The sequence below is a fragment of the Synchiropus splendidus genome, chromosome 1 (assembly GCF_027744825.2).
Source record: "Synchiropus splendidus isolate RoL2022-P1 chromosome 1, RoL_Sspl_1.0, whole genome shotgun sequence".
Lineage (NCBI taxonomy): Eukaryota > Metazoa > Chordata > Actinopteri > Syngnathiformes > Callionymidae > Synchiropus > Synchiropus splendidus.
Window position 1 is genome coordinate 46208464 of NC_071334.1, and position 51858 is coordinate 46260321.

Sequence of the window (51858 nt, forward strand, 5' to 3'; positions counted from 1 at the left end):
TAAAAAAAACTGACATGACACAATAAAGGTGGTGTAAATAAATGTATTTATTGCCAGTCAAACTGTTTCTTCCCTTCTTTCCCTGCAGGTCTGTGGTCCAGTGTTGTTCACCATCTTCACCTGTCTGCACAGCATCGATCTACAACTCAGTGTTCTGACCGAGCTGGACTGGATCTGAACTCACGTTCAACTGTTTTTAAACGTGTTTCTTTTGGCAGAACGTCACCTGTGTGGAACACAAGAGTCACTGTTTCTGCAGCCCATTTTTAAAGGAGGATTATATTTTTGCTCTTTGTACATAGTTTATTATTTTATATTCTAAATGAGATTTTTTGCAACAACAATTGTTGTATGTACTTATTTTAAAATAAAATGTCCATCGTGATTTTTAGTTGTCGTTTTTAATCCTACACAAATCCTCTCACATACTCTGCAGTGACTGTTCAAACACCTTGTGGATTTCATCCTATGAAAAGCAAAGGTGTCGTGATTTAAAGCAACACTGCACAAAAAAAAAACTTGTTTTCAGATGACTTTTTGGAAACCTTGCTCTCAAACATACTTAAATTTAATTACATTTAAAGGGTAAAATCATATAGTGAACTGAATGATGAGTGAAGCTAATGCTTTGAAACATAACTCCCAAAAGACGTGTCTCAATTACACTGTGATGGCATCAACAATGACATACGGATAATCTCAAATAAGTTGAATAAAAACATCACAGTATAATCAATCCGATATTTAGGTTCTGTTAGCATTATTTTTCATTTCTCTCATTCGTGGAACCAGTTTTCTCACTGGTCAATCCACTTTGCTTCGTTTTCGTAGATGTTGGTTTAAACGTTCAAGTGTCGTGAGGACAGCGATCCGCACATTCCTTCATCGCAGGTTCACAACGATCCTCATGTTCATGTGTATCGAGACGGGCCATTCACATCTCAGCGGTCTGATGGTTCAGTTGTAACCACAGATGACGAGGCTCATTCATATGTGATGAAGATGAAATGTCCTATTCTATTTGTTTCGACAAGATAAGAAGTTTAAGTGAAAGCGGTTCGATTCAGTGCGTCTAAATATCAGTGTAAAATAGTGTGACGCGCATATGATGTGAATTTATTTCTGTCTGTTCTCTCGACCATAAGTACAATTTAATGTTCCTATCTTGTATGTTAGGACACGAGGACACCTTTAAATATACATAATATATTTCTGACTCCATTTATAAAAATAAATCTGGGAACAATTTGCTTTATTTATCGGTTGTTAATCACATTAAGAAGCTCAAACGTAAGTGGAAAATGAAACGACCAAATTCGCTCTGCTTCCTTTTTGCGATGGAATACGACTCTATGGTCCATGTTTTTTTCCTCAAACATTGTTGTTTGCACGTCTTTACTCTAACCATAAAGTCTAAATAAAACTATCAACGCATGCGCCCACTCTAGTAAATTTTTCTTATTCTTTTAGTCTTTATTTTGACAAAGAGAGAAACTCGTTCACTCCTGAAATAACGAAAAGTAACTCGACAGAAAGAAAGCCGTGCTCTTGTTTGTTGAATGGAAGGAAATATCTGGCATTAGAAACGGACCGCAACTACAATCCTAAATCGAAAGTGTTCTTCAAAAATATATTTATGATTGGTTTTGATATTTTTATGATTTTTCTGAAAATTAAGTGCTGGTTCATCAAAACCCTATTGAATACAGAGCAGAAAATCACAGAAACATGACACATCATTAGATGCACATTAGAAATACAACACAAAATAACGTTCTAGGGTGAAAATGGTGTTCCTCTAAGAGAATATGATATTTAAATGTCCAGAGAAACATCATCACCACATTGTGTATTTTTCACCACGTTGTGTCGTGATGTCGAACGTAGAAAATGTTTTTCTATGCTCGTTGTCGATTAATTTCGTCAAAAACAATAAAAATAACAATACGATTTAATATTAACCTTTACTTATTTGTCCTGAAGTTAAAAATGTTCTTTCACTGATTTATCCCGCCCCGAGGGTCGAACATCACCGACCAATCTCTGAATATATATTTGCATATGAACGGATCCTGCTTCCTGATTGGCTGAAAAGTTTGCGGGCCTGAAGGATAAATGAGTGTCGATGGATGGCGAGATTCACTCAGCGTGGATCCTCGCATCTTCTCTTCAGTCCAGACACCAGAAGATTCGTCTCATCTTCGACCAGCACACCAGTTCTCCTCTGAAGACTCCTCCTGCTTCAAGTGAGACTTCTGGTCTGTCAGGTAAAGAGCAACTCTCTCACCTGAGCAACTGACTTGGTGCTGGGTCCAGAGAGCGACGGCCTCTCAAGTCACTTAACAGCTGGATATTGTGAGTTTCAATGAAGCTTGTTACACTGTAACTACAGTGAAACTACTGACTCTTGTGAACTGAACCAAGTTGTTCCTCTTTGCAGATGTTTTCAAGCGCCAGTGTCCAGACCTCCCACATGGTGCTCACCGGAGACATGCAGGTAGAAGAAGACTCCGAGAGGATCTTCACCAGATCTGTGAACGTTGAATATTAATGATCATGTCTCCAACAGGTGTTTGAATATTCTGAAGACATTCCAGCTCTGGTCGATCTGCCGATCGACTGCTTCCTCTATGAAAGTGACCAACAACTTGAAGTGGCTTTTGAGGTTGTTTTGGCTCCATCTGGAGACGAACTGAGCCCAGACACCTTTTCCATGGAGACAGAAGAGTCGTCATCTGATGACGAAGACCTGATGTTCATGCTGGAACCATGTCCAAGTGAGCTTAAGATAATGGAGCTAAATAACCCGAGTCGAAGCTCTCTTTGATGTTCACCTCGTCACTGTTCTCTCCTGCAGACTCTTCTACTTCTGAGTCGGACCAAGATGAGTCTGATTCTCAGGACGATAGTGAATCTGAATATGTGGAGGACATTTACTGGAACTTGAGGGTCACAGAGGTGAGTCAGAACATCTGCAATTGAAACATGTCACCTTAGACTCTTTGAGACAACCGATTTTTCTCCATCACCAGGAGCGGTTCAGACCAAAGCTGGGCTACATGGACCACCTCCCCCAGATCCTCAAGGACCTCAGGTCTAACTTAGTAGACAAGCTGACCCGGGTTGTTGTAGATCTCCAACTTGACACAGAAACCCTGCATCTCGCCATCAACTACTTGGACCGGATCTTCTCCAACTCCAGATCAGTGAACCTGCAGGACCTGACTCTCATCGGGACGACTGCTCTGTTCATTGCTGCGTGAGTATCAGCAGAACTTTGATGAGGGTCCGCTTGACCTCTGACCTGATGCTAGTGTCCTCACTGTTTCATATGTCCTGGTTTTAGGAAGCACCAGAGCAGGAACCCCCCAGAGGCTCGGGTGTTTGTCCCACGAGATGGAAGCTACACGAAGAAAGAGTTGCTAGAGATGGAGTGGCGTCTCCTCAAAACCCTGGACTTCACTCTGTCAGCCCCCACGTCCTACACCTTCCTTCACATCTTCATGTCCATCTACCCTGTTTGTGAGACCACACAGAACCTGGCGGTGGTGAGTCCAACTTCTCTGTCTTCCTCTCTGCTCACATTTGAGTGTCTTCTTCTGACTCCTGTGTTTCTTCCTCCTGGTTCAGTTTCTGGCAGACCTGAGTCTCATGGACGTGAACTTGTTGGTGCGACACGACTCGTCTAAAGTGGCAGCTGCAGCTCTGTTCATGGCCAACTACAGGGTCAACAGAGAGAACTGGGTAAGTTGCTCCAGGTGCATGATGGGATTCACAATCCTCCAGATGGGAGTCACCCTGAACTCACCTTCACTCTTCTCTCTTTCAGCCTGAAGACCTGGACCTGTTCTCTGGATACCCAGTGGAGGACATTGCAGATTGTGTCGATGAACTGTACAAGCTGGAACTCATCTCCGCCACACGCCCCCTGCAGGGCATCAGGACAAAGTACAAGAACTCAATGTAAGTCGAATGGAGGCGCTCGTGAACAGAATCCAGAAACAAACTGAAAATGCGCATTATGAATTGTCGATTCTGTAGTGTGACATACTGTTATTTTAATGCATTTGATTTCGTTCTCCTTCCAGGTCTGTGATTCAAACTGCCTCCACGTCCCAGTCCGGCTCATCAGCACCAACCTACTGGAGACCGTTCAACAACACAATGGGACATTTCCGTCTCACAGAATGAAGATTGACCGTCACGATGGACTCCATTTGTGAAGTCATGAAGACGTGTCAGTGAAATGGAAACCTGTAACACTACAATAGAAACTGAAGACACTTTTTAAATAATCATGTATGATTAATTTTAAGCCCTTTAAATGTGATATATTGATATTTTATCTGCCCTTTTCCCAAAACAATCAAATGTATTTCCTGATATTTTACTATTTTGTATAAAAACTGAGGTGAATTAAATGATGTTTGTTGGTTTTGATCCTCACCAACAACTCCAATGTATGAACTGACTTTCTCAATAAAGTCTGTTGGGAGCATAGCATGCGTGTTTTTCTGGGGGGATTTTGGTCTTTCCATTTGCCTTTATTATGATCATTTAAGTCAACAATACTGAGACCTAATCCAGACACTTGGAATTTTATTATTTAATTTAGCTCACAAAAAGATTGAACTGGATTTTAAACGGTCATTACATTGAAGTTTCCAGGTCAAGGTACTGACTAAATGAACATTTATATGAAGTTATTGTGTAAGATATTCGTGACTGAAATGTAATATGAGCAAATGAAAGAACTAAAATAAAATTGTGTCCGGCTGAAAATCTGTCTCATACATATTCATCCGAAGAATCCTAAAAAAAAAAGAAAAGACAAAAAAGAAAGAAAGAAAGTTGATCCATACAAAATGCGTTCTCTTTCGCGCATATTCACCCTTCTTAATGCAACAAAAAATACAGCCGTAATAAACAGCATTTGTCCCATTATTATAAGACATTACAAACAGGTTTGGTGAATATTTCGGATATTTTCGTCTTCAGTCAGACATTGTGAATGGGAAGTTCTCCCTCATTTTATTTAAATATTTTGTAGTTGGTTTTCTGGAACATTTCTTCGATCATGAATTTTATTTTTTCAGAGAATGAGTTTGATATTTCAGGCAGAATTTTTTCAAGTAGAAAATTGCACTTTTTCAAGAATCATCTCTGTATCTTTCAACATATTTTTTTAATGTGTCACCACTTTCAGAGAAAACCGGAATTCATTGTGATTACGCTGCTATCTAAATGTGATTGAATTATTCCTTCACCGTGTTACAGAAATGCTAATCGAATAACTTTAAACCGGAGGAAATATTTGTTTTCAATAAAGTCAAACAGAAACACCGAGTCTCTGAAAAAGCGCTGCAACAATTTCATTCATGCGTATGTTGTCAACGGTTTTCTCCCAACACCGTCCACTTTGCTGTGTTTTTAATCGCTCTTTAAATGTGTTAATTGTACAGTGATCGAGCACAATTTCTTTCAACGCAGGTGCAAATTGATCCCAATTCTCATGAGTCTGGAGGATGGACGGAGCATTCACACCTCAGTGGTCTGATTGTTCACTTCTAATCTCACGATCATGAGTCTCTCTGGTATGTGACGGAGATTAAATGTTCTATTCATATGTGTTTCAACATGATCAGAAGTTTCAGTAAAACTGTCTCGAGCCATTGAGTTCAGCGACCAATGTGAAAGAGAATGATCCATGAAAACTGTGTAAACATACACATCGGTTCTGTCGAAATGTTTCAATATTTGTTTTGGGCATTATATGATGGAATGCAAGATTATTTATACCCATGTCACATTACATCATAAATATACGTTAAAAATATATTAAAAAAGGACTATATAATTTGTGATTACGAGATATAAATTGAACCAAAACTCGATTAAAGGTTTTAATTTAGTTTAAAGTTCAACAGTTGTTTTAGAGATATAATTAAATTACCAAATTACCTATATTTCATTTTCGATTTTATGGTGAATTAATTTTATTAATTAATGTTATTTTATTTTTTTCAATCGTACACGTCGGTTCTGTCGAAATGTTTCAATATTTATTCTTGGCGTTATGTGATGGAATGCAAGATTATTTATACCCACGTGACGATGATCAGCCACTACTTTATTTTATTTTATTAAAATTAATGAATTTATTGAATTAATTTCATTAATGTTATTTTATGTTTTTGTCCGAAATTCCGCCGATAACAACAATAAATATAGCACAAAGCGAAAGGCGAATTTTACTTGAAGCACATCTTGTTGTCCGAAGAAACTGCATTTAAAGTTCAACAGTTGTTTTAGAGATCTAATTAAATTACCCAATTACCTAGATTTCATTTTCGATTTTATGGTGAATTAATTCATTAACGTTATTTTATGTTTATCTCTGAAATTCCGCCGATAACTGCAATAAATATAACACAATGCTAAAAGCGATTTTCGATGGAGCACATCTTGTTGCCCGAAAAAAAAAACTACATTTAAAGTTAAAGTGTTGTTTAAGAGATCAGGGACGTTATCAGTGACAAGTTGGATTTACTTTTACAAAATCAGAGTTTCCGAGAGGAAAACTGTTTCACTTGAACATTACGAAATCTGGAGTGAATCTGAAGCTCATTTGCCTCGTATTTTACTTTTAAAACTTGAAAAACTTTGTCAAACTTGACTTTGTTCTCTCAGCGGACCAATCGCTCCGCGCTCTGGTGACGTCACTGGATCAGCTCATTTACATGTGACATGGGCGGGGAAAGTTTCCCGCGTCCTGATTGGCTGCCGAGTTGGCGCTCTCTAGCATAAATGGACGGAAACGTCTCTCAAGATTCACTCTGGGATCTTTGCTCATATTCTCCAGTCAGGCCAGCAGCAGATTCTTCTTCTGAACTTCCAGACCAGCTGCACCCTGTGGAAGAGTTTTCCAGCTCTGGGAGAGACTCCTCATCATCATCTTCAGACATCAAGTGTCCACCCAGAGGTCCAGACCTTCGACATGACACCCTCAGGAGACGTCCTCTTCTTCTCTGGTCAGCAGCTCCAAGTGGCTTGTGAGGTGATTCTGGATATGTCAGGAGAGGAAGCAAGCCCAGACATTGTTTTCATGGAGACAGAAGATTCTCCATCAGTGGATGAAGATCAGTGGTCCATGTTGGAGCCCAGTCCAGGTGAGTTTGAGATAATGCAACAGAATAACTTGAGTTGAATCTCACCTTGATGTTGACCTCATCATGGTTCTCTCCTGCAGATTCTAGCCAGAACTCTTCAGAGTCGGACCAGGACGAGCCAGTGTCTCAGGAAGACTTGTTTTCTGCATCTGAATATGTGGAGGACATTTACTGGAACTTGAGGGCCACAGAGGTGAGTCAGGTCTGAATCTGATCTGAGCTTGTGAATCTTTGAGACAACATGTGTGACATCTCCTTTCATCCCATCAGGAGCGGTTCAGACCAAAGCCAGGCTACATGGACCATCACCCACAGACCTTGGAGAACATCAGGCCCTTCACAGTGGACTGGCTGACCCGAATCACCACAGACCTCGGGCTCGACACAGAGACTCTGCATCTGACCATCAACTACTTGGACCGGATCTTCTCCAAATCCAGATCAATGAAACTACAGGACCTGACTCTGATCGGAACGACTGCTCTGTTCATTGCTACGTAAGTATCAGCAGAACTTTGATGAGGGTCCACTTGACCTCTGACCTGATGCTAGTGTCCTCACTGTTTCATGTGTCCTGGTTTTAGGAAGCACCAGAGCAGGAACCCCCCGGAGGCTCAGGTGTTTGTCCCACGAGATGGAAGCTACACAAAGAAAGAGTTGCTAGAGATGGAGTGGCGTCTCCTCAAAACCCTGGACTTCACTCTGTCAGCCCCCACGGCCTACACCTTCCTTCACATCTTCATGTCCATCTACCCTGTTTGTGAGACCACACAGAACCTGGCGGTGGTGAGTCCAACTTCTCTGTCTTCTTCTCTGCTCACGTTTGAGTGTCTTCTTCTGACTCCTGTGTTTCTTCCTCCTGGTTCAGTTTCTGGCAGACTTGAGTCTGATGGACGTGAACTTGTTGGTGCGACACGACTCGTCTAAAGTGGCAGCTGCAGCTCTGTTCATGGCCAACTACAGAGTCAACAGAGAGAACTGGGTAAGTTGCTTCAGGTGTATGATGGGATTCACAATCCTCCAATGGGAGTCACACTTAACTCACCTTCACTCTTTTCTCTTTCAGCCTGAAGACCTGGAAAACTTCTCTGGTTACTCCTTGGAGGACCTCGCCGAGTGTATGGAAACCATGTACAAGCTGGAGCTGCTTCACTCAGAGCTCCCTCTACAGGCCATCAGGTCAAAGTTCACAAAGTCAATGTAAGTTACTCTGGACAAGTTATTTATTTTTAATTCATGACTGATCAGATTTGTGCATCAATATAAAAAAAAACTGACATGACACAATAAAGGTGGTGTAAATAAATGTATTTATTGCCAGTCAAACTGTTTCTTCCCTTCTTTCCCTGCAGGTCTGTGGTCCAGTGTTGTTCACCATCTTCACCTGTCTGCACAGCATCGATCTACAACTCAGTGTTCTGACCGAGCTGGACTGGATCTGAACTCACGTTCAACTGTTTTTAAACGTGTTTCTTTTGGCAGAACGTCACCTGTGTGGAACACAAGAGTCACTGTTTCTGCAGCCCATTTTTAAAGGAGGATTATATTTTTGCTCTTTGTACATATTTTATTATTTTATATTCTAAATGAGATTTTTTGCAACAACAATTGTTGTGTGTACTTATTTTAAAATAAAATGTCCATCGTGATTTTTAGTTGTCGTTTTTAATCCTACACAAATCCTCTCACATACTCTGCAGTGACTGTTCAAACACCTTGTGGATTTCATCCTATGAAAAGCAAAGGTGTCGTGATTTAAAGCAACACTGCACAAAAAAAAAACTTGTTTTCAGATGACTTTTTGGAAACCTTGCTCTCAAACATACTTAAATTTAATTACATTTAAAGGGTAAAATCATATAGTGAACTGAATGATGAGTGAAGCTAATGCTTTGAAACATAACTCCCAAAAGACGTGTCTCAATTACACTGTGATGGCATCAACAATGACATACGGATAATCTCAAATAAGTTGAATAAAAACATCACAGTATAATCAATCCGATATTTAGGTTCTGTTAGCATTATTTTTCATTTCTCTCATTCGTGGAACCAGTTTTCTCACTGGTCAATCCACTTTGCTTCGTTTTCGTAGATGTTGGTTTAAACGTTCAAGTGTCGTGAGGACAGCGATCCGCACATTCCTTCATCGCAGGTTCACAACGATCCTCATGTTCATGTGTATCGAGACGGGCCATTCACATCTCAGCGGTCTGATGGTTCAGTTGTAACCACAGATGACGAGGCTCATTCATATGTGATGAAGATGAAATGTCCTATTCACATTTGTTTCGACAAGATAAGAAGTTTAAGTGAAAGCGGTTCGATTCAGTGCGTCTAAATATCAGTGTAAAATAGTGTGACGCGCATATGATGTGAATTTATTTCTGTCTGTTCTCTCTACCATAAGTACAATTTAATGTTCCTATCTTGTATGTTAGGACACGAGGACACCTTTAAATATACATCATATATTTCTGACTCCATTTATAAAAATAAATCTGGGAACAATTTGCTTTATTTATCGGTTGTTAATCACATTAAGAAGCTCAAGCGTAAGTGGAAAATGAAACGACCAAATTCGCTCTGCTTCCTTTTTGCGATGGAATACGACTCTATGGTCCATGTTTTTTTTCTCAAACGTTGTTTGCACTTCTTTACTCTAACCATAAAGTCTAAATAAAACTATCAACGCATGCGCCCACTCAAGTAAATTTTTCTTATTCTTTTAGTCTTTATTTTGACAAAGAGAGAAACTCGTTCACTCCTGAAATAACGAAAAGTAACTCGACAGAAAGAAAGCCGTGCTCTTGTTTGTTGAATGGAAGGAAATATTTGGCATTAGAAACGGACCGCAACTACAATCCTAAATAGGAAGTGTTCTTCAAAAATATATTTATGATTGGTTTTGATATTTTTATGATTTTTCTGAGAGTTAAGTGCTGGTTCATCAAAACCCTATTGAATACAGAGCAGAAAATCACAGAAACATGACACATCATTAGATGCACATTAGAAATACAACACAAAATAACGTTCTAGGGTGAAAATGGTGTTCCTCTAAGAGAATATGATATTTAAATGTCCAGAGAAAGATCATCACCACATTGTGTATTTTTCATCACTTTGTGTGGTGATGTCGAACGTAGAAAATGTTTTTCTATGCTCGTTGTCGATTAATTTCGTCAAATACAATAAAAATAATAATACGATTTAATATTAACCTTTACTTATTTGTCCTGAAGTTAAAAATGTTCTTTCACTGATTTATCCCGCCCCGAGGGTCGAACATCACCGACCAATCTCTGAATATATATTTGCATATGAACGGGTCCTGCTTCCTGATTGGCTGAAAAGTTTGCGGGCCTGAAGGATAAATGAGTGTCGATGGATGGCGAGATTCACTCAGCGTGGATCCTCGCATCTTCTCTTCAGTCCAGACACCAGAAGATTCGTCTCATCTTCGACCAGCACACCAGTTCTTCTCTGAAGACTCCTCCTGCTTCAAGTGAGACTTCTGGTCTATCAGGTAAAGAGCAACTCTCTCACCTGAGCAACTGACTTGGTGCTGGGTCCAGAGAGCGACGGCCTCTCAAGTCACTTAACAGCTGGATATTGTGAGTTTCAATGAAGCTTGTTACACTGTAACTACAGTGAAACTACTGACTCTTGTGAACTGAACCAAGTTGTTCCTCTTTGCAGATGTTTTCAAGCGCCAGTGTCCAGACCTCCCACATGGTGCTCACCGGAGACATGCAGGTAGAAGAAGACTCCGAGAGGATCTTCACCAGATCTGTGAACGTTGAATATTAATGATCATGTCTCCAACAGGTGTTTGAATATTCTGAAGACATTCCAGCTCTGGTCGATCTGCCGATCGACTGCTTCCTCTATGAAAGTGACCAACAACTTGAAGTGGCTTTTGAGGTTGTTTTGGCTCCATCTGGAGACGAACTGAGCCCAGACACCTTTTCCATGGAGACAGAAGAGTCGTCATCTGATGACGAAGACCTGATGTTCATGCTGGAACCATGTCCAAGTGAGCTTAAGATAATGGAGCTAAATAACCCGAGTCGAAGCTCTCTTTGATGTTCACCTCGTCACTGTTCTCTCCTGCAGACTCTTCTACTTCTGAGTCGGACCAAGATGAGTCTGATTCTCAGGACGATAGTGAATCTGAATATGTGGAGGACATTTACTGGAACTTGAGGGTCACAGAGGTGAGTCAGAACATCTGCAATTGAAACATGTCATCTTAGACTCTTTGAGACAACCGATTTTTCTCCATCACCAGGAGCGGTTCAGACCAAAGCTGGGCTACATGGACCACCTCCCCCAGATCCTCAAGGACCTCAGGTCTAACTTAGTAGACAAGCTGACCCGGGTTGTTGTAGATCTCCAACTTGACACAGAAACCCTGCATCTCGCCATCAACTACTTGGACCGGATCTTCTCCAACTCCAGATCAGTGAACCTGCAGGACCTGACTCTCATCGGGACGACTGCTCTGTTCATTGCTGCGTGAGTATCAGCAGAACTTTGATGAGGGTCCGGTTGACCACTGACCTGATGCTAGTGTCCTCACTGTTTCACGTGTCCTGGTTTTAGGAAGCACCAGAGCAGGAACCCCCCAGAGGCTCGGGTGTTTGTCCCACGAGATGGAAGCTACACGAAGAAAGAGTTGCTAGAGATGGAGTGGCGTCTCCTCAAAACCCTGGACTTCACTCTGTCAGCCCCCACGTCCTACACCTTCCTTCACATCTTCATGTCCACCTACCCTGTTTGTGAGACCACACAGAACCTGGCAGCGGCGAGTCCAACTTCTCTGTCTTCTTCTCTGCTCACATTTGAGTGTCTTCTTCTGACTCCTGTGTTTCTTCCTCCTGGTTCAGTTTCTGGCAGACTTGAGTCTCATGGACGTGAACTTGTTGGTGCGACACGACTCGTCTAAAGTGGCAGCTGCAGCTCTGTTCATGGCCAACTACAGGGTCAACAGAGAGAACTGGGTAAGTTGCTCCAGGTGCATGATGGGATTCACAATCCTCCAGATGGGAGTCACCCTGAACTCACCTTCACTCTTCTCTCTTTCAGCCTGAAGACCTGGACCTGTTCTCTGGATACCCAGTGGAGGACATTGCAGATTGTGTCGATGAACTGTACAAGCTGGAACTCATCTCCGCCACACGCCCCCTGCAGGGCATCAGGACAAAGTACAAGAACTCAATGTAAGTCGAATGGAGGCGCTCGTGAACAGAATCCAGAAACAAACTGAAAATGCGCATTATGAATTGTCGATTCTGTAGTGTGACATACTGTTATTTTAATGCATTTGATTTCGTTCTCCTTCCAGGTCTGTGATTCAAACTGCCTCCACGTCCCAGTCCGGCTCATCAGCACCAACCTACTGGAGACCGTTCAACAACACAATGGGACATTTCCGTCTCACAGAATGAAGATTGACCGTCACGATGGACTCCATTTGTGAAGTCATGAAGACGTGTCAGTGAAATGGAAACCTGTAACACTACAATAGAAACTGAAGACACTTTTTAAATAATCATGTATGATTAATTTTAAGCCCTTTAAATGTGATATATTGATATTTTATCTGCCCTTTTCCCAAAACAATCAAATGTATTTCCTGATATTTTACTATTTTGTATAAAAACTGAGGTGAATTAAATGATGTTTGTTGGTTTTGATCCTCACCAACAACTCCAATGTATGAACTGACTTTCTCAATAAAGTCTGTTGGGAGCATAGCATGCGTGTTTTTCTGGGGGGATTTTGGTCTTTCCATTTGCCTTTATTATGATCATTTAAGTCAACAATACTGAGACCTAATCCAGACACTTGGAATTTTATTATTTAATTTAGCTCACAAAAAGATTGAACTGGATTTTAAACGGTCATTACATTGAAGTTTCCAGGTCAAGGTACTGACTAAATGAACATTTATATGAAGTTATTGTGTAAGATATTCGTGACTGAAATGTAATATGAGCAAATGAAAGAACTAAAATAAAATTGTGTCCGGCTGAAAATCTGTCTCATACATATTCATCCGAAGAATCCTAAAAAAAAAAGAAAAGACAAAAAAGAAAGAAAGAAAGTTGATCCATACAAAATGCGTTCTCTTTCGCGCATATTCACCCTTCTTAATGCAACAAAAAATACAGCCGTAATAAACAGCATTTGTCCCATTATTATAAGACATTACAAACAGGTTTGGTGAATATTTCGGATATTTTCGTCTTCAGTCAGACATTGTGAATGGGAAGTTCTCCCTCATTTTATTTAAATATTTTGTAGTTGGTTTTCTGGAACATTTCTTCGATCATGAATTTTATTTTTTCAGAGAATGAGTTTGATATTTCAGGCAGAATTTTTTCAAGTAGAAAATTGCACTTTTTCAAGAATCATCTCTGTATCTTTCAACATATTTTTTTAATGTGTCACCACTTTCAGAGAAAACCGGAATTCATTGTGATTACGCTGCTATCTAAATGTGATTGAATTATTCCTTCACCGTGTTACAGAAATGCTAATCGAATAACTTTAAACCGGAGGAAATATTTGTTTTCAATAAAGTCAAACAGAAACACCGAGTCTCTGAAAAAGCGCTGCAACAATTTCATTCATGCGTATGTTGTCAACGGTTTTCTCCCAACACCGTCCACTTTGCTGTGTTTTTAATCGCTCTTTAAATGTGTTAATTGTACAGTGATCGAGCACAATTTCTTTCAACGCAGGTGCAAATTGATCCCAATTCTCATGAGTCTGGAGGATGGACGGAGCATTCACACCTCAGTGGTCTGATTGTTCACTTCTAATCTCACGATCATGAGTCTCTCTGGTATGTGACGGAGATTAAATGTTCTATTCATATGTGTTTCAACATGATCAGAAGTTTCAGTAAAACTGTCTCGAGCCATTGAGTTCAGCGACCAATGTGAAAGAGAATGATCCATGAAAACTGTGTAAACATACACATCGGTTCTGTCGAAATGTTTCAATATTTGTTTTGGGCATTATATGATGGAATGCAAGATTATTTATACCCATGTCACATTACATCATAAATATACGTTAAAAATATATTAAAAAAGGACTATATAATTTGTGATTACGAGATATAAATTGAACCAAAACTCGATTAAAGGTTTTAATTTAGTTTAAAGTTCAACAGTTGTTTTAGAGATATAATTAAATTACCAAATTACCTATATTTCATTTTCGATTTTATGGTGAATTAATTTTATTAATTAATGTTATTTTATTTTTTTCAATCGTACACGTCGGTTCTGTCGAAATGTTTCAATATTTATTCTTGGCGTTATGTGATGGAATGCAAGATTATTTATACCCACGTGACGATGATCAGCCACTACTTTATTTTATTTTATTAAAATTAATGAATTTATTGAATTAATTTCATTAATGTTATTTTATGTTTTTGTCCGAAATTCCGCCGATAACAACAATAAATATAGCACAAAGCGAAAGGCGAATTTTACTTGAAGCACATCTTGTTGTCCGAAGAAACTGCATTTAAAGTTCAACAGTTGTTTTAGAGATCTAATTAAATTACCCAATTACCTAGATTTCATTTTCGATTTTATGGTGAATTAATTCATTAACGTTATTTTATGTTTATCTCTGAAATTCCGCCGATAACTGCAATAAATATAACACAATGCTAAAAGCGATTTTCGATGGAGCACATCTTGTTGCCCGAAAAAAAAAACTACATTTAAAGTTAAAGTGTTGTTTAAGAGATCAGGGACGTTATCAGTGACAAGTTGGATTTACTTTTACAAAATCAGAGTTTCCGAGAGGAAAACTGTTTCACTTGAACATTACGAAATCTGGAGTGAATCTGAAGCTCATTTGCCTCGTATTTTACTTTTAAAACTTGAAAAACTTTGTCAAACTTGACTTTGTTCTCTCAGCGGACCAATCGCTCCGCGCTCTGGTGACGTCACTGGATCAGCTCATTTACATGTGACATGGGCGGGGAAAGTTTCCCGCGTCCTGATTGGCTGCCGAGTTGGCGCTCTCTAGCATAAATGGACGGAAACGTCTCTCAAGATTCACTCTGGGATCTTTGCTCATATTCTCCAGTCAGGCCAGCAGCAGATTCTTCTTCTGAACTTCCAGACCAGCTGCACCCTGTGGAAGAGTTTTCCAGCTCTGGGAGAGACTCCTCATCATCATCTTCAGACATCAAGTGTCCACCCAGAGGTCCAGACCTTCGACATGACACCCTCAGGAGACGTCCTCTTCTTCTCTGGTCAGCAGCTCCAAGTGGCTTGTGAGGTGATTCTGGATATGTCAGGAGAGGAAGCAAGCCCAGACATTGTTTTCATGGAGACAGAAGATTCTCCATCAGTGGATGAAGATCAGTGGTCCATGTTGGAGCCCAGTCCAGGTGAGTTTGAGATAATGCAACAGAATAACTTGAGTTGAATCTCACCTTGATGTTGACCTCATCATGGTTCTCTCCTGCAGATTCTAGCCAGAACTCTTCAGAGTCGGACCAGGACGAGCCAGTGTCTCAGGAAGACTTGTTTTCTGCATCTGAATATGTGGAGGACATTTACTGGAACTTGAGGGCCACAGAGGTGAGTCAGGTCTGAATCTGATCTGAGCTTGTGAATCTTTGAGACAACATGTGTGACATCTCCTTTCATCCCATCAGGAGCGGTTCAGACCAAAGCCAGGCTACATGGACCATCACCCACAGACCTTGGAGAACATCAGGCCCTTCACAGTGGACTGGCTGACCCGAATCACCACAGACCTCGGGCTCGACACAGAGACTCTGCATCTGACCATCAACTACTTGGACCGGATCTTCTCCAAATCCAGATCAATGAAACTACAGGACCTGACTCTGATCGGAACGACTGCTCTGTTCATTGCTACGTAAGTATCAGCAGAACTTTGATGAGGGTCCACTTGACCTCTGACCTGATGCTAGTGTCCTCACTGTTTCATGTGTCCTGGTTTTAGGAAGCACCAGAGCAGGAACCCCCCGGAGGCTCAGGTGTTTGTCCCACGAGATGGAAGCTACACAAAGAAAGAGTTGCTAGAGATGGAGTGGCGTCTCCTCAAAACCCTGGACTTCACTCTGTCAGCCCCCACGGCCTACACCTTCCTTCACATCTTCATGTCCATCTACCCTGTTTGTGAGACCACACAGAACCTGGCGGTGGTGAGTCCAACTTCTCTGTCTTCTTCTCTGCTCACGTTTGAGTGTCTTCTTCTGACTCCTGTGTTTCTTCCTCCTGGTTCAGTTTCTGGCAGACTTGAGTCTGATGGACGTGAACTTGTTGGTGCGACACGACTCGTCTAAAGTGGCAGCTGCAGCTCTGTTCATGGCCAACTACAGAGTCAACAGAGAGAACTGGGTAAGTTGCTTCAGGTGTATGATGGGATTCACAATCCTCCAATGGGAGTCACACTTAACTCACCTTCACTCTTTTCTCTTTCAGCCTGAAGACCTGGAAAACTTCTCTGGTTACTCCTTGGAGGACCTCGCCGAGTGTATGGAAACCATGTACAAGCTGGAGCTGCTTCACTCAGAGCTCCCTCTACAGGCCATCAGGTCAAAGTTCACAAAGTCAATGTAAGTTACTCTGGACAAGTTATTTATTTTTAATTCATGACTGATCAGATTTGTGCATCAATATAAAAAAAAACTGACATGACACAATAAAGGTGGTGTAAATAAATGTATTTATTGCCAGTCAAACTGTTTCTTCCCTTCTTTCCCTGCAGGTCTGTGGTCCAGTGTTGTTCACCATCTTCACCTGTCTGCACAGCATCGATCTACAACTCAGTGTTCTGACCGAGCTGGACTGGATCTGAACTCACGTTCAACTGTTTTTAAACGTGTTTCTTTTGGCAGAACGTCACCTGTGTGGAACACAAGAGTCACTGTTTCTGCAGCCCATTTTTAAAGGAGGATTATATTTTTGCTCTTTGTACATATTTTATTATTTTATATTCTAAATGAGATTTTTTGCAACAACAATTGTTGTGTGTACTTATTTTAAAATAAAATGTCCATCGTGATTTTTAGTTGTCGTTTTTAATCCTACACAAATCCTCTCACATACTCTGCAGTGACTGTTCAAACACCTTGTGGATTTCATCCTATGAAAAGCAAAGGTGTCGTGATTTAAAGCAACACTGCACAAAAAAAAAACTTGTTTTCAGATGACTTTTTGGAAACCTTGCTCTCAAACATACTTAAATTTAATTACATTTAAAGGGTAAAATCATATAGTGAACTGAATGATGAGTGAAGCTAATGCTTTGAAACATAACTCCCAAAAGACGTGTCTCAATTACACTGTGATGGCATCAACAATGACATACGGATAATCTCAAATAAGTTGAATAAAAACATCACAGTATAATCAATCCGATATTTAGGTTCTGTTAGCATTATTTTTCATTTCTCTCATTCGTGGAACCAGTTTTCTCACTGGTCAATCCACTTTGCTTCGTTTTCGTAGATGTTGGTTTAAACGTTCAAGTGTCGTGAGGACAGCGATCCGCACATTCCTTCATCGCAGGTTCACAACGATCCTCATGTTCATGTGTATCGAGACGGGCCATTCACATCTCAGCGGTCTGATGGTTCAGTTGTAACCACAGATGACGAGGCTCATTCATATGTGATGAAGATGAAATGTCCTATTCACATTTGTTTCGACAAGATAAGAAGTTTAAGTGAAAGCGGTTCGATTCAGTGCGTCTAAATATCAGTGTAAAATAGTGTGACGCGCATATGATGTGAATTTATTTCTGTCTGTTCTCTCTACCATAAGTACAATTTAATGTTCCTATCTTGTATGTTAGGACACGAGGACACCTTTAAATATACATCATATATTTCTGACTCCATTTATAAAAATAAATCTGGGAACAATTTGCTTTATTTATCGGTTGTTAATCACATTAAGAAGCTCAAGCGTAAGTGGAAAATGAAACGACCAAATTCGCTCTGCTTCCTTTTTGCGATGGAATACGACTCTATGGTCCATGTTTTTTTTCTCAAACGTTGTTTGCACTTCTTTACTCTAACCATAAAGTCTAAATAAAACTATCAACGCATGCGCCCACTCAAGTAAATTTTTCTTATTCTTTTAGTCTTTATTTTGACAAAGAGAGAAACTCGTTCACTCCTGAAATAACGAAAAGTAACTCGACAGAAAGAAAGCCGTGCTCTTGTTTGTTGAATGGAAGGAAATATTTGGCATTAGAAACGGACCGCAACTACAATCCTAAATAGGAAGTGTTCTTCAAAAATATATTTATGATTGGTTTTGATATTTTTATGATTTTTCTGAGAGTTAAGTGCTGGTTCATCAAAACCCTATTGAATACAGAGCAGAAAATCACAGAAACATGACACATCATTAGATGCACATTAGAAATACAACACAAAATAACGTTCTAGGGTGAAAATGGTGTTCCTCTAAGAGAATATGATATTTAAATGTCCAGAGAAAGATCATCACCACATTGTGTATTTTTCATCACTTTGTGTGGTGATGTCGAACGTAGAAAATGTTTTTCTATGCTCGTTGTCGATTAATTTCGTCAAATACAATAAAAATAATAATACGATTTAATATTAACCTTTACTTATTTGTCCTGAAGTTAAAAATGTTCTTTCACTGATTTATCCCGCCCCGAGGGTCGAACATCACCGACCAATCTCTGAATATATATTTGCATATGAACGGGTCCTGCTTCCTGATTGGCTGAAAAGTTTGCGGGCCTGAAGGATAAATGAGTGTCGATGGATGGCGAGATTCACTCAGCGTGGATCCTCGCATCTTCTCTTCAGTCCAGACACCAGAAGATTCGTCTCATCTTCGACCAGCACACCAGTTCTTCTCTGAAGACTCCTCCTGCTTCAAGTGAGACTTCTGGTCTATCAGGTAAAGAGCAACTCTCTCACCTGAGCAACTGACTTGGTGCTGGGTCCAGAGAGCGACGGCCTCTCAAGTCACTTAACAGCTGGATATTGTGAGTTTCAATGAAGCTTGTTACACTGTAACTACAGTGAAACTACTGACTCTTGTGAACTGAACCAAGTTGTTCCTCTTTGCAGATGTTTTCAAGCGCCAGTGTCCAGACCTCCCACATGGTGCTCACCGGAGACATGCAGGTAGAAGAAGACTCCGAGAGGATCTTCACCAGATCTGTGAACGTTGAATATTAATGATCATGTCTCCAACAGGTGTTTGAATATTCTGAAGACATTCCAGCTCTGGTCGATCTGCCGATCGACTGCTTCCTCTATGAAAGTGACCAACAACTTGAAGTGGCTTTTGAGGTTGTTTTGGCTCCATCTGGAGACGAACTGAGCCCAGACACCTTTTCCATGGAGACAGAAGAGTCGTCATCTGATGACGAAGACCTGATGTTCATGCTGGAACCATGTCCAAGTGAGCTTAAGATAATGGAGCTAAATAACCCGAGTCGAAGCTCTCTTTGATGTTCACCTCGTCACTGTTCTCTCCTGCAGACTCTTCTACTTCTGAGTCGGACCAAGATGAGTCTGATTCTCAGGACGATAGTGAATCTGAATATGTGGAGGACATTTACTGGAACTTGAGGGTCACAGAGGTGAGTCAGAACATCTGCAATTGAAACATGTCATCTTAGACTCTTTGAGACAACCGATTTTTCTCCATCACCAGGAGCGGTTCAGACCAAAGCTGGGCTACATGGACCACCTCCCCCAGATCCTCAAGGACCTCAGGTCTAACTTAGTAGACAAGCTGACCCGGGTTGTTGTAGATCTCCAACTTGACACAGAAACCCTGCATCTCGCCATCAACTACTTGGACCGGATCTTCTCCAACTCCAGATCAGTGAACCTGCAGGACCTGACTCTCATCGGGACGACTGCTCTGTTCATTGCTGCGTGAGTATCAGCAGAACTTTGATGAGGGTCCGGTTGACCACTGACCTGATGCTAGTGTCCTCACTGTTTCACGTGTCCTGGTTTTAGGAAGCACCAGAGCAGGAACCCCCCAGAGGCTCGGGTGTTTGTCCCACGAGATGGAAGCTACACGAAGAAAGAGTTGCTAGAGATGGAGTGGCGTCTCCTCAAAACCCTGGACTTCACTCTGTCAGCCCCCACGTCCTACACCTTCCTTCACATCTTCATGTCCACCTACCCTGTTTGTGAGACCACACAGAACCTGGCAGCGGCGAGTCCAACTTCTCTGTCTTCTTCTCTGCTCACATTTGAGTGTCTTCTTCTGACTCCTGTGTTTCTTCCTCCTGGTTCAGTTTCTGGCAGACTTGAGTCTCATGGACGTGAACTTGCTGGTGCGACACGACTCGTCTAAAGTGGCAGCTGCAGCTCTGTTCATGGCCAACTACAGGGTCAACAGAGAGAACTGGGTAAGTTGCTTCAGGTGTATGATGGGATTCACAATCCTCCAGATGGGAGTCACCCTGAACTCACCTTCACTCTTCTCTCTTTCAGCCTGAAGACCTGGACCTGTTCTCTGGATACCCAGTGGAGGACATTGCAGATTGTGTCGATGAACTGTACAAGCTGGAACTCATCTCCGCCACACGCCCCCTGCAGGGCATCAGGACAAAGTACAAGAACTCAATGTAAGTCGAATGGAGGCGCTCGTGAACAGAATCCAGAAACAAACTGAAAATGCGCATTATGAAATGTGGATTCTGTAGTGTGACATATAAAAAGGTGTCATACCGTTATTTTAATGCATTTGATTTCGTTCTCCTTCCAGGTCTGTGATTCAAACTGCCTCCACGTCCCAGTCCGGCTCATCAGCACCAACCTACTGGAGACCGTTCAACAACACAATGGGACATTTCCGTCTCACAGAATGAAGATTGACCGTCACGATGGACTCCATTCGTGAAGTCATGAAGACGTGTCAGTGAAATGGAAACCTGTAACGCTACAATAGAAACTGAAGACACTTTTTAAATAATCATGTATGATTAATTTTAAGCCCTTTAAACGTGATATATTGATATTTTATCTGCCCTTTTCCCAAAACAATCAAATGTATTTCATGATATTTTACTATTTTGTATAAAAACTGAGGTGAATTAAATGATGTTTGTTGGTTTTGATCCTCACCAATAACTCCAATGTATGAACTGACTTTCTCAATAAAGTCTGTTGGGAGCATAGCATGCGTGTTTTTCTGGGGGGATTTTGGTCTTTCCATTTGCCTTTATTATGATCATTTAAGTCAACAATACTGAGACCTAATCCAGACACTTGGAATTTTATTATTTAATTTAGCGCACAAAAAGATTGAACTGGATTTTAAACGGTCATTACATTTAAGTTTCCAGGTCAAGGTACTGACTAAATGAACATTTATATGAAGTTATTGTGTAAGATATTCGTGACTGAAATGTAATATGAGCAAATGAAAGAACTAAAATAAAATTGTGTCCGGCTGAAAATCTGTCTCATACATATTCATCCGAAGAATCCTAAAAAAAAAAAAGAAAAGACAAAAGTTGATCCATACAAAATGCGTTCTCTTTCGCGCATATTCGCCCTTCTTAATGCAACAAAAAATACAGCCGTAATAAACAGCATTTGTCCCATTATTATAAGACATTACAAACAGGTTTGGTGAATATTTCGGATATTTTCGTCTTCAGTCAGACATTGTGAATGGGAAGTTCTCCCTCATTTTATTTAAATATTTTGTTGTTGGTTTTCTGGAACATTTCTTCGATCATGAATTTTATTTTTTCAGAGAATGAGTTTGATATTTCAGGCAGAAATTTTTCAATTAGAAAATTGCACTTTTTCAAGAATCATCTCTGTATCTTTCAACATATTTTTTTAATGTGTCACCACTTTCAGAGAAAACCGGAATTCATTGTGATTACGCTGCTATCTAAATGTGATTGAATTATTCCTTCACCGTGTTACAGAAATGCTAATCGAATAACTTTAAACCGGAGGAAATATTTGTTTTCAATAAAGTCAAACAGAAACACCGAGTCTCTGAAAAAGCGCTGCAACAATTTCATTCATGCGTATGTTGTCAACGGTTTTCTCCCAACACCGTCCACTTTGCTGTGTTTTTAATCGCTCTTTAAATGTGTTAATTGTACAGTGATCGAGCACAATTTCTTTCAACGCAGGTGCAAATTGATCCCAATTCTCATGAGTCTGGAGGATGGACGGAGCATTCACACCTCAGTGGTCTGATTGTTCACTTCTAATCTCACGATCATGAGTCTCTCTGGTATGTGACGGAGATTAAATGTTCTATTCATATGTGTTTCAACATGATCAGAAGTTTCAGTAAAACTGTCTCGAGCCATTGAGTTCAGCGACCAATGTGAAAGAGAATGATCCATGAAAACTGTGTAAACATACACATCGGTTGTGTCGAAAGGTTTCAATATTTATTTTGGGCATTATATGATGGAATGCAAGATTATGTATACCCATGTCACATTACATCATAAATATACGTTAAAAATATATTAGAAAAAGGGACTATATAATTTGTGATTACGAGATATAAATTGAACTAAAACTAAATTAAAAGTTTTTGTCTGAAATTCCGCCGATAACAGCATTAAATATAGCACAAAGCGAAAGGCGAATTTTATATGAAGCACATCTTGTTGTCCAAAGAAACTGCATTTAAAGTTCAACAGTTGTTTTAGAGATCTAATTAAATTACCCAATTACCTAGATTTCATTTTCGATTTTATGGTGAATTAATTCATTAACGTTATTTTATGTTTATCTCTGAAATTCCGCCGATAACTGCAATAAATATAACACAATGCTAAAAGCGATTTTCGATGAAGCACATCTTGTTGCCCGAAAAAAAACTACATTTAAAGTTCAAGTGTTGTTTAAGAGATCAGGGACGTTATCAGTGACAAGTTGGATTTACTTTTACAAAATCAGAGTTTCCGAGAGGAAAACTGTTTCACTTGAACATTACGAAATCTGGAGTGAATCTGAAGCTCATTTGCCTCGTATTTTACTTTTAAAACTTGAAAAACTTTGTCAAACTTGACTTCGCTGACAATCGCTCCGCTCTCTGGTGACGTCACTGGATCAGCTCATTTACATGTGACATGGGCGGGGAAAGTTTCCCGCGTCCTGATTGGCTGCCGAGTTGGCGCTCTCCAGCATAAATGGACGGAAACGTCTCTCAAGATTCACTCTGGGATCTTTGCTCATATTCTCCAGTCAGGACAGCAGCAGATTCTTCTTCTGAACTTCCAGACCAGCTGCACCCCGTGGAAGAGTTTTCCAGCTCTGGGAGAGACTCCTCATCATCATCTTCAGACATCAAGTGTCCACCCAGAGGTCCAGACCTTCGACATGACACCCTCAGGAGACCTCCACTTCTTCTCTGGTCAGCAGCTCCAAGTGGCTTGTGAAGTGATTCTGGATATGTCAGGAGAGGAAGTGAGCCCAGACATTGTTTTCATGGAGACAGAAGATTCTCCATCAGTGGATGAAGATCAGTGGTCCATGTTGGAGCCCAGTCCAGGTGAGTTTGAGATAATGCAACAGAATAACTTGAGTTGAATCTCTCCTTGATGTTGACCTCATCATGGTTCTCTCCTGCAGATTCTAGCCAGAACTCTTCAGAGTCGGACCAGGACGAGCCAGTGTCTCAGGAAGACTTGTTTTCTGCATCTGAATATGTGGAGGACATTTACTGGAATTTGAGGGCCACAGAGGTGAGTCAGGTCTGAATCTGATCTGAGCTTGTGAATCTTTGAGACAACATGTGTGACTTCTCCTTTCTTCCCATCAGGAGCGGTTCAGACCAAAGCCAGGCTACATGGACCATCACCCACAGACCTTGGAGAACATCAGGCCCTTCACAGTGGACTGGCTGACCCGAATCACCACAGACCTCGGGCTCGACACAGAGACTCTGCATCTGACCATCAACTACTTGGACCGGATCTTCTCCAAATCCAGATCAGTGAAACTACAGGACCTGACTCTGATCGGGACGACTGCTCTGTTCATTGCTACGTAAGTATCAGCAGAACTTTGATGGAGGTCCACTTGACCTCTGACCTGATGCTAGTGTCCTCACTGTTTCATGTGTCCTGGTTTTAGGAAGCACCAGAGCAGGAACCCCCCGGAGGCTCAGGTGTTTGTCCCACGAGATGGAAGCTACACGAAGAAAGAGTTGCTAGAGATGGAGTGGCGTCTCCTCAAAACCCTGGACTTCACTCTGTCAGCCCCCACGTCCTACACCTTCCTTCACATCTTCATGTCCATCTACCCTGTTTGTGAGACCACACAGAACCTGGCGGTGGTGAGTCCAACTTCTCTGTCTTCTTCTCTGCTCACATTTGAGTGTCTTCTTCTGACTCCTGTGTTTCTTCCTCCTGGTTCAGTTTCTGGCAGACTTGAGTCTGATGGACGTGAACTTGTTGGTGCGACACGACTCGTCTAAAGTGGCAGCTGCAGCTCTGTTCATGGCCAACTACAGAGTCAACAGAGAGAACTGGGTAAGTTGCTCCAGGTGCATGATGGGATTCACAATCCTCCAATGGGAGTCACGCTTAACTCACCTTCACTCTTTTCTCTTTCAGCCTGAAGACCTGGAAAACTTCTCTGGTTACTCCTTGGAGGACCTCGCAGAGTGTATGGAAACCATGTACAAGCTGGAGCTGCTTCACTCAGAGCTCTCTCTACAGGCCATCAGGTCAAAGTTCACAAAGTCAATGTAAGTTACTCTGGACAAGTTATTTATTTTTAATTCATGACTGATCGGATTTGTGCATCAATATAAAAAAAAAAAAAAACTGACATGACACAATAAAGGTGGTGTAAATAAATGTATTTATTGCCAGTCAAACTGTTTCTTCCCTTCTTTCCCTGCAGGTCTGTGGTCCAGTGTTGTTCACCATCTTCACCTGTCTGCACAGCATCGATCTACAACTCAGTGTTCTGACCGAGCTGGACTGGATCTGAACTCACGTTCAACTGTTTTTAAACGTGTTTCTTTTGGCAGAACGTCACCTGTGTGGAACACAAGAGTCACTGTTTCTGCAGCCCATTTTTAAAGGAGGATTATATTTTTGCTCTTTGTACATATTTTATTATTTTATATTCTAAATGAGATTTTTTGCAACAACAATTGTTGTGTGTACTTATTTTAAAATAAAATGTCCATCGTGATTTTTAGTTGTCGTTTTTAATCCTACACAAATCCTCTCACATACTCTGCAGTGACTGTTCAAACACCTTGTGGATTTCATCCTATGAAAAGCAAAGGTGTCGTGATTTAAAGCAACACTGCACAAAAAAAAAACTTGTTTTCAGATGACTTTTTGGAAACCTTGCTCTCAAACATACTTAAATTTAATTACATTTAAAGGGTAAAATCATATAGTGAACTGAATGATGAGTGAAGCTAATGCTTTGAAACATAACTCCCAAAAGACGTGTCTCAATTACACTGTGATGGCATCAACAATGACATACGGATAATCTCAAATAAGTTGAATAAAAACATCACAGTATAATCAATCCGATATTTAGGTTCTGTTAGCATTATTTTTCATTTCTCTCATTCGTGGAACCAGTTTTCTCACTGGTCAATCCACTTTGCTTCGTTTTCGTAGATGTTGGTTTAAACGTTCAAGTGTCGTGAGGACAGCGATCCGCACATTCCTTCATCGCAGGTTCACAACGATCCTCATGTTCATGTGTATCGAGACGGGCCATTCACATCTCAGCGGTCTGATGGTTCAGTTGTAACCACAGATGACGAGGCTCATTCATATGTGATGAAGATGAAATGTCCTATTCACATTTGTGTCGACAAGATAAGAAGTTTAAGTGAAAGCGGTTCGATTCAGTGCGTCTAAATATCAGTGTAAAATAGTGTGACGCGCATATGATGTGAATTTATTTCTGTCTGTTCTCTCTACCATAAGTACAATTTAATGTTCCTATCTTGTATGTTAGGACACGAGGACACCTTTAAATATACATCATATATTTCTGACTCCATTTATAAAAATAAATCTGGGAACAATTTGCTTTATTTATCGGTTGTTAATCACATTAAGAAGCTCAAGCGTAAGTGGAAAATGAAACGACCAAATTCGCTCTGCTTCCTTTTTGCGATGGAATACGACTCTATGGTCCATGTTTTTTTTCTCAAACGTTGTTTGCACTTCTTTACTCTAACCATAAAGTCTAAATAAAACTATCAACGCATGCGCCCACTCAAGTAAATTTTTCTTATTCTTTTAGTCTTTATTTTGACAAAGAGAGAAACTCGTTCACTCCTGAAATAACGAAAAGTAACTCGACAGAAAGAAAGCCGTGCTCTTGTTTGTTGAATGGAAGGAAATATTTGGCATTAGAAACGGACCGCAACTACAATCCTAAATAGGAAGTGTTCTTCAAAAATATATTTATGATTGGTTTTGATATTTTTATGATTTTTCTGAGAGTTAAGTGCTGGTTCATCAAAACCCTATTGAATACAGAGCAGAAAATCACAGAAACATGACACATCATTAGATGCACATTAGAAATACAACACAAAATAACGTTCTAGGGTGAAAATGGTGTTCCTCTAAGAGAATATGATATTTAAATGTCCAGAGAAACATCATCACCACATTGTGTATTTTTCACCACGTTGTGTCGTGATGTCGAACGTAGAAAATGTTTTTCTATGCTCGTTGTCGATTAATTTCGTCAAAAACAATAAAAATAACAATACGATTTAATATTAACCTTTACTTATTTGTCCTGAAGTTAAAAATGTTCTTTCACTGATTTATCCCGCCCCGAGGGTCGAACATCACCGACCAATCTCTGAATATATATTTGCATATGAACGGGTCCTGCTTCCTGATTGGCTGAAAAGTTTGCGGGCCTGAAGGATAAATGAGTGTCGATGGATGGCGAGATTCACTCAGCGTGGATCCTCGCATCTTCTCTTCAGTCCAGACACCAGAAGATTCGTCTCATCTTCGACCAGCACACCAGTTCTTCTCTGAAGACTCCTCCTGCTTCAAGTGAGACTTCTGGTCTATCAGGTAAAGAGCAACTCTCTCACCTGAGCAACTGACTTGGTGCTGGGTCCAGAGAGCGACGGCCTCTCAAGTCACTTAACAGCTGGATATTGTGAGTTTCAATGAAGCTTGTTACACTGTAACTACAGTGAAACTACTGACTCTTGTGAACTGAACCAAGTTGTTCCTCTTTGCAGATGTTTTCAAGCGCCAGTGTCCAGACCTCCCACATGGTGCTCACCGGAGACATGCAGGTAGAAGAAGACTCCGAGAGGATCTTCACCAGATCTGTGAACGTTGAATATTAATGATCATGTCTCCAACAGGTGTTTGAATATTCTGAAGACATTCCAGCTCTGGTCGATCTGCCGATCGACTGCTTCCTCTATGAAAGTGACCAACAACTTGAAGTGGCTTTTGAGGTTGTTTTGGCTCCATCTGGAGACGAACTGAGCCCAGACACCTTTTCCATGGAGACAGAAGAGTCGTCATCTGATGACGAAGACCTGATGTTCATGCTGGAACCATGTCCAAGTGAGCTTAAGATAATGGAGCTAAATAACCCGAGTCGAAGCTCTCTTTGATGTTCACCTCGTCACTGTTCTCTCCTGCAGACTCTTCTACTTCTGAGTCGGACCAAGATGAGTCTGATTCTCAGGACGATAGTGAATCTGAATATGTGGAGGACATTTACTGGAACTTGAGGGTCACAGAGGTGAGTCAGAACATCTGCAATTGAAACATGTCACCTTAGACTCTTTGAGACAACCGATTTTTCTCCATCACCAGGAGCGGTTCAGACCAAAGCTGGGCTACATGGACCACCTCCCCCAGATCCTCAAGGACCTCAGGTCTAACTTAGTAGACAAGCTGACCCGGGTTGTTGTAGATCTCCAACTTGACACAGAAACCCTGCATCTCGCCATCAACTACTTGGACCGGATCTTCTCCAACTCCAGATCAGTGAACCTGCAGGACCTGACTCTCATCGGGACGACTGCTCTGTTCATTGCTGCGTGAGTATCAGCAGAACTTTGATGAGGGTCCGCTTGACCTCTGACCTGATGCTAGTGTCCTCACTGTTTCATATGTCCTGGTTTTAGGAAGCACCAGAGCAGGAACCCCCCAGAGGCTCGGGTGTTTGTCCCACGAGATGGAAGCTACACGAAGAAAGAGTTGCTAGAGATGGAGTGGCGTCTCCTCAAAACCCTGGACTTCACTCTGTCAGCCCCCACGTCCTACACCTTCCTTCACATCTTCATGTCCATCTACCCTGTTTGTGAGACCACACAGAACCTGGCAGTGGCGAGTCCAACTTCTCTGTCTTCTTCTTTGCTCATATTTGAGTGTCTTGTTCTGACTCCTGTGTTTCTTCCTCCTGGTTCAGTTTCTGGCAGACCTGAGTCTCATGGACGTGAACTTGTTGGTGCGACACGACTCGTCTAAAGTGGCAGCTGCAGCTCTGTTCATGGCCAACTACAGGGTCAACAGAGAGAACTGGGTAAGTTGCTCCAGGTGCATGATGGGATTCACAATCCTCCAGATGGGAGTCACCCTGAACTCACCTTCACTCTTCTCTCTTTCAGCCTGAAGACCTGGACCTGTTCTCTGGATACCCAGTGGAGGACATTGCAGATTGTGTCGATGAACTGTACAAGCTGGAACTCATCTCCGCCACACGCCCCCTGCAGGGCATCAGGACAAAGTACAAGAACTCAATGTAAGTCGAATGGAGGCGCTCGTGAACAGAATCCAGAAACAAACTGAAAATGCGCATTATGAATTGTCGATTCTGTAGTGTGACATACTGTTATTTTAATGCATTTGATTTCGTTCTCCTTCCAGGTCTGTGATTCAAACTGCCTCCACGTCCCAGTCCGGCTCATCAGCACCAACCTACTGGAGACCGTTCAACAACACAATGGGACATTTCCGTCTCACAGAATGAAGATTGACCGTCACGATGGACTCCATTCGTGAAGTCATGAAGACGTGTCAGTGAAATGGAAACCTGTAACACTACAATAGAAACTGAAGACACTTTTTAAATAATCATGTATGATTAATTTTAAGCCCTTTAAATGTGATATATTGATATTTTATCTGCCCTTTTCCCAAAACAATCAAATGTATTTCCTGATATTTTACTATTTTGTATAAAAACTGAGGTGAATTAAATGATGTTTGTTGGTTTTGATCCTCACCAACAACTCCAATGTATGAACTGACTTTCTCAATAAAGTCTGTTGGGAGCATAGCATGCGTGTTTTTCTGGGGGGATTTTGGTCTTTCCATTTGCCTTTATTATGATCATTTAAGTCAACAATACTGAGACCTAATCCAGACACTTGGAATTTTATTATTTAATTTAGCTCACAAAAAGATTGAACTGGATTTTAAACGGTCATTACATTGAAGTTTCCAGGTCAAGGTACTGACTAAATGAACATTTATATGAAGTTATTGTGTAAGATATTCGTGACTGAAATGTAATATGAGCAAATGAAAGAACTAAAATAAAATTGTGTCCGGCTGAAAATCTGTCTCATACATATTCATCCGAAGAATCCTAAAAAAAAAAGAAAAGACAAAAAAGAAAGAAAGAAAGTTGATCCATACAAAATGCGTTCTCTTTCGCGCATATTCACCCTTCTTAATGCAACAAAAAATACAGCCGTAATAAACAGCATTTGTCCCATTATTATAAGACATTACAAACAGGTTTGGTGAATATTTCGGATATTTTCGTCTTCAGTCAGACATTGTGAATGGGAAGTTCTCCCTCATTTTATTTAAATATTTTGTAGTTGGTTTTCTGGAACATTTCTTCGATCATGAATTTTATTTTTTCAGAGAATGAGTTTGATATTTCAGGCAGAATTTTTTCAAGTAGAAAATTGCACTTTTTCAAGAATCATCTCTGTATCTTTCAACATATTTTTTTAATGTGTCACCACTTTCAGAGAAAACCGGAATTCATTGTGATTACGCTGCTATGTAAATATGATTGAATTATTCCTTCACCGTGTTACAGAAATGCTAATCGAATAACTTTAAACCGGAGGAAATATTTGTTTTCGATAAAATGAAATAGAAACACCGAGTCTCTGAAAAAGCGCTGCAACAATTTCATTCATGCGTATGTTGTCAACGGTTTTCTCCCAACACCGTCCACTTTGCTGTGTTTTTAATCGCTCTTTAAATGTGTTAATTGTACAGTGATCGAGCACAATTTCTTTCAACGCAGGTGCAAATTGATCCCAATTCTCATGAGTCTGGAGGATGGACGGAGCATTCACACCTCAGTGGTCTGATTGTTCACTTCTAATCTCACGATCATGAGTCTCTCTGGTATGTGACGGAGATTAAATGTTCTATTCATATGTGTTTCAACATGATCAGAAGTTTCAGTAAAACTGTCTCGAGCCATTGAGTTCAGCGACCAATGTGAAAGAGAATGATCCATGAAAACTGTGTAAACATACACATCGGTTGTGTCGAAAGGTTTCAATATTTATTTTGGGCATTATATGATGGAATGCAAGATTATGTATACCCATGTCACATTACATCATAAATATACGTTAAAAATATATTAGAAAAAGGGACTATATAATTTGTGATTACGAGATATAAATTGAACTAAAACTAAATTAAAAGTTTTTGTCTGAAATTCCGCCGATAACAGCATTAAATATAGCACAAAGCGAAAGGCGAATTTTATATGAAGCACATCTTGTTGTCCAAAGAAACTGCATTTAAAGTTCAACAGTTGTTTTAGAGATCTAATTAAATTACCCAATTACCTAGATTTCATTTTCGATTTTATGGTGAATTAATTCATTAACGTTATTTTATGTTTATCTCTGAAATTCCGCCGATAACTGCAATAAATATAACACAATGCTAAAAGCGATTTTCGATGAAGCACATCTTGTTGCCCGAAAAAAAACTACATTTAAAGTTCAAGTGTTGTTTAAGAGATCAGGGACGTTATCAGTGACAAGTTGGATTTACTTTTACAAAATCAGAGTTTCCGAGAGGAAAACTGTTTCACTTGAACATTACGAAATCTGGAGTGAATCTGAAGCTCATTTGCCTCGTATTTTACTTTTAAAACTTGAAAAACTTTGTCAAACTTGACTTCGCTGACAATCGCTCCGCTCTCTGGTGACGTCACTGGATCAGCTCATTTACATGTGACATGGGCGGGGAAAGTTTCCCGCGTCCTGATTGGCTGCCGAGTTGGCGCTCTCCAGCATAAATGGACGGAAACGTCTCTCAAGATTCACTCTGGGATCTTTGCTCATATTCTCCAGTCAGGACAGCAGCAGATTCTTCTTCTGAACTTCCAGACCAGCTGCACCCCGTGGAAGAGTTTTCCAGCTCTGGGAGAGACTCCTCATCATCATCTTCAGACATCAAGTGTCCACCCAGAGGTCCAGACCTTCGACATGACACCCTCAGGAGACCTCCACTTCTTCTCTGGTCAGCAGCTCCAAGTGGCTTGTGAAGTGATTCTGGATATGTCAGGAGAGGAAGTGAGCCCAGACATTGTTTTCATGGAGACAGAAGATTCTCCATCAGTGGATGAAGATCAGTGGTCCATGTTGGAGCCCAGTCCAGGTGAGTTTGAGATAATGCAACAGAATAACTTGAGTTGAATCTCTCCTTGATGTTGACCTCATCATGGTTCTCTCCTGCAGATTCTAGCCAGAACTCTTCAGAGTCGGACCAGGACGAGCCAGTGTCTCAGGAAGACTTGTTTTCTGCATCTGAATATGTGGAGGACATTTACTGGAATTTGAGGGCCACAGAGGTGAGTCAGGTCTGAATCTGATCTGAGCTTGTGAATCTTTGAGACAACATGTGTGACTTCTCCTTTCTTCCCATCAGGAGCGGTTCAGACCAAAGCCAGGCTACATGGACCATCACCCACAGACCTTGGAGAACATCAGGCCCTTCACAGTGGACTGGCTCCACAATTTATATCTCCACATCACCACAGACCTCGGGCTCGACACAGAGACTCTGCATCTGACCATCAACTACTTGGACCGGATCTTCTCCAAATCCAGATCAGTGAAACTACAGGACCTGACTCTGATCGGGACGACTGCTCTGTTCATTGCTACGTAAGTATCAGCAGAACTTTGATGGAGGTCCACTTGACCTCTGACCTGATGCTAGTGTCCTCACTGTTTCATGTGTCCTGGTTTTAGGAAGCACCAGAGCAGGAACCCCCCGGAGGCTCAGGTGTTTGTCCCACGAGATGGAAGCTACACGAAGAAAGAGTTGCTAGAGATGGAGTGGCGTCTCCTCAAAACCCTGGACTTCACTCTGTCAGCCCCCACGTCCTACACCTTCCTTCACATCTTCATGTCCATCTACCCTGTTTGTGAGACCACACAGAACCTGGCGGTGGTGAGTCCAACTTCTCTGTCTTCTTCTCTGCTCACATTTGAGTGTCTTCTTCTGACTCCTGTGTTTCTTCCTCCTGGTTCAGTTTCTGGCAGACTTGAGTCTGATGGACGTGAACTTGTTGGTGCGACACGACTCGTCTAAAGTGGCAGCTGCAGCTCTGTTCATGGCCAACTACAGAGTCAACAGAGAGAACTGGGTAAGTTGCTCCAGGTGCATGATGGGATTCACAATCCTCCAATGGGAGTCACGCTTAACTCACCTTCACTCTTTTCTCTTTCAGCCTGAAGACCTGGAAAACTTCTCTGGTTACTCCTTGGAGGACCTCGCAGAGTGTATGGAAACCATGTACAAGCTGGAGCTGCTTCACTCAGAGCTCTCTCTACAGGCCATCAGGTCAAAGTTCACAAAGTCAATGTAAGTTACTCTGGACAAGTTATTTATTTTTAATTCATGACTGATCGGATTTGTGCATCAATATAAAAAAAAAAAAAAACTGACATGACACAATAAAGGTGGTGTAAATAAATGTATTTATTGCCAGTCAAACTGTTTCTTCCCTTCTTTCCCTGCAGGTCTGTGGTCCAGTGTTGTTCACCATCTTCACCTGTCTGCACAGCATCGATCTACAACTCAGTGTTCTGACCGAGCTGGACTGGATCTGAACTCACGTTCAACTGTTTTTAAACGTGTTTCTTTTGGCAGAACGTCACCTGTGTGGAACACAAGAGTCACTGTTTCTGCAGCCCATTTTTAAAGGAGGATTATATTTTTGCTCTTTGTACATATTTTATTATTTTATATTCTAAATGAGATTTTTTGCAACAACAATTGTTGTGTGTACTTATTTTAAAATAAAATGTCCATCGTGATTTTTAGTTGTCGTTTTTAATCCTACACAAATCCTCTCACATACTCTGCAGTGACTGTTCAAACACCTTGTGGATTTCATCCTATGAAAAGCAAAGGTGTCGTGATTTAAAGCAACACTGCACAAAAAAAAAACTTGTTTTCAGATGACTTTTTGGAAACCTTGCTCTCAAACATACTTAAATTTAATTACATTTAAAGGGTAAAATCATATAGTGAACTGAATGATGAGTGAAGCTAATGCTTTGAAACATAACTCCCAAAAGACGTGTCTCAATTACACTGTGATGGCATCAACAATGACATACGGATAATCTCAAATAAGTTGAATAAAAACATCACAGTATAATCAATCCGATATTTAGGTTCTGTTAGCATTATTTTTCATTTCTCTCATTCGTGGAACCAGTTTTCTCACTGGTCAATCCACTTTGCTTCGTTTTCGTAGATGTTGGTTTAAACGTTCAAGTGTCGTGAGGACAGCGATCCGCACATTCCTTCATCGCAGGTTCACAACGATCCTCATGTTCATGTGTATCGAGACGGGCCATTCACATCTCAGCGGTCTGATGGTTCAGTTGTAACCACAGATGACGAGGCTCATTCATATGTGATGAAGATGAAATGTCCTATTCACATTTGTGTCGACAAGATAAGAAGTTTAAGTGAAAGCGGTTCGATTCAGTGCGTCTAAATATCAGTGTAAAATAGTGTGACGCGCATATGATGTGAATTTATTTCTGTCTGTTCTCTCTACCATAAGTACAATTTAATGTTCCTATCTTGTATGTTAGGACACGAGGACACCTTTAAATATACATCATATATTTCTGACTCCATTTATAAAAATAAATCTGGGAACAATTTGCTTTATTTATCGGTTGTTAATCACATTAAGAAGCTCAAGCGTAAGTGGAAAATGAAACGACCAAATTCGCTCTGCTTCCTTTTTGCGATGGAATACGACTCTATGGTCCATGTTTTTTTTCTCAAACGTTGTTTGCACTTCTTTACTCTAACCATAAAGTCTAAATAAAACTATCAACGCATGCGCCCACTCAAGTAAATTTTTCTTATTCTTTTAGTCTTTATTTTGACAAAGAGAGAAACTCGTTCACTCCTGAAATAACGAAAAGTAACTCGACAGAAAGAAAGCCGTGCTCTTGTTTGTTGAATGGAAGGAAATATTTGGCATTAGAAACGGACCGCAACTACAATCCTAAATAGGAAGTGTTCTTCAAAAATATATTTATGATTGGTTTTGATATTTTTATGATTTTTCTGAGAGTTAAGTGCTGGTTCATCAAAACCCTATTGAATACAGAGCAGAAAATCACAGAAACATGACACATCATTAGATGCACATTAGAAATACAACACAAAATAACGTTCTAGGGTGAAAATGGTGTTCCTCTAAGAGAATATGATATTTAAATGTCCAGAGAAACATCATCACCACATTGTGTATTTTTCACCACGTTGTGTCGTGATGTCGAACGTAGAAAATGTTTTTCTATGCTCGTTGTCGATTAATTTCGTCAAAAACAATAAAAATAACAATACGATTTAATATTAACCTTTACTTATTTGTCCTGAAGTTAAAAATGTTCTTTCACTGATTTATCCCGCCCCGAGGGTCGAACATCACCGACCAATCTCTGAATATATATTTGCATATGAACGGGTCCTGCTTCCTGATTGGCTGAAAAGTTTGCGGGCCTGAAGGATAAATGAGTGTCGATGGATGGCGAGATTCACTCAGCGTGGATCCTCGCATCTTCTCTTCAGTCCAGACACCAGAAGATTCGTCTCATCTTCGACCAGCACACCAGTTCTTCTCTGAAGACTCCTCCTGCTTCAAGTGAGACTTCTGGTCTATCAGGTAAAGAGCAACTCTCTCACCTGAGCAACTGACTTGGTGCTGGGTCCAGAGAGCGACGGCCTCTCAAGTCACTTAACAGCTGGATATTGTGAGTTTCAATGAAGCTTGTTACACTGTAACTACAGTGAAACTACTGACTCTTGTGAACTGAACCAAGTTGTTCCTCTTTGCAGATGTTTTCAAGCGCCAGTGTCCAGACCTCCCACATGGTGCTCACCGGAGACATGCAGGTAGAAGAAGACTCCGAGAGGATCTTCACCAGATCTGTGAACGTTGAATATTAATGATCATGTCTCCAACAGGTGTTTGAATATTCTGAAGACATTCCAGCTCTGGTCGATCTGCCGATCGACTGCTTCCTCTATGAAAGTGACCAACAACTTGAAGTGGCTTTTGAGGTTGTTTTGGCTCCATCTGGAGACGAACTGAGCCCAGACACCTTTTCCATGGAGACAGAAGAGTCGTCATCTGATGACGAAGACCTGATGTTCATGCTGGAACCATGTCCAAGTGAGCTTAAGATAATGGAGCTAAATAACCCGAGTCGAAGCTCTCTTTGATGTTCACCTCGTCACTGTTCTCTCCTGCAGACTCTTCTACTTCTGAGTCGGACCAAGATGAGTCTGATTCTCAGGACGATAGTGAATCTGAATATGTGGAGGACATTTACTGGAACTTGAGGGTCACAGAGGTGAGTCAGAACATCTGCAATTGAAACATGTCACCTTAGACTCTTTGAGACAACCGATTTTTCTCCATCACCAGGAGCGGTTCAGACCAAAGCTGGGCTACATGGACCACCTCCCCCAGATCCTCAAGGACCTCAGGTCTAACTTAGTAGACAAGCTGACCCGGGTTGTTGTAGATCTCCAACTTGACACAGAAACCCTGCATCTCGCCATCAACTACTTGGACCGGATCTTCTCCAACTCCAGATCAGTGAACCTGCAGGACCTGACTCTCATCGGGACGACTGCTCTGTTCATTGCTGCGTGAGTATCAGCAGAACTTTGATGAGGGTCCGCTTGACCTCTGACCTGATGCTAGTGTCCTCACTGTTTCATATGTCCTGGTTTTAGGAAGCACCAGAGCAGGAACCCCCCAGAGGCTCGGGTGTTTGTCCCACGAGATGGAAGCTACACGAAGAAAGAGTTGCTAGAGATGGAGTGGCGTCTCCTCAAAACCCTGGACTTCACTCTGTCAGCCCCCACGTCCTACACCTTCCTTCACATCTTCATGTCCATCTACCCTGTTTGTGAGACCACACAGAACCTGGCAGTGGCGAGTCCAACTTCTCTGTCTTCTTCTTTGCTCATATTTGAGTGTCTTGTTCTGACTCCTGTGTTTCTTCCTCCTGGTTCAGTTTCTGGCAGACCTGAGTCTCATGGACGTGAACTTGTTGGTGCGACACGACTCGTCTAAAGTGGCAGCTGCAGCTCTGTTCATGGCCAACTACAGGGTCAACAGAGAGAACTGGGTAAGTTGCTCCAGGTGCATGATGGGATTCACAATCCTCCAGATGGGAGTCACCCTGAACTCACCTTCACTCTTCTCTCTTTCAGCCTGAAGACCTGGACCTGTTCTCTGGATACCCAGTGGAGGACATTGCAGATTGTGTCGATGAACTGTACAAGCTGGAACTCATCTCCGCCACACGCCCCCTGCAGGGCATCAGGACAAAGTACAAGAACTCAATGTAAGTCGAATGGAGGCGCTCGTGAACAGAATCCAGAAACAAACTGAAAATGCGCATTATGAATTGTCGATTCTGTAGTGTGACATACTGTTATTTTAATGCATTTGATTTCGTTCTCCTTCCAGGTCTGTGATTCAAACTGCCTCCACGTCCCAGTCCGGCTCATCAGCACCAACCTACTGGAGACCGTTCAACAACACAATGGGACATTTCCGTCTCACAGAATGAAGATTGACCGTCACGATGGACTCCATTCGTGAAGTCATGAAGACGTGTCAGTGAAATGGAAACCTGTAACACTACAATAGAAACTGAAGACACTTTTTAAATAATCATGTATGATTAATTTTAAGCCCTTTAAATGTGATATATTGATATTTTATCTGCCCTTTTCCCAAAACAATCAAATGTATTTCCTGATATTTTACTATTTTGTATAAAAACTGAGGTGAATTAAATGATGTTTGTTGGTTTTGATCCTCACCAACAACTCCAATGTATGAACTGACTTTCTCAATAAAGTCTGTTGGGAGCATAGCATGCGTGTTTTTCTGGGGGGATTTTGGTCTTTCCATTTGCCTTTATTATGATCATTTAAGTCAACAATACTGAGACCTAATCCAGACACTTGGAATTTTATTATTTAATTTAGCTCACAAAAAGATTGAACTGGATTTTAAACGGTCATTACATTTAAGTTTCCAGGTCAAGGTACTGACTAAATGAACATTTATATGAAGTTATTGTGTAAGATATTCGTGACTGAAATGTAATATGAGCAAATGAAAGAACTAAAATAAAATTGTGTCCGGCTGAAAATCTGTCTCATACATATTCATCCGAAGAATCCTAAAAAAAAAAGAAAAGACAAAAAAGAAAGAAAGAAAGTTGATCCATACAAAATGCGTTCTCTTTCGCGCATATTCACCCTTCTTAATGCAACAAAAAATACAGCCGTAATAAACAGCATTTGTCCCATTATTATAAGACATTACAAACAGGTTTGGTGAATATTTCGGATATTTTCGTCTTCAGTCAGACATTGTGAATGGGAAGTTCTCCCTCATTTTATTTAAATATTTTGTAGTTGGTTTTCTGGAACATTTCTTCGATCATGAATTTTATTTTTTCAGAGAATGAGTTTGATATTTCAGGCAGAATTTTTTCAAGTAGAAAATTGCACTTTTTCAAGAATCATCTCTGTATCTTTCAACATATTTTTTTAATGTGTCACCACTTTCAGAGAAAACCGGAATTCATTGTGATTACGCTGCTATGTAAATATGATTGAATTATTCCTTCACCGTGTTACAGAAATGCTAATCGAATAACTTTAAACCGGAGGAAATATTTGTTTTCGATAAAATGAAATAGAAACACCGAGTCTCTGAAAAAGCGCTGCAACAATTTCATTCATGCGTATGTTGTCAACGGTTTTCTCCCAACACCGTCCACTTTGCTGTGTTTTTAATCGCTCTTTAAATGTGTTAATTGTACAGTGATCGAGCACAATTTCTTTCAACGCAGGTGCAAATTGATCCCAATTCTCATGAGTCTGGAGGATGGACGGAGCATTCACACCTCAGTGGTCTGATTGTTCACTTCTAATCTCACGATCATGAGTCTCTCTGGTATGTGACGGAGATTAAATGTTCTATTCATATGTGTTTCAACATGATCAGAAGTTTCAGTAAAACTGTCTCGAGCCATTGAGTTCAGCGACCAATGTGAAAGAGAATGATCCATGAAAACTGTGTAAACATACACATCGGTTCTGTCGAAATGTTTCAATATTTGTTTTGGGCATTATATGATGGAATGCAAGATTATTTATACCCATGTCACATTACATCATAAATATACGTTAAAAATATATTAAAAAAGGACTATATAATTTGTGATTACGAGATATAAATTGAACCAAAACTCGATTAAAGGTTTTAATTTAGTTTAAAGTTCAACACTTGTTTTAGAGATATAATTAAATTACCAAATTACCTATATTTCATTTTCGATTTTATGGTGAATTAATTTTATTAATTAATGTTATTTTATTTTTTTCAATCGTACACGTCGGTTCTGTCGAAATGTTTCAATATTTATTCTTGGCGTTATGTGATGGAATGCAAGATTATTTATACCCACGTGACGATGATCAGCCACTACTTTATTTTATTTTATTAAAATTAATGAATTTATTGAATTAATTTCATTAATGTTATTTTATGTTTTTGTCCGAAATTCCGCCGATAACAACAATAAATATAGCACAAAGCGAAAGGCGAATTTTACTTGAAGCACATCTTGTTGTCCGAAGAAACTGCATTTAAAGTTCAACAGTTGTTTTAGAGATCTAATTAAATTACCCAATTACCTAGATTTCATTTTCGATTTTATGGTGAATTAATTCATTAACGTTATTTTATGTTTATCTCTGAAATTCCGCCGATAACTGCAATAAATATAACACAATGCTAAAAGCGATTTTCGATGGAGCACATCTTGTTGCCCGAAAAAAAAAACTACATTTAAAGTTAAAGTGTTGTTTAAGAGATCAGGGACGTTATCAGTGACAAGTTGGATTTACTTTTACAAAATCAGAGTTTCCGAGAGGAAAACTGTTTCACTTGAACATTACGAAATCTGGAGTGAATCTGAAGCTCATTTGCCTCGTATTTTACTTTTAAAACTTGAAAAACTTTGTCAAACTTGACTTTGTTCTCTCAGCGGACCAATCGCTCCGCGCTCTGGTGACGTCACTGGATCAGCTCATTTACATGTGACATGGGCGGGGAAAGTTTCCCGCGTCCTGATTGGCTGCCGAGTTGGCGCTCTCCAGCATAAATGGACGGAAACGTCTCTCAAGATTCACTCTGGGATCTTTGCTCATATTCTCCAGTCAGGCCAGCAGCAGATTCTTCTTCTGAACTTCCAGACCAGCTGCACCCTGTGGAAGAGTTTTCCAGCTCTGGGAGAGACTCCTCATCATCATCTTCAGACATCAAGTGTCCACCCAGAGGTCCAGACCTTCGACATGACACCCTCAGGAGACGTCCTCTTCTTCTCTGGTCAGCAGCTCCAAGTGGCTTGTGAGGTGATTCTGGATATGTCAGGAGAGGAAGCAAGCCCAGACATTGTTTTCATGGAGACAGAAGATTCTCCATCAGTGGATGAAGATCAGTGGTCCATGTTGGAGCCCAGTCCAGGTGAGTTTGAGATAATGCAACAGAATAACTTGAGTTGAATCTCACCTTGATGTTGACCTCATCATGGTTCTCTCCTGCAGATTCTAGCCAGAACTCTTCAGAGTCGGACCAGGACGAGCCAGTGTCTCAGGAAGACTTGTTTTCTGCATCTGAATATGTGGAGGACATTTACTGGAACTTGAGGGCCACAGAGGTGAGTCAGGTCTGAATCTGATCTGAGCTTGTGAATCTTTGAGACAACATGTGTGACATCTCCTTTCATCCCATCAGGAGCGGTTCAGACCAAAGCCAGGCTACATGGACCATCACCCACAGACCTTGGAGAACATCAGGCCCTTCACAGTGGACTGGCTGACCCGAATCACCACAGACCTCGGGCTCGACACAGAGACTCTGCATCTGACCATCAACTACTTGGACCGGATCTTCTCCAAATCCAGATCAATGAAACTACAGGACCTGACTCTGATCGGAACGACTGCTCTGTTCATTGCTACGTAAGTATCAGCAGAACTTTGATGAGGGTCCACTTGACCTCTGACCTGATGCTAGTGTCCTCACTGTTTCATGTGTCCTGGTTTTAGGAAGCACCAGAGCAGGAACCCCCCGGAGGCTCAGGTGTTTGTCCCACGAGATGGAAGCTACACAAAGAAAGAGTTGCTAGAGATGGAGTGGCGTCTCCTCAAAACCCTGGACTTCACTCTGTCAGCCCCCACGGCCTACACCTTCCTTCACATCTTCATGTCCATCTACCCTGTTTGTGAGACCACACAGAACCTGGCGGTGGTGAGTCCAACTTCTCTGTCTTCCTCTCTGCTCACATTTGAGTGTCTTCTTCTGACTCCTGTGTTTCTTCCTCCTGGTTCAGTTTCTGGCAGACTTGAGTCTGATGGACGTGAACTTGTTGGTGCGACACGACTCGTCTAAAGTGGCAGCTGCAGCTCTGTTCATGGCCAACTACAGAGTCAACAGAGAGAACTGGGTAAGTTGCTTCAGGTGTATGATGGGATTCACAATCCTCCAATGGGAGTCACACTTAACTCACCTTCACTCTTTTCTCTTTCAGCCTGAAGACCTGGAAAACTTCTCTGGTTACTCCTTGGAGGACCTCGCCGAGTGTATGGAAACCATGTACAAGCTGGAGCTGCTTCACTCAGAGCTCCCTCTACAGGCCATCAGGTCAAAGTTCACAAAGTCAATGTAAGTTACTCTGGACAAGTTATTTATTTTTAATTCATGACTGATCAGATTTGTGCATCAATATAAAAAAAAACTGACATGACACAATAAAGGTGGTGTAAATAAATGTATTTATTGCCAGTCAAACTGTTTCTTCCCTTCTTTCCCTGCAGGTCTGTGGTCCAGTGTTGTTCACCATCTTCACCTGTCTGCACAGCATCGATCTACAACTCAGTGTTCTGACCGAGCTGGACTGGATCTGAACTCACGTTCAACTGTTTTTAAACGTGTTTCTTTTGGCAGAACGTCACCTGTGTGGAACACAAGAGTCACTGTTTCTGCAGCCCATTTTTAAAGGAGGATTATATTTTTGCTCTTTGTACATATTTTATTATTTTATATTCTAAATGAGATTTTTTGCAACAACAATTGTTGTGTGTACTTATTTTAAAATAAAATGTCCATCGTGATTTTTAGTTGTCGTTTTTAATCCTACACAAATCCTCTCACATACTCTGCAGTGACTGTTCAAACACCTTGTGGATTTCATCCTATGAAAAGCAAAGGTGTCGTGATTTAAAGCAACACTGCACAAAAAAAAACTTGTTTTCAGATGACTTTTTGGAAACCTTGCTCTCAAACATACTTAAATTTAATTACATTTAAAGGGTAAAATCATATAGTGAACTGAATGATGAGTGAAGCTAATGCTTTGAAACATAACTCCCAAAAGACGTGTCTCAATTACACTGTGATGGCATCAACAATGACATACGGATAATCTCAAATAAGTTGAATAAAAACATCACAGTATAATCAATCCGATATTTAGGTTCTGTTAGCATTATTTTTCATTTCTCTCATTCGTGGAACCAGTTTTCTCACTGGTCAATCCACTTTGCTTCGTTTTCGTAGATGTTGGTTTAAACGTTCAAGTGTCGTGAGGACAGCGATCCGCACATTCCTTCATCGCAGGTTCACAACGATCCTCATGTTCATGTGTATCGAGACGGGCCATTCACATCTCAGCGGTCTGATGGTTCAGTTGTAACCACAGATGACGAGGCTCATTCATATGTGATGAAGATGAAATGTCCTATTCACATTTGTTTCGACAAGATAAGAAGTTTAAGTGAAAGCGGTTCGATTCAGTGCGTCTAAATATCAGTGTAAAATAGTGTGACGCGCATATGATGTGAATTTATTTCTGTCTGTTCTCTCTACCATAAGTACAATTTAATGTTCCTATCTTGTATGTTAGGACACGAGGACACCTTTAAATATACATCATATATTTCTGACTCCATTTATAAAAATAAATCTGGGAACAATTTGCTTTATTTATCGGTTGTTAATCACATTAAGAAGCTCAAGCGTAAGTGGAAAATGAAACGACCAAATTCGCTCTGCTTCCTTTTTGCGATGGAATACGACTCTATGGTCCATGTTTTTTTTCTCAAACGTTGTTTGCACTTCTTTACTCTAACCATAAAGTCTAAATAAAACTATCAACGCATGCGCCCACTCAAGTAAATTTTTCTTATTCTTTTAGTCTTTATTTTGACAAAGAGAGAAACTCGTTCACTCCTGAAATAACGAAAAGTAACTCGACAGAAAGAAAGCCGTGCTCTTGTTTGTTGAATGGAAGGAAATATTTGGCATTAGAAACGGACCGCAACTACAATCCTAAATAGGAAGTGTTCTTCAAAAATATATTTATGATTGGTTTTGATATTTTTATGATTTTTCTGAGAGTTAAGTGCTGGTTCATCAAAACCCTATTGAATACAGAGCAGAAAATCACAGAAACATGACACATCATTAGATGCACATTAGAAATACAACACAAAATAACGTTCTAGGGTGAAAATGGTGTTCCTCTAAGAGAATATGATATTTAAATGTCCAGAGAAACATCATCACCACATTGTGTATTTTTCACCACGTTGTGTCGTGATGTCGAACGTAGAAAATGTTTTTCTATGCTCGTTGTCGATTAATTTCGTCAAAAACAATAAAAATAACAATACGATTTAATATTAACCTTTACTTATTTGTCCTGAAGTTAAAAATGTTCTTTCACTGATTTATCCCGCCCCGAGGGTCGAACATCACCGACCAATCTCTGAATATATATTTGCATATGAACGGGTCCTGCTTCCTGATTGGCTGAAAAGTTTGCGGGCCTGAAGGATAAATGAGTGTCGATGGATGGCGAGATTCACTCAGCGTGGATCCTCGCATCTTCTCTTCAGTCCAGACACCAGAAGATTCGTCTCATCTTCGACCAGCACACCAGTTCTTCTCTGAAGACTCCTCCTGCTTCAAGTGAGACTTCTGGTCTATCAGGTAAAGAGCAACTCTCTCACCTGAGCAACTGACTTGGTGCTGGGTCCAGAGAGCGACGGCCTCTCAAGTCACTTAACAGCTGGATATTGTGAGTTTCAATGAAGCTTGTTACACTGTAACTACAGTGAAACTACTGACTCTTGTGAACTGAACCAAGTTGTTCCTCTTTGCAGATGTTTTCAAGCGCCAGTGTCCAGACCTCCCACATGGTGCTCACCGGAGACATGCAGGTAGAAGAAGACTCCGAGAGGATCTTCACCAGATCTGTGAACGTTGAATATTAATGATCATGTCTCCAACAGGTGTTTGAATATTCTGAAGACATTCCAGCTCTGGTCGATCTGCCGATCGACTGCTTCCTCTATGAAAGTGACCAACAACTTGAAGTGGCTTTTGAGGTTGTTTTGGCTCCATCTGGAGACGAACTGAGCCCAGACACCTTTTCCATGGAGACAGAAGAGTCGTCATCTGATGACGAAGACCTGATGTTCATGCTGGAACCATGTCCAAGTGAGCTTAAGATAATGGAGCTAAATAACCCGAGTCGAAGCTCTCTTTGATGTTCACCTCGTCACTGTTCTCTCCTGCAGACTCTTCTACTTCTGAGTCGGACCAAGATGAGTCTGATTCTCAGGACGATAGTGAATCTGAATATGTGGAGGACATTTACTGGAACTTGAGGGTCACAGAGGTGAGTCAGAACATCTGCAATTGAAACATGTCATCTTAGACTCTTTGAGACAACCGATTTTTCTCCATCACCAGGAGCGGTTCAGACCAAAGCTGGGCTACATGGACCACCTCCCCCAGATCCTCAAGGACCTCAGGTCTAACTTAGTAGACAAGCTGACCCGGGTTGTTGTAGATCTCCAACTTGACACAGAAACCCTGCATCTCGCCATCAACTACTTGGACCGGATCTTCTCCAACTCCAGATCAGTGAACCTGCAGGACCTGACTCTCATCGGGACGACTGCTCTGTTCATTGCTGCGTGAGTATCAGCAGAACTTTGATGAGGGTCCGGTTGACCACTGACCTGATGCTAGTGTCCTCACTGTTTCACGTGTCCTGGTTTTAGGAAGCACCAGAGCAGGAACCCCCCAGAGGCTCGGGTGTTTGTCCCACGAGATGGAAGCTACACGAAGAAAGAGTTGCTAGAGATGGAGTGGCGTCTCCTCAAAACCCTGGACTTCACTCTGTCAGCCCCCACGTCCTACACCTTCCTTCACATCTTCATGTCCACCTACCCTGTTTGTGAGACCACACAGAACCTGGCAGCGGCGAGTCCAACTTCTCTGTCTTCTTCTCTGCTCACATTTGAGTGTCTTCTTCTGACTCCTGTGTTTCTTCCTCCTGGTTCAGTTTCTGGCAGACTTGAGTCTCATGGACGTGAACTTGCTGGTGCGACACGACTCGTCTAAAGTGGCAGCTGCAGCTCTGTTCATGGCCAACTACAGGGTCAACAGAGAGAACTGGGTAAGTTGCTTCAGGTGTATGATGGGATTCACAATCCTCCAGATGGGAGTCACCCTGAACTCACCTTCACTCTTCTCTCTTTCAGCCTGAAGACCTGGACCTGTTCTCTGGATACCCAGTGGAGGACATTGCAGATTGTGTCGATGAACTGTACAAGCTGGAACTCATCTCCGCCACACGCCCCCTGCAGGGCATCAGGACAAAGTACAAGAACTCAATGTAAGTCGAATGGAGGCGCTCGTGAACAGAATCCAGAAACAAACTGAAAATGCGCATTATGAAATGTGGATTCTGTAGTGTGACATATAAAAAGGTGTCATACCGTTATTTTAATGCATTTGATTTCGTTCTCCTTCCAGGTCTGTGATTCAAACTGCCTCCACGTCCCAGTCCGGCTCATCAGCACCAACCTACTGGAGACCGTTCAACAACACAATGGGACATTTCCGTCTCACAGAATGAAGATTGACCGTCACGATGGACTCCATTCGTGAAGTCATGAAGACGTGTCAGTGAAATGGAAACCTGTAACGCTACAATAGAAACTGAAGACACTTTTTAAATAATCATGTATGATTAATTTTAAGCCCTTTAAACGTGATATATTGATATTTTATCTGCCCTTTTCCCAAAACAATCAAATGTATTTCATGATATTTTACTATTTTGTATAAAAACTGAGGTGAATTAAATGATGTTTGTTGGTTTTGATCCTCACCAATAACTCCAATGTATGAACTGACTTTCTCAATAAAGTCTGTTGGGAGCATAGCATGCGTGTTTTTCTGGGGGGATTTTGGTCTTTCCATTTGCCTTTATTATGATCATTTAAGTCAACAATACTGAGACCTAATCCAGACACTTGGAATTTTATTATTTAATTTAGCGCACAAAAAGATTGAACTGGATTTTAAACGGTCATTACATTTAAGTTTCCAGGTCAAGGTACTGACTAAATGAACATTTATATGAAGTTATTGTGTAAGATATTCGTGACTGAAATGTAATATGAGCAAATGAAAGAACTAAAATAAAATTGTGTCCGGCTGAAAATCTGTCTCATACATATTCATCCGAAGAATCCTAAAAAAAAAAAAGAAAAGACAAAAGTTGATCCATACAAAATGCGTTCTCTTTCGCGCATATTCGCCCTTCTTAATGCAACAAAAAATACAGCCGTAATAAACAGCATTTGTCCCATTATTATAAGACATTACAAACAGGTTTGGTGAATATTTCGGATATTTTCGTCTTCAGTCAGACATTGTGAATGGGAAGTTCTCCCTCATTTTATTTAAATATTTTGTTGTTGGTTTTCTGGAACATTTCTTCGATCATGAATTTTATTTTTTCAGAGAATGAGTTTGATATTTCAGGCAGAAATTTTTCAATTAGAAAATTGCACTTTTTCAAGAATCATCTCTGTATCTTTCAACATATTTTTTTAATGTGTCACCACTTTCAGAGAAAACCGGAATTCATTGTGATTACGCTGCTATCTAAATGTGATTGAATTATTCCTTCACCGTGTTACAGAAATGCTAATCGAATAACTTTAAATCGGAGGAAATATTTGTTTTCAATAAAGTCAAACAGAAACACCGAGTCTCTGAAAAAGCGCTGCAACAATTTCATTCATGCGTATGTTGTCAACGGTTTTCTCCCAACACCGTCCACTTTGCTGTGTTTTTAATCGCTCTTTAAATGTGTTAATTGTACAGTGATCGAGCACAATTTCTTTCAACGCAGGTGCAAATTGATCCCAATTCTCATGAGTCTGGAGGATGGACGGAGCATTCACACCTCAGTGGTCTGATTGTTCACTTCTAATCTCACGATCATGAGTCTCTCTGGTATGTGACGGAGATTAAATGTTCTATTCATATGTGTTTCAACATGATCAGAAGTTTCAGTAAAACTGTCTCGAGCCATTGAGTTCAGCGACCAATGTGAAAGAGAATGATCCATGAAAACTGTGTAAACATACACATCGGTTGTGTCGAAAGGTTTCAATATTTATTTTGGGCATTATATGATGGAATGCAAGATTATTTATACCCATGTCACATTACATCATAAATATACGTTAAAAATATATTAGAAAAAGGGACTATATAATTTGTGATTACGAGATATAAATTGAACTAAAACTAAATTAAAAGTTTTTGTCTGAAATTCCGCCGATAACAGCATTAAATATAGCACAAAGCGAAAGGCGAATTTTATATGAAGCACATCTTGTTGTCCAAAGAAACTGCATTTAAAGTTCAACAGTTGTTTTAGAGATCTAATTAAATTACCCAATTACCTAGATTTCATTTTCGATTTTATGGTGAATTAATTCATTAACGTTATTTTATGTTTATCTCTGAAATTCCGCCGATAACTGCAATAAATATAACACAATGCTAAAAGCGATTTTCGATGAAGCACATCTTGTTGCCCGAAAAAAAACTACATTTAAAGTTCAAGTGTTGTTTAAGAGATCAGGGACGTTATCAGTGACAAGTTGGATTTACTTTTACAAAATCAGAGTTTCCGAGAGGAAAACTGTTTCACTTGAACATTACGAAATCTGGAGTGAATCTGAAGCTCATTTGCCTCGTATTTTACTTTTAAAACTTGAAAAACTTTGTCAAACTTGACTTCGCTGACAATCGCTCCGCTCTCTGGTGACGTCACTGGATCAGCTCATTTACATGTGACATGGGCGGGGAAAGTTTCCCGCGTCCTGATTGGCTGCCGAGTTGGCGCTCTCCAGCATAAATGGACGGAAACGTCTCTCAAGATTCACTCTGGGATCTTTGCTCATATTCTCCAGTCAGGACAGCAGCAGATTCTTCTTCTGAACTTCCAGACCAGCTGCACCCCGTGGAAGAGTTTTCCAGCTCTGGGAGAGACTCCTCATCATCATCTTCAGACATCAAGTGTCCACCCAGAGGTCCAGACCTTCGACATGACACCCTCAGGAGACGTCCTCTTCTTCTCTGGTCAGCAGCTCCAAGTGGCTTGTGAAGTGATTCTGGATATGTCAGGAGAGGAAGTGAGCCCAGACATTGTTTTCATGGAGACAGAAGATTCTCCATCAGTGGATGAAGATCAGTGGTCCATGTTGGAGCCCAGTCCAGGTGAGTTTGAGATAATGCAACAGAATAACTTGAGTTGAATCTCTCCTTGATGTTGACCTCATCATGGTTCTCTCCTGCAGATTCTAGCCAGAACTCTTCTGAGTCGGACCAGGACGAGCCAGTGTCTCAGGAAGACTTGTTTTCTGCATCTGAATATGTGGAGGACATTTACTGGAATTTGAGGGCCACAGAGGTGAGTCAGGTCTGAATCTGATCTGAGCTTGTGAATCTTTGAGACAACATGTGTGACTTCTCCTTTCTTCCCATCAGGAGCGGTTCAGACCAAAGCCAGGCTACATGGACCATCACCCACAGACCTTGGAGAACATCAGGCCCTTCACAGTGGACTGGCTGACCCGAATCACCACAGACCTCGGGCTCGACACAGAGACTCTGCATCTGACCATCAACTACTTGGACCGGATCTTCTCCAAATCCAGATCAGTGAAACTACAGGACCTGACTCTGATCGGGACGACTGCTCTGTTCATTGCTACGTAAGTATCAGCAGAACTTTGATGGAGGTCCACTTGACCTCTGACCTGATGCTAGTGTCCTCACTGTTTCATGTGTCCTGGTTTTAGGAAGCACCAGAGCAGGAACCCCCCGGAGGCTCAGGTGTTTGTCCCACGAGATGGAAGCTACACGAAGAAAGAGTTGCTAGAGATGGAGTGGCGTCTCCTCAAAACCCTGGACTTCACTCTGTCAGCCCCCACGTCCTACACCTTCCTTCACATCTTCATGTCCATCTACCCTGTTTGTGAGACCACACAGAACCTGGCGGTGGTGAGTCCAACTTCTCTGTCTTCTTCTCTGCTCACATTTGAGTGTCTTCTTCTGACTCCTGTGTTTCTTCCTCCTGGTTCAGTTTCTGGCAGACTTGAGTCTGATGGACGTGAACTTGTTGGTGCGACACGACTCGTCTAAAGTGGCAGCTGCAGCTCTGTTCATGGCCAACTACAGGGTCAACAGAGAGAACTGGGTAAGTTGCTTCAGGTGTATGATGGGATTCACAATCCTCCAGATGGGAGTCACCCTGAACTCACCTTCACTCTTCTCTCTTTCAGCCTGAAGACCTGGACCTGTTCTCTGGATACCCAGTGGAGGACATTGCAGATTGTGTCGATGAACTGTACAAGCTGGAACTCATCTCCGCCACACGCCCCCTGCAGGGCATCAGGACAAAGTACAAGAACTCAATGTAAGTCGAATGGAGGCGCTCGTGAACAGAATCCAGAAACAAACTGAAAATGCGCATTATGAAATGTGGATTCTGTAGTGTGACATATAAAAAGGTGTCATACCGTTATTTTAATGCATTTGATTTCGTTCTCCTTCCAGGTCTGTGATTCAAACTGCCTCCACGTCCCAGTCCGGCTCATCAGCACCAACCTACTGGAGACCGTTCAACAACACAATGGGACATTTCCGTCTCACAGAATGAAGATTGACCGTCACGATGGACTCCATTCGTGAAGTCATGAAGACGTGTCAGTGAAATGGAAACCTGTAACGCTACAATAGAAACTGAAGACACTTTTTAAATAATCATGTATGATTAATTTTAAGCCCTTTAAACGTGATATATTGATATTTTATCTGCCCTTTTCCCAAAACAATCAAATGTATTTCATGATATTTTACTATTTTGTATAAAAACTGAGGTGAATTAAATGATGTTTGTTGGTTTTGATCCTCACCAATAACTCCAATGTATGAACTGACTTTCTCAATAAAGTCTGTTGGGAGCATAGCATGCGTGTTTTTCTGGGGGGATTTTGGTCTTTCCATTTGCCTTTATTATGATCATTTAAGTCAACAATACTGAGACCTAATCCAGACACTTGGAATTTTATTATTTAATTTAGCGCACAAAAAGATTGAACTGGATTTTAAACGGTCATTACATTTAAGTTTCCAGGTCAAGGTACTGACTAAATGAACATTTATATGAAGTTATTGTGTAAGATATTCGTGACTGAAATGTAATATGAGCAAATGAAAGAACTAAAATAAAATTGTGTCCGGCTGAAAATCTGTCTCATACATATTCATCCGAAGAATCCTAAAAAAAAAAAAGAAAAGACAAAAGTTGATCCATACAAAATGCGTTCTCTTTCGCGCATATTCGCCCTTCTTAATGCAACAAAAAATACAGCCGTAATAAACAGCATTTGTCCCATTATTATAAGACATTACAAACAGGTTTGGTGAATATTTCGGATATTTTCGTCTTCAGTCAGACATTGTGAATGGGAAGTTCTCCCTCATTTTATTTAAATATTTTGTTGTTGGTTTTCTGGAACATTTCTTCGATCATGAATTTTATTTTTTCAGAGAATGAGTTTGATATTTCAGGCAGAAATTTTTCAATTAGAAAATTGCACTTTTTCAAGAATCATCTCTGTATCTTTCAACATATTTTTTTAATGTGTCACCACTTTCAGAGAAAACCGGAATTCATTGTGATTACGCTGCTATCTAAATGTGATTGAATTATTCCTTCACCGTGTTACAGAAATGCTAATCGAATAACTTTAAATCGGAGGAAATATTTGTTTTCAATAAAGTCAAACAGAAACACCGAGTCTCTGAAAAAGCGCTGCAACAATTTCATTCATGCGTATGTTGTCAACGGTTTTCTCCCAACACCGTCCACTTTGCTGTGTTTTTAATCGCTCTTTAAATGTGTTAATTGTACAGTGATCGAGCACAATTTCTTTCAACGCAGGTGCAAATTGATCCCAATTCTCATGAGTCTGGAGGATGGACGGAGCATTCACACCTCAGTGGTCTGATTGTTCACTTCTAATCTCACGATCATGAGTCTCTCTGGTATGTGACGGAGATTAAATGTTCTATTCATATGTGTTTCAACATGATCAGAAGTTTCAGTAAAACTGTCTCGAGCCATTGAGTTCAGCGACCAATGTGAAAGAGAATGATCCATGAAAACTGTGTAAACATACACATCGGTTGTGTCGAAAGGTTTCAATATTTATTTTGGGCATTATATGATGGAATGCAAGATTATTTATACCCATGTCACATTACATCATAAATATACGTTAAAAATATATTAGAAAAAGGGACTATATAATTTGTGATTACGAGATATAAATTGAACTAAAACTAAATTAAAAGTTTTTGTCTGAAATTCCGCCGATAACAGCATTAAATATAGCACAAAGCGAAAGGCGAATTTTATATGAAGCACATCTTGTTGTCCAAAGAAACTGCATTTAAAGTTCAACAGTTGTTTTAGAGATCTAATTAAATTACCCAATTACCTAGATTTCATTTTCGATTTTATGGTGAATTAATTCATTAACGTTATTTTATGTTTATCTCTGAAATTCCGCCGATAACTGCAATAAATATAACACAATGCTAAAAGCGATTTTC

General features: G+C 40.7%; 13 protein-coding genes across 13 annotated transcripts; all 13 read left to right on the forward strand.

The window, feature by feature from the left end:
- The first annotated feature begins 2125 nt into the window (after nt 1-2125).
- Nucleotides 2126-4191, forward strand: LOC128762801 (cyclin-A1-like). Its single transcript, XM_053871355.1, has 10 exons — nt 2126-2267; nt 2372-2382; nt 2441-2497; nt 2570-2777; nt 2858-2958; nt 3033-3259; nt 3347-3548; nt 3631-3744; nt 3830-3963; nt 4089-4191. Exons 1-10 carry the CDS (start codon nt 2126-2128, stop codon nt 4189-4191), a joined length of 1299 nt encoding a protein of 432 aa, XP_053727330.1.
- A 2658-nt stretch (nt 4192-6849) lies between these two features.
- Nucleotides 6850-8754, forward strand: LOC128752392 (cyclin-A1-like). Its single transcript, XM_053853555.1, has 7 exons — nt 6850-7169; nt 7250-7362; nt 7440-7666; nt 7754-7955; nt 8038-8151; nt 8236-8369; nt 8522-8754. Exons 1-7 carry the CDS (start codon nt 6998-7000, stop codon nt 8589-8591), a joined length of 1032 nt encoding a protein of 343 aa, XP_053709530.1. The 5' UTR covers nt 6850-6997; the 3' UTR covers nt 8592-8754.
- Nucleotides 8755-10556: 1802 nt separating this feature from the next.
- Nucleotides 10557-12622, forward strand: LOC128762878 (cyclin-A1-like). Its single transcript, XM_053871470.1, has 10 exons — nt 10557-10698; nt 10803-10813; nt 10872-10928; nt 11001-11208; nt 11289-11389; nt 11464-11690; nt 11778-11949; nt 12062-12175; nt 12261-12394; nt 12520-12622. The coding sequence occupies exons 1-10, from the start codon at nt 10557-10559 to the stop codon at nt 12620-12622; spliced, it is 1269 nt and encodes a 422-aa protein (XP_053727445.1).
- Nucleotides 12623-15280: 2658 nt separating this feature from the next.
- LOC128752382 (cyclin-A1-like) lies at nt 15281-17185 on the forward strand. Its single transcript, XM_053853535.1, has 7 exons — nt 15281-15600; nt 15681-15793; nt 15871-16097; nt 16185-16386; nt 16469-16582; nt 16667-16800; nt 16953-17185. Exons 1-7 carry the CDS (start codon nt 15429-15431, stop codon nt 17020-17022), a joined length of 1032 nt encoding a protein of 343 aa, XP_053709510.1. The 5' UTR covers nt 15281-15428; the 3' UTR covers nt 17023-17185.
- A 1802-nt stretch (nt 17186-18987) lies between these two features.
- Nucleotides 18988-21068, forward strand: LOC128762947 (cyclin-A1-like). Its single transcript, XM_053871600.1, has 10 exons — nt 18988-19129; nt 19234-19244; nt 19303-19359; nt 19432-19639; nt 19720-19820; nt 19895-20121; nt 20209-20380; nt 20493-20606; nt 20692-20825; nt 20966-21068. Exons 1-10 carry the CDS (start codon nt 18988-18990, stop codon nt 21066-21068), a joined length of 1269 nt encoding a protein of 422 aa, XP_053727575.1.
- Nucleotides 21069-23562: 2494 nt separating this feature from the next.
- Nucleotides 23563-24235, forward strand: LOC128763006 (G2/mitotic-specific cyclin-A-like). The gene is made up of 3 exons (XM_053871735.1): nt 23563-23734; nt 23815-23927; nt 24005-24235. The coding sequence occupies exons 1-3, from the start codon at nt 23563-23565 to the stop codon at nt 24233-24235; spliced, it is 516 nt and encodes a 171-aa protein (XP_053727710.1).
- A 135-nt stretch (nt 24236-24370) lies between these two features.
- LOC128752683 (cyclin-A1-like) lies at nt 24371-25325 on the forward strand. Its single transcript, XM_053854148.1, has 4 exons — nt 24371-24520; nt 24603-24716; nt 24801-24934; nt 25093-25325. Exons 1-4 carry the CDS (start codon nt 24401-24403, stop codon nt 25160-25162), a joined length of 438 nt encoding a protein of 145 aa, XP_053710123.1. The 5' UTR covers nt 24371-24400; the 3' UTR covers nt 25163-25325.
- Nucleotides 25326-27475: 2150 nt separating this feature from the next.
- LOC128763072 (cyclin-A1-like) lies at nt 27476-29193 on the forward strand. Its single transcript, XM_053871859.1, has 8 exons — nt 27476-27499; nt 27572-27779; nt 27860-27960; nt 28035-28261; nt 28349-28520; nt 28633-28746; nt 28832-28965; nt 29091-29193. Exons 1-8 carry the CDS (start codon nt 27476-27478, stop codon nt 29191-29193), a joined length of 1083 nt encoding a protein of 360 aa, XP_053727834.1.
- Nucleotides 29194-32519: 3326 nt separating this feature from the next.
- LOC128752679 (cyclin-A1-like) lies at nt 32520-33474 on the forward strand. Its single transcript, XM_053854144.1, has 4 exons — nt 32520-32669; nt 32752-32865; nt 32950-33083; nt 33242-33474. The coding sequence occupies exons 1-4, from the start codon at nt 32550-32552 to the stop codon at nt 33309-33311; spliced, it is 438 nt and encodes a 145-aa protein (XP_053710119.1). The 5' UTR covers nt 32520-32549; the 3' UTR covers nt 33312-33474.
- Nucleotides 33475-35624: 2150 nt separating this feature from the next.
- Nucleotides 35625-37342, forward strand: LOC128763127 (cyclin-A1-like). Its single transcript, XM_053871985.1, has 8 exons — nt 35625-35648; nt 35721-35928; nt 36009-36109; nt 36184-36410; nt 36498-36669; nt 36782-36895; nt 36981-37114; nt 37240-37342. The coding sequence occupies exons 1-8, from the start codon at nt 35625-35627 to the stop codon at nt 37340-37342; spliced, it is 1083 nt and encodes a 360-aa protein (XP_053727960.1).
- Nucleotides 37343-40003: 2661 nt separating this feature from the next.
- Nucleotides 40004-41905, forward strand: LOC128752428 (cyclin-A1-like). The gene is made up of 7 exons (XM_053853630.1): nt 40004-40320; nt 40401-40513; nt 40591-40817; nt 40905-41106; nt 41189-41302; nt 41387-41520; nt 41673-41905. Exons 1-7 carry the CDS (start codon nt 40149-40151, stop codon nt 41740-41742), a joined length of 1032 nt encoding a protein of 343 aa, XP_053709605.1. The 5' UTR covers nt 40004-40148; the 3' UTR covers nt 41743-41905.
- Nucleotides 41906-44054: 2149 nt separating this feature from the next.
- LOC128763242 (cyclin-A1-like) lies at nt 44055-45787 on the forward strand. Its single transcript, XM_053872015.1, has 8 exons — nt 44055-44078; nt 44151-44358; nt 44439-44539; nt 44614-44840; nt 44928-45099; nt 45212-45325; nt 45411-45544; nt 45685-45787. Exons 1-8 carry the CDS (start codon nt 44055-44057, stop codon nt 45785-45787), a joined length of 1083 nt encoding a protein of 360 aa, XP_053727990.1.
- Nucleotides 45788-48281: 2494 nt separating this feature from the next.
- LOC128763354 (cyclin-A1-like) lies at nt 48282-49897 on the forward strand. The gene is made up of 7 exons (XM_053872117.1): nt 48282-48453; nt 48534-48646; nt 48724-48950; nt 49038-49239; nt 49322-49435; nt 49521-49654; nt 49795-49897. Exons 1-7 carry the CDS (start codon nt 48282-48284, stop codon nt 49895-49897), a joined length of 1065 nt encoding a protein of 354 aa, XP_053728092.1.
- The last annotated feature ends 1961 nt before the right edge of the window (nt 49898-51858 follow it).

Coding starts and splice junctions, on each gene's coding strand:
- LOC128762801 (XM_053871355.1), top strand. CDS start 2,126: ATGGATGGCGAGATTCACTCAGCGTGGATCCTCGCATCTTCTCTTCAG. Junction 2,959..3,032: donor GGAACTTGAGGGTCACAGAG/GTGAGTCAGAAC, acceptor CTCCATCACCAG/GAGCGGTTCAGACCAAAGCT. Junction 3,549..3,630: donor CCACACAGAACCTGGCGGTG/GTGAGTCCAACT, acceptor CTCCTGGTTCAG/TTTCTGGCAGACCTGAGTCT.
- LOC128752392 (XM_053853555.1), top strand. CDS start 6,998: ATGACACCCTCAGGAGACGTCCTCTTCTTCTCTGGTCAGCAGCTCCAA. Junction 7,170..7,249: donor CATGTTGGAGCCCAGTCCAG/GTGAGTTTGAGA, acceptor TCTCTCCTGCAG/ATTCTAGCCAGAACTCTTCA. Junction 8,370..8,521: donor TCAAAGTTCACAAAGTCAAT/GTAAGTTACTCT, acceptor CTTTCCCTGCAG/GTCTGTGGTCCAGTGTTGTT.
- LOC128762878 (XM_053871470.1), top strand. CDS start 10,557: ATGGATGGCGAGATTCACTCAGCGTGGATCCTCGCATCTTCTCTTCAG. Junction 11,691..11,777: donor ACTGCTCTGTTCATTGCTGC/GTGAGTATCAGC, acceptor TCCTGGTTTTAG/GAAGCACCAGAGCAGGAACC. Junction 12,176..12,260: donor GGGTCAACAGAGAGAACTGG/GTAAGTTGCTCC, acceptor TCTCTCTTTCAG/CCTGAAGACCTGGACCTGTT.
- LOC128752382 (XM_053853535.1), top strand. CDS start 15,429: ATGACACCCTCAGGAGACGTCCTCTTCTTCTCTGGTCAGCAGCTCCAA. Junction 15,601..15,680: donor CATGTTGGAGCCCAGTCCAG/GTGAGTTTGAGA, acceptor TCTCTCCTGCAG/ATTCTAGCCAGAACTCTTCA. Junction 15,794..15,870: donor GGAACTTGAGGGCCACAGAG/GTGAGTCAGGTC, acceptor TCATCCCATCAG/GAGCGGTTCAGACCAAAGCC.
- LOC128762947 (XM_053871600.1), top strand. CDS start 18,988: ATGGATGGCGAGATTCACTCAGCGTGGATCCTCGCATCTTCTCTTCAG. Junction 19,640..19,719: donor CATGCTGGAACCATGTCCAA/GTGAGCTTAAGA, acceptor TCTCTCCTGCAG/ACTCTTCTACTTCTGAGTCG. Junction 19,821..19,894: donor GGAACTTGAGGGTCACAGAG/GTGAGTCAGAAC, acceptor CTCCATCACCAG/GAGCGGTTCAGACCAAAGCT.
- LOC128763006 (XM_053871735.1), top strand. CDS start 23,563: ATGACACCCTCAGGAGACCTCCACTTCTTCTCTGGTCAGCAGCTCCAA. Junction 23,735..23,814: donor CATGTTGGAGCCCAGTCCAG/GTGAGTTTGAGA, acceptor TCTCTCCTGCAG/ATTCTAGCCAGAACTCTTCA. Junction 23,928..24,004: donor GGAATTTGAGGGCCACAGAG/GTGAGTCAGGTC, acceptor TCTTCCCATCAG/GAGCGGTTCAGACCAAAGCC.
- LOC128752683 (XM_053854148.1), top strand. CDS start 24,401: ATGGAGTGGCGTCTCCTCAAAACCCTGGACTTCACTCTGTCAGCCCCC. Junction 24,521..24,602: donor CCACACAGAACCTGGCGGTG/GTGAGTCCAACT, acceptor CTCCTGGTTCAG/TTTCTGGCAGACTTGAGTCT. Junction 24,935..25,092: donor TCAAAGTTCACAAAGTCAAT/GTAAGTTACTCT, acceptor CTTTCCCTGCAG/GTCTGTGGTCCAGTGTTGTT.
- LOC128763072 (XM_053871859.1), top strand. CDS start 27,476: ATGGTGCTCACCGGAGACATGCAG. Junction 28,262..28,348: donor ACTGCTCTGTTCATTGCTGC/GTGAGTATCAGC, acceptor TCCTGGTTTTAG/GAAGCACCAGAGCAGGAACC. Junction 28,966..29,090: donor ACAAAGTACAAGAACTCAAT/GTAAGTCGAATG, acceptor TTCTCCTTCCAG/GTCTGTGATTCAAACTGCCT.
- LOC128752679 (XM_053854144.1), top strand. CDS start 32,550: ATGGAGTGGCGTCTCCTCAAAACCCTGGACTTCACTCTGTCAGCCCCC. Junction 32,670..32,751: donor CCACACAGAACCTGGCGGTG/GTGAGTCCAACT, acceptor CTCCTGGTTCAG/TTTCTGGCAGACTTGAGTCT. Junction 33,084..33,241: donor TCAAAGTTCACAAAGTCAAT/GTAAGTTACTCT, acceptor CTTTCCCTGCAG/GTCTGTGGTCCAGTGTTGTT.
- LOC128763127 (XM_053871985.1), top strand. CDS start 35,625: ATGGTGCTCACCGGAGACATGCAG. Junction 36,110..36,183: donor GGAACTTGAGGGTCACAGAG/GTGAGTCAGAAC, acceptor CTCCATCACCAG/GAGCGGTTCAGACCAAAGCT. Junction 36,411..36,497: donor ACTGCTCTGTTCATTGCTGC/GTGAGTATCAGC, acceptor TCCTGGTTTTAG/GAAGCACCAGAGCAGGAACC.
- LOC128752428 (XM_053853630.1), top strand. CDS start 40,149: ATGACACCCTCAGGAGACGTCCTCTTCTTCTCTGGTCAGCAGCTCCAA. Junction 40,321..40,400: donor CATGTTGGAGCCCAGTCCAG/GTGAGTTTGAGA, acceptor TCTCTCCTGCAG/ATTCTAGCCAGAACTCTTCA. Junction 40,514..40,590: donor GGAACTTGAGGGCCACAGAG/GTGAGTCAGGTC, acceptor TCATCCCATCAG/GAGCGGTTCAGACCAAAGCC.
- LOC128763242 (XM_053872015.1), top strand. CDS start 44,055: ATGGTGCTCACCGGAGACATGCAG. Junction 44,841..44,927: donor ACTGCTCTGTTCATTGCTGC/GTGAGTATCAGC, acceptor TCCTGGTTTTAG/GAAGCACCAGAGCAGGAACC. Junction 45,326..45,410: donor GGGTCAACAGAGAGAACTGG/GTAAGTTGCTTC, acceptor TCTCTCTTTCAG/CCTGAAGACCTGGACCTGTT.
- LOC128763354 (XM_053872117.1), top strand. CDS start 48,282: ATGACACCCTCAGGAGACGTCCTCTTCTTCTCTGGTCAGCAGCTCCAA. Junction 48,951..49,037: donor ACTGCTCTGTTCATTGCTAC/GTAAGTATCAGC, acceptor TCCTGGTTTTAG/GAAGCACCAGAGCAGGAACC. Junction 49,240..49,321: donor CCACACAGAACCTGGCGGTG/GTGAGTCCAACT, acceptor CTCCTGGTTCAG/TTTCTGGCAGACTTGAGTCT.